We start from the raw sequence: 60948 nt of genomic DNA, 5'->3' as shown, positions 1-60948 counted from the left end.
GGTCAAAAATCCTGTGTGTCCCTAGTAAAGCCCTCAACAGCACAGGACACCTCAGGCTCCACATGCCCCATGCTCAAGCTTCTCTGTCCTCTTCCTCCTTTCCCAGAAATCCTACCCCAGTGCCTGTGTCTTACTGCTGACTTGCCGGGGGAGCAGCAGTGGCACCCCCCTAGGCATGCATTATGGTGCAAGAGGTGAAACCGTCGCTCGAGGCAGCAAGATTTGAGGGTGGAACAATCAAGGGGATAGGCTCAGTGACGCAGAGGGAGAACCCAGAGCTGAACACCAGCATTGAAAGACAACAAAGGCTTCTCCTGGGGGCTCCCAATTTGTCTGTCGGGGCTGCTTAGGCCAGCTCTGGCTCTCCGCCATGCTGCCCACAGCCAAGGTGGTGCCCTCTCTATTCTTTCCCTGCAGTGTGTGGAGGAGGGAGGGCACATCCAACACTCAGAAGGTGGCAGCAGCAGCTTCAGAGCCACATCCAAAGGTGGCAGAGGGAGACTAGCTTTTCCTCTTGTCAATCAATTTCTACATAGCAATCTCCTTCGTGAATCATGAGCCTCATCACTGGGCATGAGGGATCCTCTCTGGCAGACTTTCCCGGGAATCAGCCCAGGACGGCAACTTCCAAAGTATCGGAAACTTCCATTCATCAAGAAGCTATTGTTACTCACTCTGTTAAATTGGATTTAAGTACCCAAGCCAGCTTCCAAGCTACCAGTTTTACAGTCACCATCCTCTTCATCCTAATAGCAAACTGTGGTGGCTGAGTGCCAACAGGATTGGGGCCAAAGCAGGCAGGCGCTTCAACACATGGCAGAGTGAACCACGGGAGCACAAAACACTTCTTTTAAAAAACATACACAGGGAAGAGCGAGGAGGTGCGGATGCAGCCCAAGCAGGGCTGAGCAGGCTTCCTTTGGCTTCAAGGATCCGTGGAACGCCAAGTGTCCCATTATGTGCGAAAGATAGATGACTGGCTTCAGCCCCTTCAGAAAAGCCCATCGTGGAGCAAGAGGGGTCTGGATGCCCAGCAACACCGGTGACATATAAATAGTAAAATTACTAAAATATCATTGCTATTTAGCATTATCCAGTTTTGTTTTTGCTTCATTTTAGAATTTTGGTGCAGTTAGCTTTGATATGATTAGCAAAAAAAGAATTTAGGGGTGGGGATTTTCATGGTCCCCTTCATCAGCTGATGCCAAAAAGGTTTTATGCCAGACTGTACTGGGTTTTAATACAGATGTGGAAAGGCCCACTCCCTGTTAGGAATATGCTCACCTTGTTGAAATGATTTCAAATTACCCTCTGAAAGTCACACAGATGTTTGGCTCAAGCCAAATGTGGTGGCGATCTGGCAGGACACAGTAACCCCAGGCAGTCAGCTCTGGGGCTTTGTTGCCACCTGCAGGCAGCCCTCGGAAGAGCAGGTGGCTCCTGTCCCTGCAGACCCTTTTCTCAGGCTCCACTAGAGAGCTCTGGAAATGCCACCTCAGGGGGCCTCCAACACTCTGCTGTAAGACCTCCAAAGGGGACCTTCCATTTCCCACCATGTTTCCCATCATTATAAGGACAGCTTTCAGAAACAATAATGCTTAGGTAATGAAGGAAAGGTTATTGCCTTTTGTTCAGTTTACTGACTTAAGAACAGCCTCTGTATACCAGCACAGAAATATTACAAAGAAAGAAACTTTGCCATGCTAACATCAGCCTTAATTGTAACAGCCTTTATTTCTCATTATTCATTTGAACACCAGCCAACCACTGATTAGGAGCTCTATGCAACAGGGAAGCTGGCTGCCAGCTTTATAAACCCTTGTTCAGGATTGTACCTGGATGGCAGCGGGAGTTGCCCAAATGTCCCCTCTGCTCACTTAGCTCTCCGGCTGCCCAGAACGGACCCTCACGTTGGGACTGCTGGGAGTTTATCACACAGGGGATGCAAGCGACTCTGCTGCAGACAAACACAGGCCAGCAGAGCCTGTCTTTGCGGGGGGGGGGGGCGTCAGGAAGAGCTTGTCCCAAGGCTCACTGGGCTCAGGGCTGCCCAGGGAGGTGGCTCCATCTCACAGTCAGGAGCGGCCAGGCTTGCAGAAGGGCTGTGGACTATTTGACCTGCTACGTAGGAGAAGTCCCAGGAGAGAGAGAGAGGCTAATTGATTTGGAGCCAGCTGGCTCCCAGCAGCCAGGTAGCCAACTCTCTCGTTCCTGAGCCATGCCCCTCAATCAGGAACTGGACGGAAACAGTCTAAACACAACACACACACACACACACACACACACACACACACACACACACAATATATATATATATAATACTTTTCTAGGCAGGTGGGGTCCCTCCCCCACACTCTGGGGAAGTCTTTGCACAGCATGGCCAGCACTGCCCCCCCCCAGCTGCACCACAGTCAGGGGAAGGTGAGGGGGCTGGCTTCAGGGAGTGACAAAAGCTAAACACGCTGGCAAGGTTCCACTCGAGGCAAATCTGATGATGAGCGTCTCCCACGTAGAACTGTGCAGGTATCACAGGGCTCTGCTGGACACACAAGCAGTGGCCAGCCCCAGCTTCCTCCAGCCGATGGGCAGTCTGCTCTACCTCAGAATCTCCTCCAAGGCCACGGGCCCTCTTCGCCATCACACTGCTACTCCAGCCGCCTGCGCCAGGCCCAGAGCCTGGACAAGTTCGTCACTGAGGCCGTTCTTCAGGGTGCGCCTCACTGAGAAGAAGCACAAAAGGATCAAGGAAGTCCAGGTAAGCAGGGATATTCTAACACAGGCAGCCTAGGATCCCCCCATCCTAACAGCCACGGGGCAGGAGCTCCCAGTCCCAAAACAAGGCCAAAGCTGGTACCACCAGAGCCCCCTGGGTGCAAAGGGGGGATATAAATGTAAGAAAACAAATGAGAAACAAATGAAGATATAGTGGAATGTGGGAGTCCCTTCATGGCTCTCACTCCTGCCCCTTGATTGGCAAAAAACAGAGGAAATGATGCAAAAGGGAAAAAGAAACGGGAACAAAGTTTGAACTCATAAATGATGCCCCCTTGGCCAATTGGCACAAGCAATGTCACTCTTCTCTGCCAGTCTTGAATTTGGGTTGCCTGGAATGGAGATCCAAGCGTGCTCAACACACACAAATGAATACACATACACAAACAGACACATGGCTGCACTCTGTGAAGGGGCGATAAAAGAAGCTCTGTGCTTACGGGATTTCCGGTTCCCACGCGAGCGCTTGCGCTCCTTCCCTGCACCTGGCCGGGGAGGAGTGCTCTGGGTGACAGACTTCACCAGGCGGTCCATGATCTCTTCAGAGGCATCCTCAGGAGAGCCAGAGGCATCGTCCTCAGGAGGGGTCACGCTGGCAGGGCTGATCTTCCCAAAACCTAGAACAGAGGAGGCTGCCATGAAAACCAGCTCCCGAGAGGCAGGCTCCCTCCCACTTTGGACTTGATCACAGAAAGACCTGCATGGTTCCCAAAAGATAGTCTGCCAGCTGCAGGCTGACCAGCAGGGGCTCCTTGAAAGAGCAGCCTGTCTGCACTGGGGGTGTCCACCTGGTAGGGAACCTGCCCCCATGTTCTTTAGGGTTTTAAATGTAAATAACAAACCTTTGTACTTGGGTTCAGTAGCCAAAAGTGCTGATCTTTCTGCACTGGGGTCATATGGGGGCATATTGCATTACCTTAACAAAATGCCCATTGGCTGCACATCCCTGTCCCCATCCTGCCCTAATCAGAATCTATGCTTGATAGGATTGTGGGTCTCCTGCCAAGCACCCAGAGCAGCTGCATTTTGCAACAGTTGCAGCTTCTGGATCAGGCACAAGGGCAGCCCCACATTAAAGTAGTCTGATCATGAGGCTGCAAAGGGCAAGGCTATCCCTGTCCAGGAATTATAATATTTGGCACCCCTGGCAAAGTTGGTTCTGGGTACTCTGATCCACTGCGCTCACCCGGGCCTTTAGTAATGGTGATGGATCTAAGAGCACCCTCAAGCAATGCACCACAACCTCATTCAGAGCTGGGACACAACCCAGTGCCTGCACCTGGGAACTGTCCATCCATTGTGTCAGGATCCAGTTTCTTAACCACTCCAGCAACAACTGTAATTATCAAACCACCACTGTAAGCAAGAACACAAAGCTGTAAAGGCCAGGCAGCGGCTAGGAAGCTGGTGGCTTGGGGAGACCCCCAGGGAGAGGGGCTCTGGAGTGGCCAAGAAGCTGGATGAGGGTGGGAAAGGAGACTGACCCTACCTGGAGACAGACACATCTCCCCACCTCCCTACCTCTGCTGGCTCGGGAGCGGCGGCCAGATGGCTCTGGAGTGGACATAAGCACTGTGGCCATGCTTTTGTGGCCAGCTTCGTCCTTCTGTTCGGGGCTGGCCGAGAGCACAGCGGGGGCGGGACTGTCTTCGGGCTTGCTGACGGTAGCAAACCTCTCCATCTACAATGAGAGAAAGAACGCTGAGGGGGTACACCACCTGCTGCCAGCTGGGGAGGCAACAACACAGATGTTGTCACAGGAGCTGCTCTTGCAAGGGCACAAGAGGGCTTAGGAAGCCTCTTCACGTGCTGGAAGTTTCCATTGGACAGGTGAGGCAAGGGTTAGGAGGGGCAGGAAGAACTTGCCTCGGTGATCATCCTGCCGCGGGTCTTGTTCCTTTCGCGATATACTGCTCGTTTCTTCTGCTGCTGCAGAACTCGCTCCCGGCAGGTGCGGTACTCCAGGGCAAACTCCCGCAGGGTCCGGCAGAACCCCGTGACCTTTGCCTCCTGTGCCAAGCGTAGATCATAGCCCAAGTACAGCAGAAAGGAGCGGAACCTGCAGGCAGAGGCTAAACTGCAGGAAACTGACTGGCATCACCATCCTCTCCCTCCTTCCTGCCCAGGGCATTTATTTATTTATAACCTTTGTCACTCACTTGCTCTTCTCTGAGCAAGAGCAACAAACCGAACATCAAGCTACATCAACAGAGTAATCAGTAAAAGGACACCTCTAAAATGACACCTCCAGAAAGGCCACAAGAACAAAACAGATGCCCAGCCGACCAGGACCCTGCCCTCACAATGGCCACCCAGGGCACCTAGTGGGAAGCCAGATGCCCAAAGGCCTCTCCCCTGTTTAACACAGACCTATTTAACACGCGTCGATGGACCACCTTGAGGATGACAATCTTCTGGGTGCTGGAGTGAAGGAAGTCCATCAGTTTGCTCTTTAGGGCCGGCTTGGTGTCGTGCTTTGTGATGGCCTTCAGGCTCTCCCAGGACACTCTGCACCGTCGCTCCAGCTGCAGGAGGCTTTCTGCCAGCGCATCAAAGTCCACCTGGAGGGAAATATCAAGGCCTTTTTGCAATTCTTGCCAACAGCCCCCTTTCTCTCTGCGGAATGCTCCTCACGGGTGCCAAATGGACTATCCTTTTCGCAGCAGGTAAAAACATTTTAATATGGGCAGCTTTAATCATGATGTTCTTTAAGAGTTCATAGAATCATAAAATTGGTAGTTTTGGAAGGGATCCCAATGGTCCAACTCCCTGCAATGCAGGAATCACAGTTAAAGCCTCCCTAACAGATGGAAATCCAACCTCTGTTAAAAAACCTCCAGTGAAGGAGGGCCCACCAACACCCAAGGAAGTCTGTTCCACTGGTGAGCAGCTCTTGCTTTCAGAAAGTTTTTCCTAATGCTTAGTCAGAATCTCCTTTCTTGTCATTTGAATCCATTGGTTTGGGTCCTACGCCTTGGAGGAGGAGAAAACAAGCTTGCTCCATCTTCCATGTGACAGCCCTTCAGATATTTGAAGACAGCTGTCCTACCACCTCTCTGTCTTCTCTTCTCTAGGCTAAACATACCAAGCTCCCTCAACCATTCCTCATATATATAAAGCTTGGTTTCCAGACTCTTTATTGTCTTGGTTGCCATCCTGTGCACACGTTTCAGCATGCCAACTTCCTTCTTACTCAATCTGGGTTTTAGTCTGTGGTTTAATAATTGCTACTGTGCATTATTTAACATGTTCCCACTAGGAGATGTATGTATGTATGTATGTATGTATGTATGTATGTATGTATGTCTGAGAAAAGGACTCAAGTGATATACAAGCTGAATAAATCAAACACAAATCAATTCTGCACACAGGAGTTTGGCCCAGGATGTGGCTCTCAGAGCAAATCCTCCCAGAAGCAGGAGAGGAGAAGCCACCCACCCACACAGCCCTGACCTTGGCTGAGCGAGTGATAGCGGCGATCTCTGAGTAGAGGTCCGTTGTGTCCGGGAACTTCTCCACCACGAAGTGGCACAGGTGGTGGAGCAGGGTCTGTCGGTGCACTGTGTCCTTCACCTCTGACACCTTGGCCAGGTAGCTCAGCTCAAACCCTTGGCTCTGAAACCCCAAAAATTGGAATTTAAGATGATGCACCATGCTTGAGGAAGAAGCAGAGCCCAGGAAGAAAGCTCCTCACCTGTTCTCTTTGCAGCAGCATGACAGACACCCGGCAGCTGCTACTTGCACCAAAGGAAGGTGCCGTCGCCACTACCAGCCCTAAAAGTCTGCCCTACCTCCCACCTTCCCTGCACAATGTGCCCTGAGACAGGCCTTTGTGCATGACACAGATGCACACGCAATGGGGATGGCAAGAGCTGCCAGACAACAGGCCTTGTGTGTGACACTGAAGAGTCACTGCATGCCTGCAAAAAGAGCCCCAGCTTCCAGGTGCAGGATCACCTGCCCCCACAGCACGTCTACCGGCAGGTGGAGGGTCCCAGTGCCTGAAGTTTGGAAGAGGGTCTGGGTGCAACTGAGGAGAAAGACCTGGCTCTGTCAGAGTCACTGCCAGAGTGGACTCCAGGGCGATGCAGGCAAAGTGCCTGACCTGACAGAAGGCAGCTTCCTGTGACCACAGTGGACATTAAGAGGGTCCATGAAAGGCAAGAAAAAAATCTGGGCAGGCCCTGTGAACAAAAAAAACTCAGGCTCCAATCCCAGATGTCTGACCACCTGCTGAAGGAAACGGTGCTCAGCTTATGCTCAGAGCTGCTTGGTGCTGGCTCCTGAGCTGAGCCCCTGCCCCCGCCCTCATTACATGCCTCACCTGGGATCCATTCAGGAAGTTGCCCATGGCCAGGAGGGTGGCAAGGATACACTTGAAGGTTTGGTTTTTGGCCAGTTGCTGCATCCCAAGTTTCAGATCAAAAAGCGGCTCTGCAATTTCCTGCGCAGGAACACAGAAGACAAGCTGTAAGGACCTGTTTGCCCCCAGAAATTGGAGGGAGCGAGCAAATTGCTGGCTCAGATACGCAGGTTCTTGCTTAGGACCCAAAAGCAATGGATGGATTCAGCAGCAGGAGGAAGCAAAGGGCAGCTGAATGACACCTGGAACCATCTGCCATGTGGCCAGTCCAACCACAGCAGCCACTCTCGCCAAGCTAGCCGGTTTCCTTGCAGGTTGGTTCACCAGCGATGGCCCCCTTGCAAGCCCAGCAAGAAGGTCCAGCCAAATTTATGGGGAGGACTGGCTAGAGCACTCGGGGAGGGATCCACCTGTGCCACCCCCAATTTCAGAGGTTCTGCAGTATCCTGAGGGTGTACCTGCTCCATGGCCTCATAGTCCAGCTTGAAAGCCCACAGCTGAAGCCGGGCAGTGAGCTCAGTGATGGAGGAGAGAGCGAGGAGGAACTGCTCAGCTGAACCCAGAGGCACGTCGGGATTGGCCATCTGTGCTTCCTGGATCTTCTGCTTCTCCTCCTCTGTTGGAACCATTGTCAAGATTTTCTGCAAAACAAGAGGGAAGAGGGTGTTCGGTCAGGACACAATGACTCCACCTGGCCCTTCATGGCAGCTTTCCCAAACCGGGTGCCATGCAGATGCTCTGGACTACAAGTCCCCTCAGTCCCAGTCAGCATGAGCGAATGAAGCTGGGACTGATGCAAGTTGTAGTCCAGAAGGCCTCTTTATGGTCAAGGGTTCTCAGGAGACATAGAATTCTCACCTCAATCCCTTCCTTGTTAATTGCAAATTCATCAAAGTTGACAATCGCCGTCTTGATGATGTGTATGGGAGGCAGCACTGTCAAGCCGATGTTGATGGCATTGCTCCTCTTGGGATCCAAGACCACAATTAGCTTCTTCCCATCAACAGCTTTCTTGGGAGTGAAAGAAGGGAAGGGTTGATGTTTTTGTCTGTCATACTATCACCCCATCTTTGGAGGTTCTCCTCTTTCAGCCCCACAACTTTCCTGCAAGGTAGCGTAAACCGGCAGGTGAGACCTGGACCCAATGTCAACCCGCAAGTATCACAACTGGGCAGGACAGGCAGAGGACCCCAGAGCAAGATAGTGGCTGGTCTCTGCCTGCAAAGGACAAAGCTTCTTCTCTTTGACTGACAAGAACAGTCTCTGCCTGAGGCTCTGCTGGCTAGGCCCTGACAGCGCAGCTTGCTCCAGGCACATTCAAGATGGAAGAAGAAATCACATGGGCTAGTAGTCCTTGAAGGAAAGAGGGTCGAAGGGGCAGTGATAAGGAAGAGCAGCACTGAATAGAGGAGACTGGAAGTCAGAGAGAAGCTCAAGGGCAGAGCCCAAAGTCCCTGGATCAGTTCTTGGCACCTCCAGGGAGCAGGTCAAGGGAGCTTCCAGAGCCCTAGGGACTCTGGTCAGACCAGGCCAAGAGTCAGACTCAGGGCAAGGCAGCTCCTTGGGCTCCTCTGCTTTGAGCCTCTGGCACACTTATTTAAAAATAAGTCTATTAAAAATGCTCTGCATTCCCTTTCCACAACCCCACTAGAAAGCATGGGCAAAGCCTCCTGCAAGAACCCCACAGCCCAAGCTCAGGAGAGAGTCCTCCTCCCTCCTGTAGCCAACACTGAGGAGCCCCAACCTACCTTCGAGCTCAGCACGTCCTTCGTCTTGGACTCGAAGAGATGTTCCATCTTGGTGGTGTCAACCTCCACCTTCTCCAGAGATGCCCACAGAGTGGCTGGCCCAAAGGGGTCTCCTCTTCCTTCCCGCCTGGCAGAGCTGTCCACGTTCTTTAGCTCCCTCCAGAAGAGCTTAATAGTTTTTTTCTTCTTTGCTGGGGAGTGGGCATCCTCCCTGGAGGAGCCCAGCAAGCCTGGAGGAGGACAGCCTGGTGGGGGTGGAGGAGGCGGGGGAAAGGCACAGCCTGGTGGGGGTGGGGGAGGGGGAGGGGGAAAGGCACAGCCTGGTGGGGGTGGAGGGCAGCTGGGAGGGAGGGGTGGAGGGGCCGGAGCCCCACTGGCAGCCACAACCACATGGTCAGGCACAGTCTCTGTTTCTAGGATATCAAAGTCTTCCTCCTCACCCAGGTCAGAGAAGTCCAAATCTCTGATCTTCAGGTGCTTGGGGCTGAGCTCCAGGGGCCCTCGCATCACCTCCGCTCCCTTCCTGTAGGGAGTCATGAAAGTCCTCTCCAGGCTCTGCAGGCTGGCTTCTGCCTCAAGGCTGAACTGAGCCCGCAATGGCCGGGCCTGCAGGTTGGAGGGGCTGCCCTGTTTCCCATTGCTCTGTGGGCTGCCTTCTTCACTCCCGGCGTCTGCCTGGAACTCTTCTGCTGGGGCAAGAATCACACCTTCCAGGCTTGCAGGGCTGTTATTGGAGAACAGTGTGTCAAGGTTGAGCTTCTTTCCAGGCACAGGGTGGCTGCGGGGATCTTCTCCATCGCACAGCGGAACTGGGCTTTCTGGGCTTGGGGTGCAATTGGGACCCAGCCCAGGGCTGCTGCTGGAGGGCCCCTCGCCTGGCAGGCTCTCCCTGGCCTCTTCGCCTTCAAAGCCAGCCAAGGCCAATGCAGAGCTGAGCTCTGTTCCATCGCCGTTTCTCTCCTGTCCTTCACGCCACCTCCCTAAGGGCACAGAGGAAGAGTTAAGGTTTAACTAGGAAAGGAGACAGGCTAGGCAGTTGACAAGCAGCACAGAAAAGGAGAAGCCTCAGCAACAAACCTTTGGCCAACACTGCCGGCTCTTTTGCTGCATTACCTGGGGAGAGCTGCTCAGTGCTCGGAGTAGCTTCAGCAAGGACCTCGGCTCGCCCCTTGGAGATTGCAACCAACTTCTCTTTCTGGGAAGCAGCAAGATTTTCCAGGAAGCGTGCTCTATGAGAGAAGCAAAATGCTACATCATTCAGCACCAGGGACACAATGTTCCATCACCACACAGCAATCAGGATGAGGCTCATCCCACCCAACAGCTGTCCCCCCCAGAGACTGGTAGAGCCAATCTATCAGACACTGCAACACACAGGAGGTCCAGCACTTGGCACAAATGCTGACACCCATCAGTGGTGGTTCCTCTGAGGCCCAAAGCTCTCTTGGCGCCTGTTTAAAGAGGTACAGGCTGAGATCCTCAATAGCATCAGCAAAGGCAACTGCGCAGACCCTCCTCCAGTCTTTTCTCCCAAGCTCCTGCAGTTTTCCTCAACACAGGACTGCTCCAGGACAGCCACACTCCAACTGGCCCAGGGCCCCATCTCATACAGAACCCAGCAGCCTATAAGGTGGGAAAGGGATGTCAAGAAAGTATGGCACCTCAGCCAGCCCCGAATCCTGCTCCCTGCCCTCTCCCATGGGCACCAGAAGGCCAGCATGGACCAGGACAGTGCAGCAGATGGAAGAGAGAGTGGATGGGTGGCACACAGCAGCTCAAGCCCCACTCAGCCCTGTAATTCACTGGGGGTCCCTTGGCAAGTCACTGCTGCTTCTCAGCTTCACCTCCTCTGCTAGGTAACCTGGGTTGGCTACTGGGTGGTCTTGACATCAATGCTGCCCTGTACGAGGAAACATGGAAGCTGGGATGGTGGGTCTAGAAGAGGCCCAAATGCAGCTTGCTGGATGAACTGCCTCCAGTGGGCCAGGAAGGACCTTCTATCAGTGGCAGGGGGCCAAGGCTGCCCAAGAGTATTGGCTTCCATCCACCAGGCACTTTTGAGGCCACTGCAGAGATTCAGGAGCATTCTTTGCCTGAGGAACTCAACAAGGATCAACAAATTCCTGGGCCTGAAACCAAAGCGAGATCTCCAGAACCAGCCTAAGCCTGATGAAACACACATGATCTCTGTACTTACTCAAAGCGCCTCAGAATAGGCTTGTCCCCACATACTGAGGGGCTTTCCTCTTGCCTGGGAGAAAAAGTCAGTTAGTGCCACTGGGCACAGGAACCACACTCTGCATGCCCACAAGGTCTGCCAAGGCTACACCAGCTCCAAAGCAGAGAGGTCCATGCAATCTGGGGGTGAACTCACTCCTCCTGTCCAGCTGAAATCCCACCTCACTTCCCTGCAGCCACTCATTTTGGAGTTCCAAGTCTGGACGAAAGGGCTGCTCATGCATGCACCAAGGTCTACTCCTGGAGCCCCAAGCAGATGCCAGCCACACAACCACAAGTGGAAACACTGCAGCTGTTCAGAAGCACAACACAGGGCTGTTGCCACACTCTTGACTCTGTAAACTGGTCCAGGATCGTGTCCCCTCTTTGCTGGTGCCTCAGCTCAACTGAGACCCTTGGCCCTTCACCCCAACATACTCCCCTCCTCTGCTGTGTCAAAGGCAATCCAGCATGATCCAGACCCAGAAGTCGCTGGAGAAGCACAAAGGCAGAGGAACCCAAACCACATGCCAGAAGCCCCAAGCTTGCAAACAGATCCCTCATTCAATAATTCAAAGCTATGAACAGCAGAGGAAAGGAAACCACAGGGCCAAGAGCACCACACACACACACACACACACACACACACACACACACACACAGATACATCTGTGGCATCACTTACCAAGCAGGGGCAGTTTCGTGAAGTCTGGAAAAGGAAAGGGAGTTTAAGCAGGAGAGCACGCGAGAGAAGTAGGTGGCAGAAGAAGAAAAAGAAGAGGGGTGGTGGGCTGGGCCAGGAGCGGAAGGAGGTGAGGCACAATAAGAGGAGAGAAGAAGTGAGAAAAGGGACTCTCCAGGACAGCTTGCTTCAATGTCCAACTTGTGCAACAAGGATGACTGCATCTCCCAGCCCAGCAGACCCTTACCCCCACCCACAGAAAAACCTGCCACCCTCTAATCCACCTGTGCTCTGAATCCCCCCTGCACCCCCCCATCTACAGCAGTGCCCTCCATCATGTGGGGAGGATTACAGAAGCCTATCTCAAGGTTAGACCACCTTAGAAAGGAGGGGGGAAAGTATTTGACTATAAACTCCATTCACTTTGGGTGAATTGCAACAGAGCCGCCAGATTCTTTCAACCACCACCACAGGCCCCCTCCTCTTCTAAGGCTCCTGCTGCATTTTTCACTGCCACTCTGCACCCCACCCTACCCTGCAGGACATGAAAAAGCCCCTTTGGAAGGGGAGCTGCCTTAGTGGACAGCAGGGGCTGCCACCTCCTCCCCATCCACCATTGCTAACTGGACACCTCCTTGCCACAGCTGCCTCCTCAGAACTGCTGGCCAGGGAAGAAGAGAATGGGGAGAGTCAAACCCATCTCCCCTGGAGCTTCTGGAGGGCTCCTGAATCTCCCCAGTACGGTCAACATATTCCCCCATATCTCCTCACCTGCCCCCCAGCCCTATATACTAAGCTCAGTCCCTCTGGCAGCTCTGAGCAGGGCCCCCTTTGGCCAGAGAGACCTACTTGAAAATGCTCCTCTCGCCCAGGCTGCCACTCTGCTCTCCTTCCACAGGAACGGATGGTGTGGAAAGCTGGACGCTGGATGCGCTGCTGTACATGCTCTTGAAGGCAGGCCTGGAAAAGGAAGAGGGGGAAGAGCAGGAGGAGGGCTGTGAGCACACAAGGCTCCAATGGGGGCCCATCAAGACTTTCTAGTCGTTCTGAGGCAGCTCCCTGGAACAGGGCCTCCTGGGCCAAGTAGGGGGTTCTGAGGCGATATCACCACAGGCAGGCAAAGGTGGCCTCTGGAGGACCCACACACTCCTCTTCCAGCCTCCCTTTGCCTCCTGCCAACTTCCGCCAACTGCCCCTCTCTCTTTTTTTTATTCAAAATTATAACAAGATATATTATCCAAAAACATATCATCCTTGTCCCCCCCATTTTTCCTCCCTCCCCCCCCCAAAAAACCCGCCCACTCCCCGACTTCCCTCAGTTCCAGTCTTTGGTTTCTCTAAGAATGCTGTTTTCTGCATGTTACAAAGTTGTATAGATCCTCAAACTATTTAGCTGATTATATTCAATAAAAAGTTTGTGAATGTTTATTCAAAACCTGCCAAGGAGTCCAGTTCGCTTTGTTGCATCTTCAGATACTTTGTAAAGGGTTTCCATTCATCCTTAAAGTCACAGTTATCCTTGTCCCGTCGCTTATATGTCAGTTTTGCCAGTTCTGCCCCACTCTTTAGGCTGGGCCTTTTCAACCTCCTTGGCTCAGCTTCTTTCCCACCAGTTCCGAGCAGAGCAAAAGCCACAAGCAGAAACTGCCTTGGCCAACGACTCACCTGTCTTGGCTGCTCTCTCTGTCCAGGCTGGGAGCCTCTGCAGGACTGGGCTGGAAGTTCTCTGCAGGTCGAGCCCCTTGGCCCTCCTCCTGGGCCAGGATGTAGCCCAGGGAGCGTCGTTGCCCCTTCCTGCCCTCTTCCCCTTTCCTCCGCTCCTTGCGTGTTCCAGGGGGAGGCTCTTCCACACCATCTTCGTACTTGAGGGCATTCTGCAAGGAAGACAGAAGCTCAGGGGGGCCTGGTAGGGCAGGCTGCTAGGTGCTGAGTGTGTAGTGGGGAAGCTGCCTACTTTTTCTAGAGGCCTCCTCTTTATACCCAGCTCCCTCCCGCCAAGGGGGAAGATGCATCACCTCGTAGATAACCAGCTGCTGCTTCAAGTCCAGGTCAGTAGCCTTGTTGGTCATGTGCTGCTGGATGATGCTTTCCATGCCCTGCTGCTCCAAGCAGTCTGTCACATCATAGAAGGAATCCTGGTCAGGGAGGGCAGCCAGAGTCTGCACAACACCAACACAGGGCACCATAGTCAGGGCAGGAAAGGTGCTCAGCTCGGCTCAGCCCAGCTCAGCAAAACAGCCTGACACCTGCTGCTTCCCTCCCCACCTGGGCAATATTCACCTTGTTGATAAGTGTCATGGCGAACACCTGAAGCTCCGTGTCAGCTCCATTCTTCTGTTCCAGGATTGCCACGATGGGAGACCACGGAAAACCACCTGTAAGGCAATGAGTAAGGCATGTGGTTGACCACACAAGCCAAGGAAAAGACCCTCCTTTCTCCTCATCACTGGCCTTGCCCAGCAAGGGGCTGCCTGCTGTGATTCAGTGACTGCTCTTCCAAATCCGCAGGCTAATGGGATCAGGCCCATCTCTCTCTCTCTCTCTCTCCTGGGCAGCCATGTGGTACACTCACCTCTGACCTGCTCTGCTGCTATGACGGCCTGGACAAGCAGCTGGGCATTGGATTCCGTGAACTCCACAAAGACCAGCAGCAGCTTCAGAGCCGTCTTCACCACCAGGCGGTACTAGCAGAGGGACAGCAGAAGTTGCTTAATAGTGGGCCAGGCTACTGGGGTCTACTCCTAAGAAAAGCCTTCAGAATCAGGCTAGTGGCCCATCTAGTTAGCATCCTGTTCAGTCAAACTCAGCCTGGCCTCCCCTGCGCTGACTGTTAGCCAGAGCTCTCCAGGGTTTCAGGTTGGAGACTTTCCCATCTTGCCTTGAGATGCCACTGGGGATTGGTTCCTCTGCCACTGAGACCATGACCTTCTCCTGTGAAGGGAGGTGAGAAAAGCTAGATGGAAGGAGCTGGAAACTGGGCCTCAGTCAGGAGGACATCACACAACCCTCCCTTTTCAAAGCCCATCCCACCTCCCTTTCTCATAACACTGGAATTTGTGCACATCCAACAAAGCTGAATGCTGGAAGATTCAGGACAGATAAAAGAAAGTACTTATTCACGCAGGGCACAATTAAACTACAGGGGTACCTTGGGTTACAGACGCTTCAGGTTACAGACTCCATTAACCCAGAAATAGTACCTCGGATTAATAACTTTGCTTCAGGATGAGAACAGAAATCGTGCTCCGGTGGTGCGGCGGCAGCGGGAGGCCCCATTAGCTAAAGTGGTGCTTCAGGTTAAGAACAGTTTCAGGTTAAGATCGGACCTCCAGAACAAATTAAGTTCTTAACCAGAGGTACCACTGTACCGAACTCCCTCTCACAGGAGGCAGTGATAGCTACCAGCTTGGATGGCTTTAAAGGAGGAATAGACAAATTTGTGGCCACAATTGCTACGTTCTTCCTCCACTGTCTCTGAATACCAGTTGCTGCTTGTGCACTTCCCGTTGGGGCATCTGGTTGGCCACGGTAAGAACAGGATGCTGGACTAGGTGGGCCACTGACCTGATCCAGCTTCAGCTTCAGGGCTCTTCTGATGCTCACAAGGGGATCTTTCCCTCTGTGGCAGCCACATACTCACCAAGCTCCCGCACAGCGTGTACAGCCACTGCACCGTCTCGTTGTGGTTTATCACCCCCATCATCCCATCCACAAAGAGCACGATCTGGCTGAGAGCTGGAAGGAAGGAGCAAAGAGCCCTGTGAGGATGCCAGCTGGCCATGGGCAACTGATGTGCCTTGCTCACTCGCTTGCAGTGGAGCTTCCACACGATGCCTGCCACTCAGCAGCAAGTCTCCTCTGCTCCCTCCTCTGGTCCTTCCATCTCAGTCTGGCTCTTTGCCTTTCAGGGTGATGTCTCTCTCTCTCCATGCAGACATCAACTGGGGAGTGGGACACTAGGTGGTGATGTGAGGAGAGGGCCTTCCCGGTGGCTGCTCCCAGACTTTGAAACTCCCTTCCTACAAAAGCTAGACTGACTCCCTGCTTCACCTGCCGGCAGGTGAAGACTGTTTTATTCCAACATTGGGAACTGACTGTTCTTTTACTATCTGTATTTTTAATAAATTTGTTTTTGTTTTTATTCTGTAGAATTTTAATTACTTTTTAATTATTCTCTTTTTATGTTTTTAGTTTCTTGTATGTTATGTGTGCCATTTTAATTTGTGTAAGCTGCCTTGAGTCCCAGTTTAGAAAAAAAAAGGTGGGATATAAATAAATGCAATAATAATATTATTACTAATACTACTAGGAATTGCCACACAGCAGATGGTAGTGCCCAGAGGAGGCAGGTGGGTAGGGCAGGCTAGCTGTCAGCAGTATGGATTGATTTGCACATCTGACATGAATGACTTGGCACAAAAGGCTGCTGAGGCCAGGGCAGGCTGTTTCCACCCTGAGGTGCAAGCTGCAAAGTTAGGCTGCTTCCAAAAGAGTCCTCTTTGTCAAAAGGATCCACAGAGGCTGCCAGGTCTACAAAAGGTCCCTTCCAGTCACAAGCCCCTGAGACTAAGGGCCAAATGAAGCTTTTAAAACCAGCCATGTGGGGGGAGTCTGATACCTTCCCCCAGCTTCTGCTTGCCCCATTTGGGAAAATAGACACACAGTCACATCTTCCCTACAGCAGGGCAAACAGTAATTTTACATGAATGACATCAGAGGAAATAGCATCAGAAGGGGGGTGGGGAGCAGGCAGAAAAGGTCTCAGCTCCTTCCCTCCACTGGTACCATGGTCCTAGGAGAAAAGAGATGATCATGGAGACCAACATCTCCTTTAATTGGGGCCCAAAGCTCTGTCATTAAGAAAAAGTGGCCTCTCAACTTTTAACCTTAATACTTTAACTCTAAAAAAGGAAGAAGGTATGTATTATGTATTACGATGTGAAATTTGTAAAATCTGTAAAACCAATAAAGATCATTTTACAAAAAGAAAAAGAAAAAGTGAACTCCAAGACGGCTCATGAATTGCAGCTGAAATTTTACATGCTGAATTTTGCCTGTTTGCACATCCCCAGCTGAGTAGCCAGTGAGATGGAGCTATCACCACACCTGGAAGGCTCAGAAATGGGTCAAAACCATTAAAAAACCTAACCACAAAAAACTTCCTAGTACAGCCAAATCTCCTCACCTAGCCACTATCCCTCAGCAGCAGTCTAAACCTGGCCACTGAAATTTTGCTCAGGCAGGAAAATATAGGAATGCTTAAAGGCAAACAGGAGAAATAAGTCCTGCAAAGCCTGCCTACACCAGCCTTGGGGCTGCTCCCCATACTGGATTAAGTATCAGGGAGGCAGAGAGTCAGAGACAAGAGACACACACAGTCCTGTCAGCATCCCTCAGATCAACATCGTACATGGGCAAATGCAGACCGCAAAAGGGGGAAGTCATAGCATCTGTCTATTTATTAAATGTATATTCCACCCTTCCTCCCCAAGGAGCCCCAGGTGGCAAACAGCAAGGGATAAAATAATAAAAAACATATTTAAAACAATTTCAGTACAGATGAAAACTGGGAAAGAGAACCACTTAAAAGACTCTTCCCAGAGATCTCTAGGGTGCTCTATCCTTTTCCTGGATGTTCAGTTGGGAATTGGAGGTGTCAGTTTAATTTCACCGACTTTGACTCTTTGGTGGGAGGTCCCAAATGTTATCCACTCTAGGGGCTCAGATTCTCTCTCTCTCTCTCTCTCTCTCCACTTCCTGCTGGCCTGGTGGTCACTTACCCCTGAGGATATAGTTCTGGTAATTCTGGTCAGCCTCAGCTCCCACTGTGATGAGACACGTCAGCCCTTCTGAATTCACAAACTCAGGCACCAGGTCCTTATCCTCCTGCAGCAGAAATCCAGAGAGAGGAATGTTTGCAATCCGCAGAAAAAGGTCGTACTGTGCATGCTCACCCCTCCACTTGCCGCCCACATTCTGGGAGATTCTCCTGCTGGGGGAGGGGGCATGGGGGGAGGCTGTTTGCTTATTGCCTTCTCATATAGGGAACAGGTCTGTGCACAGTCCAGTCTCACAAGAGGAGAACAGAAGCTGCAAGAGCAAAGAGGAGGGGAAATGAAGAGTCAGCAGCAGAGCCTGGTGGTGTCCACACAGAGCAGTGGGCTGGCTGTCTCAATACCCTCCCCAACAAAGCCGCGCCTGCTGGGGGCAGAACAGGGCGGGCCTGGCAGGAACCTTACCTGGAAAAGCTGCTTCAGTGAGAAGAGGGAGCGCCTCAGTTCAGGGCCCTTTGACCTGTAGAGCTTCTCTGGAGGAAAAACAAAATATTTCTGTCCGTAAGGAACAGGCACCCCTGGGTCCATCTCAGAGCTCCAAAAGAATCAGCAGCAGGAGGAGACCCCTCCTCACCAGCTGCTTTCAGGATGCCTGGAAGTGCTAGCTTGAAAGAATGCAAAAACAACCTAATTATGTGGCACAGCAGTGAAAGCGCCAGACTAAGACTTGGGCAGCCAGGGTTCAAGGCCCTGGGTGACCTGGGGCCAGTCACTTGCCATTATTTGAAGAAGCAAAACCAAGCAAGGCAGAATAAGCACAGTAGCTGCAGCTGACCAGAAACAACTGGCCCAGCCAAAGAAGAGAACCCACAAGCACCTGCTTCCCTTTTAATTTTACAAGTTCAGTCTTTTCCACCCAAAAACATTTCTTTACTTGAGCACTTTGATGCAATTTATGGGAAGGAAAGGGGCAGCTCCTCTGCCCCCCCATGCCTAAAAACATCCTCCACTGTGCTATTGCACTAAAGGGCTGAGGTTTGGGACTGGCTGCCATCCCTGAACCTGAGCACTTTATATAGCTAGAGGGAGTTTCTAAAAGAACTTTTAAATCTCATAGCATGCACCTTCTTATCTAGAAAGGGTGGATGAATCCTCTCCTACTTTCATACCGGTAACATCAAAGACAAACCAGTGTAAGGAGCCCTACATCTGGCTGCCTTTGAAGACTTTCAGAAATTGCAACTGGTGCAGCTGCCAGGATACAGGCTACTCTCTCCTTCATTGGAACCACTGCCACGTGGCTCTCACACATTTGCTACCCACGAGGGCTCCCATGAATCAGCCCAGCAGCAGAAGCATCACTTCAGAGGCTGAGAGAACAGACTGTCAATGCTCCCTCTGAGCCAGAACCTCCCTGGATGTTTAGAAGTAGCCTGCAATTTCTCCCTCTATTTAAGGCCCCTTTTTTGGGCAAACCCATCTTGACAGGTTCGCCTACTTCTGTCCGGGAGTGTCCAGCCATTCAGTCCTTCCTGGCCATCTGAAGTGGCCTGGCCCAGCCCCAGAGGGAGGCCCTAAGGGGTGCCTCATCACCCCCAGAAACCCCTGAGAACCGTGGGGCTTCCAGGGCTGCTTCTGGCGGATCTGCTTTCTCTTGTCCTTCCTGCATCCCCCACCTCAACTCATGGGCACTGCACAGGCTTGCAACTCAAGTCAGACCAGACACAGAAGGCAGAGTGGAAAGGGAGAGCAGGAAAGGGCAAAGGGGTGTGATTCAGTTGTGTGGGGAGCACAACTGTGGAGAATATTGCGAACCACCCTGAGATCTTTTGATGAAGGGCGGTATATACATCTAATAAATAATATTAAAACAAATAATAATAACAAGGAATAAAGGGCACCACGCAATGCCTATGGTACAGAACACATCATCTGCCTTATATGGAGTCATTAGACCACTTGGTCCCTCTAGCTCAAAAAGTATACATACACTGAGAGCCAGCCATGGCTCTCAAGGGTTTCATGCAGAGGACATTCCTAACCTCACCTAGAAATGCTGCTAGTGGGAATTAAACCTGGGACCTTCTGCATGCCTAACAGCTGCTCTTCTTCACCTCCCCAGAAAGCAACCGCCCCTGTGGGGCTTCCATCTTCTGAAGCCAATATTGGCTCAGGTTTGGAGCAGAGAGAATCAGCTCCTCCGGCCAGCCCTCCCTCTCATCGGCCTTCCTGCGGCTGAGGATCTCTTCCCAGGCAGGAGTGGTGCCTCTGACAACAGGCAGGAGTTGCTGATGCTCTTCTACCACAAACCTATGGCCCTTTCTCCACGCAAAGTGGCACTGCCAAAGGTTGCTCCTTCAGCTCTGCCTGCCCCTGCTTCTTCCCAATGCCCCCATTCCGAAACAGAAGAGTAGCTGCGGCCATTCTCCTCAGGCCACCTCTGTGGGCCAAGCGCCAGAGAGCAGCTGTAGCCCAAGTAAGGCCGGCTGGCACAGAGCTTGCAGTCTTCCTGTTTTCTGCAATACTATATAAATATCTCTTACAGCTTCCTCTGCCCAGAGGGAGACCTCTGACAAAAGAGAGAGGGAGGGAGGCCAGGCTGCTCTTTCTTCTCCTCTCTCAGCCCAGAGCCAGAGCACGGGACCTGCACACTATAAACAAGCAAGCGGAGGGGGCTCCTCTTCCTCCCTGGAACAGACCAAAGCTCCATCGAGACATGGATGTGCCCTTTGCAACTCCTTCCTCAGGCACCAAGATGTCAAGGTAGCCAGTGTCACTGACTAGTCAAAATGAAATGGCAGGTAATGCCTCTCTCCCTTGAGGCATTCTCTCTCAAAGAGAATGGTAGAGCAGAGAGGTCACCGGCCCTGCTCCGCTGGTACCATCTGGGACTTCTTCTTGGTGTGACTGCTGAACAGGTGGTAGGGATGTCCTGACCCCCTGCAGGTGGAATGGTAAGGCAGGTGAAGGTGCCCACTTGCACCCCCATTTTGCTGCCCACTCCATCAAGTTGCAGCATTCATAGGAATCACTGCTTGCTCGGCAAAGGGATGTGGGAGGTACAGGCAGGCAAGCGAGTGCAGAGACAGACAGGCAGTGGTGAAGGCAGCTGCCTTGGGTGGGGATTGAGGACAGGGTCCCAGCAGCTCCAGGGGGCTGGTTAGGAGGACGAGCACCTTGCTCCTAGCGTCTTGCTTTCCAAGTCACTCTCGCTCAAAGCACAGGGGCCTCACCCTGGAGTCTGCAAAGGAGCAAGAGTAGATTTTACTACAGCAGTGGCAGCCTGCGAAGGTGGAGATGAGCAGGAGGCAGAACGGAAGCTCCACTTCCTCTATGAATGAAGACAAAACCTCCAACACTTCCTGCCTTGGCAGCCTGGTGCACAAGGGTCTGGCAAGGGAGCACATCTGCATGCCGATGACAGTGCCACTGCTGGGAATGGGCACGTGAGCCAAAGAGCATGTGCACACAGAGGAAAAGAGCCAGACATGGATCAGGCAGACAGGAAGGAAAGAGGGGGACAGCTCAGAAGGTGCAGGAGAGGAAGAGCCACTTGTGCAGCAGTCCCAATTGTCTTCTTGGGAATGTTGTTGCTCAAGAGGTCAGAGAGTCCCATTTCAGCAAAATGACAGCAGCTAAGTTAATGGACTTGGCCACTGCCTCTGGTAGGCTATGAGTCTGCGGAAAAGATGACACCTCCACCTACCACCTGCATATTGCAGGTGGAAGGAAGCTTGCAAATGCACCAGGAGATCCCCTCTTATACAACCAACCATGAGCCTACCCACAAGTAAGCATGGTTACGGTTACGGTGAAAGACTCACCCAACAGGCTAGCAGTGAAAAGTATCTTCCCAAACACTAGCTGCATTCAATCTAGCTTTATTCTCACATGCCTTTACACATCATGCCTTCCCCCTTCAAATGGAAGCATGTGGGGCCTGTCAAATTACCAACCCTTGCAAAACTTTCTCATCTTCAAGAACCACAGGTTAAAAAGTTGTATGTAAGCTGCCTAAGGAACCACTGCGTTCACATGGGCTGTTCACTTCCCCTGCCACGACAATGGAAGCAGGAGTTCTAGAAGGAGCATTTTGGCTGCCTGGCTCTGAAGCAGGACGTATTCTTCACAAGTTCCCAGCTCCTGCATTTCAAGGCACACACTGTGTGACAACCTCCGGTGGAAGCACTGCCCTTCCCGCACATGTCCAAAATTAAAAGTTTACCCAACTTGAACTGAATGAGGTTATGGCACTCTGGAGCTGTTGTGGCTTAAAACGATACTGAAGACAGCCAACTGGGCAACAGGCCTAAATGCAGCAGTGGGAGCCTCCCTGGAATTCCTTGCAAACTTCACTCTGCAGGAGGGCACAATTGTTTCCACACTGAGGAATCATCAGCTGAATGGGGAGGTGGGGGAGCAGAGCAGGCATCTAGGAGAGGGCCAGCCCTACACAAAGAGCCCACAGACCTGGTGCCAGAAGGAGGAGAGGTGTCCCTTCTATTGCCTGGCACCAAGGACAACAGAGGGATGCAACTGGATATAACCCAAAAGGTTTCATCACGTGTTAAAAATTTGAAGAAGTTTTTAAGAACTAAAAAGTGCTTGTTAATAATTGAAGGCAGAAAACCCAGGAGATGTCGCCAGGCTGCCCAGAGTGCTTCTTCCAACCCCTGGAAATGAAGGGCCAAAGATTCACATGGACAGACATAGCAGCAGAGAGCCAGGTTCGTCCCCAGATGGCACCTGCTTAGTCCTCTTTCCCCATCACTTTCTGGGCAAGGAGGAGCACCAGGCTATGTTCAGGATCCAGCAACCAGGAAACTAGCCCAGTGCATTGAAGGGGAATTCAGCAGGCCTGTGCAGAGCTTGTCTGAGGCTTGGGGGCAGGAGTCCTATTGGAATAAAGTTATAACCTCAAACCAAAAAGCAGCCGGTCACTGGCACGGCCCCATGGCCAACTTAGCCCTCCAAGGCCCAGGGCAAGTGTAACTGGCAGCCCCACCCCCAAGCAAGGGCCTGGGATTTAGACTTGCTTTTCTCCCCAGACTGTCAGCTGCTTTGTAAACTGAAAGAAGTTTCAAAAGCAACTGGTGATATGTAGGGGAGGTGGTCAGCTTTGTGATGGCAACCCAAACACCCCACGTAGATGAGAACAGGTTGCTGGATCAGACCAGTGGCCCAACATCCTGTTCTCAAAGAAGAGGCCCACTAGAAGCCTATGGGATGTACATAAGCACAACATGCATGCAACAAACCTCTCCCCTGTGGTGATTCCCAGAAACTGGTATTAAGAAGTATCCTTTCTCCAACAGTGGAGGTAGAACACAGCCACTGTGGCTAGAGAACATGAAATTGTCTATATCATAGGCATGAAATTGTCTATTTCTCTTTTAACATCATCCAAGTTAGTGGCCATCATTATCTCTTGTGGAAGTGAATTCCATCGTTTAATCACACACCATGTGAAGAAATACTTAATTATGTCTGTCCTGAATCTTCCAACATTCAGCAAGTCAAGTTTGAGAGCTAGCACGGTACATAGTGATAATGGTGATGTACCGTATCAGAACATGTTAATTGACCAGAGCGATAAAGCACGCAGATTTTAATTAAAAGCCGGGAATCACTTCTTTTCTCACCAATGGAAAACATTTGTCTAGCTGGCTGTGGAGTCCCCCCTCCCTGTAGGTTTCAAGAAAATGTGGGGCAGAAAATATTGCACTAGAGTCTATCTTTTCCTGGGCAGAGTTATGTGAGACCAATTGGATTCTTTCTGCCTAACTAAAAATACCATCAGGGGTATCAATCAGCACCTACAGTCCTACTGCAAGAGAATGCAACCATGCAAACAGAACCCACTCCTCCCAGGGAAAAGGCCTGGCACTCGACACTTCTCTGCAGCTTTCTGACCCTATGTAGAGAGAACCTCTAACAGAGAAAGAAAACAAGGGTTGGATAACAAAGAGGCAAGTGACCCCACAGAAACAGTACATAGAAATATCTGTAGAGGAGCATTCAGATTATGGAGTGCATTGGTCCACCACAACAGCAAGCACATTCCCCCCTCGGACACTAGCCTGCCAGGAACAACAAGGTCAAAGAGCAGCCTGTGAACTTTGGCTCCACTTCAGGATTGCGTCTGCCAAACCTTTCCCAGAATGTTTCATGAGTGAAGCAAGAACCCAAGTAGGGTTGTGACTGTAGAACTTTAATTTGCAAAACTATGGCAGGAAAAGCAACAGAAAGCCATGTGTTTTTTTATGATTCCTGCCGGGCCAAGGACTTCTCTCTTTTCTCACACTCCATTATTTGCCTGACTTCCAAGCTACATTCCATGGTTGTAGCCCCTTCAAAAGACACTCTTTAAGGGTACATATTTCCCAAGCAGGCAGCAACAGAGCACTGGGAACTCAAAGAGCAGGGCTGTTTACCAAGCCGAACCCTTGTTGCCTTCATGGTCTCTTCAGTGTAGATTCAGCATCTTCTGCTAACTCCTTACAACTACCATTATTGTCCGAATGTGTTGGAACTGCAACCATCCTAGTCAGAAAATACTAACTAGCTACTACTCTAACAATTGCCAGGTTTCTAGAATTCCTTGCTATATGAAAGATTAAGCAGGAAGGAACCCTCTCCACTGACTTGGTTAAACATCACCACTCAAGCCCCTTCCTCCTCTTCTGAGGCTTGACTTCTTCTGGCCACACTGGGATAATGAGAGAAGCCACAGGGAAGAAGCCGGTGCTTCAGCACTTCCTCCCACCAGCATCCTCCCTCACTGTGGTCACCCAACTGCACCTCCCAGATAAACCTCTGGCTCTCCAGGACTCTCTCTTGGGGCAGTCCTGCTGTCCAGTACATGGAGTCTATTTTGAGTGCAGAGGGAGAGGCCCAGCAGCCGCCCACACAGGCTCCGGAAATACTTGCAACATTTATCAGCTCTGACAAGACTGGATGCAAACCAAGGGAAGCCCGGGAGTGCGTGTGCTGAATCATAAGGAAACAGCAGGCAGGACTGAAGCAACAGCAGAGTAGCATGCAGAACAATTGCAGGCAGGAGGCAGAGGGAAGAGGCAGCCGTCTGCTGGCTCAGTTGAGAAGCAAAGCTTCCCTCCCCCTCCGTATGAGTTGTGAACAGTTGATTCCTTCAGTTGGACAAAGGTACCTTAAGGCTGCTAAGTAGGAATGGGGAATCTTTGGCCCTCTGGACATTGTTGAACAACAACTGCCATCATCCTGACCCATGGGAGATGAAAGGCCACAGGCTCTAACTGTGCTGCAAAGCAAGGTGTCCCAAGAGCCATATTTCAGGCTTGCAAACTGGCACTGGTAATCTGGGTAAAACCTCAGTTTGGAAGAGTTTCTTGGTTGTTACACACTCAAATTAAAATAGGAAGAGATAATAAGCTTGACTGTCAATCTTTTGTACCCTAGAGGGAGTAGAAATAATTGGGCAAACTTGGCGGTTCCAGCACTTTTAGCTTTGCTTACTAAGTAAAAATAAAAGTAAACCTACTGGATTGGATCACTCTTGAGGGCAGCAGAAAGTTTTCCAGGGCAAGTTACCCTAATTTGCACAGGAAAAAATTCCAGATAACCCACATCAAGGTATTTTTTCCCCCGCATAGCACTAGAAGAAGCCAAGTTCAGAGTTAGGCAGCGGTGGCAGCAGTGGCAGCAGCAGCAGCAGCAGCAGCAGCTGACCCTGTGTTAGCCCTCCCGTGGTCGTGCCTTGGAAGGCCAATCCCAACAAGTACTTTCAGAATCCGTGGTCAGCAAGAGCTAAAGAGCTCCAAGCAATAACAGAGTTGAGACTCACCCAGGATGGTCTGGACTCGGACAGACAGCTGTGTGCGGAGAAGCAGGATGGGCCGTCTCCCTTTGCTGCAACGACAGAAAAGGAAACAGGACCTAGATCAGCACAGGCTCCCTGAGCCCCAGTCTGCTTCCCAAGAACACTTGCCAGCCAGCTACTGGGAACCTCCTCCCCCTCCTCTTCAACACATTTGCTCACCAAACAGCTGAAGAGAGAAGATGCCACTGGCTCAGTAGGGAGTCAAGAGGAACTTGGGGCACTGACCACCTAACCATGCCAACCTCACAAGTGTGGACATCTACTAACAACCATATTTCGGGATCTGCTTGACAAGATTGCATCAGGTGTTAGGGTTAAATGGCAACCTGTGAAGCCAGAAACCTATGGAAAGTGCTGCCCAATACAGGTTGGGAAAGAGTAAATATACCCTGCAGCAGAGAGATATTTTCACCTGATTTCTTCATAGAACCCTTCCAGCTCATCTTTCTGCTCCAGCAGGGAAAGCTCCAGGTCCAGGTAGTGCCCAGAAGGCAAGACTTGCAAGGTGCAGTCCTCCAGCTGCAAAACACAAGCACATCCAATATTAGAGAGGGAGTCTGCCTGCCTGCTCACTTAGAGAATCAACAGGGCAGGAAGGCTGACTAGCACAGGGAACAGGCCCATCCTGACAGGCACCCTGTGCTCCTTCCCCAAACCCTTCAAGTTTAACAGAAGAATTAATTCAGACTCTCCCCCGGTGACTCAAAAGACACAAGGAAGTGATAGCCAACTTCCCATGATTTGGGGGTGGTTAGCGCAGAACCCTCCCTGGCTCCAAACATACCCTCAAGTACGAATACTTGCTACCAGAAAAGGTGGCATGCAAGGTTAAGCTGATTAGAAACCCACCCGCAGCTTCCGCTTCCACCCTTGTGCTACCTTTCCCTCTGCTCTGAATGTGGGTGAATTGCCACAGGTACAGCTACGGTGGTGGGCTGGATGCCGACCATGGGCCACTCCTGTTCTAAAGCATGCAGAACCAAAGCCATTATGAAATAAAGCCCTAGGCTCTACGTCCCCCAGGAAGGAGGATCCCAGGAAGGAGGACCCCAAAGCAGATAGAGCCTCCAGCAGATGGCTTTCCTCAGTGGACGAGCAACAGGAGCCTTGGGGTGAGCAAAGAACTCAGGAAGGGTGAGCTGCAACTCAGAATTCTTGGAATGCAAAGACCACTCAGTGGATAAAAACCCCAGCAGAAGATGGAGGCAATGTCTGAAAATGACCAGCAAAAGAGGGAACTGCCCAAAGAGTGACTGCAGAAAGGAGTTGGGTGTCTCTATTCCACTTTCTGTTTACTGGTTTTACTGCTTAAGTGGATTTTAATTGTGTTGTAAGTCACACGGAGAATCCTCTGGCTTGAGGAACTGAATAGCATATGTTGAAACTGCATAAAAGATTCCATTTCCAGTGGTAGCTTTGTGTCAATCTACAGCCAGCATGCCTGTACACTACTAGGATCTCTCATTTCCAGAAACTCTTTGTGGTCAATGTGATGAGGTTAGAGAAGATGCCAAGGTGGTTTGGCCCCCTGCCTGCACCAACTGAATAGACAGCCCAGGTGTTCAGAAAGAGGGACAGGAAAGAAAAGTGGCGTGGTAGGGGCTATTTCTGCTTTAGAAGTAGCAGAGGAAGCTTGCAGGAAAGACACAGAGATCAGCCTGAAGAGCAGAGCAAAGCAAGATTGTGAGGATGGTTCTTGGGAGAAATAGCTTCCCCAGGTGACCCAAGTATGCCAGATATGCTGGAAAAACGGGAAGTGAGGTGTCAAGCTTGGGAAGGGGAAAATGTTGCTAGCCCAATACTGCAGAGACAGGCAGGCTGCACCAAAAGCCAAGGGCTGTGGGGTTTCTCTCCTCCTCCCAACAGTTTGCCTTCACTCCCAAAGGCAGACTCCTCCACTGTCTCCAGAGACAGACGGATGCTAACAAGAAAGCCCAGAGAGATGCAACCAACTTCATCTCAGAGACAGGGAAGATTGAGATCTGCCGCCACACCCCTCCCTCCCTTTGCAAGACTTGCAGCTGACTCACCCCATGCTGAGTCAGACCTCATCACCACAACGGGAAGCTCCCAGCTATTCCCAAAAGCCATCACAAGGGAAATGCCTGATCTGAGGGGAATATTGCCTTTAAGCAAAAACAAAAAACAAAAACAAACTAGCGATACAGCTCTGTTTCCAAATAGTAGGCTTTGCATTGATCAGAACAGGGATAGGAAGCCCCACATCCAACACTCTGAAGGGCTGTCAAACTAGCCAAACTTGGATCGACACATTCATGCAAGGAGAGCTGTGCAATCCAGAGAGGGATTAGGCTGCCCCTCTCACCTGCTGCTCAGCCAGGACAGGCAGGGAGATGCTTCTCCTCCCTGTGGAAGGCACAGCAGGTACTGATACAGGAAACAGCTCCTCTTGGGAAAAGGGCTGTGATGCAAATCCCCTCCTCACCATCAACTCTTTGGTTGCTCTCCAAGGGCAGGCAATGTAGAGTTAACAAGCCTTGTGAAGAAGAAAGGCTGGCCAAGTCCCAGGCCTGCTGCTGCCCCTCCCTCCTGTGATGAGCTTTGGCAGGAATCCTGCTCAACCTCAAAGAGGGCACAGTATTCTCAGTTCCAAGACTGATTCAGGCCATTCCAGTCCTGCCTGTCCACGTTCTGGACAGCTTCAGTGAAGGACAATGGGCCTGGGAAGGCAGAAAGGCATGTTGCAGGGCTATTCAAAAAGGCAACGGGCTGGCCTGTATCCAAACATGACCCCTTCACTCAAGGATCAGTGCCTCTATGCAACATCTACATGAACATCTACATGAAACTGCTTGGGCGGGGGGGGGGGAGTGACCCAGAGGCTTGGACTGAAGTGGCATCAATATGTGGATGACCACCCATACCCGCACACACCTGGCTGCACTTGGGGGTCAGCAACAGAGGCCCTTCTTTGCTCATCCCAAGGAAAGGTGGAATTGGCAGGGATGCAGCAGTGGCCGCTCTCCAATGAGATTCATGGCCAACTGGGCTCCATCAAACAGCGGCACTACGGGCTTTCTAATGAGATCTTAAAACTTCATTATTCTTGCAGGATCTTTCTTGAAGGAAGGCTAAGTGGACAGGACTTTTCAACTGTTGAGCTTGGCTGTGTTTTAGTGGACGTGGGATGGTGGCTTGTTTTATTAATGGTTGTCTCCACGAGCTTTACCTATGACTATATTGTACTGATTTTCTGCCTTTTGTTGGAACGTTCTATATATTGTTATATGTTTAACTTGTATCTCATGATCAATTTTCTCAAAGACAGGATATAAATCTATTTTTAAAATGAGCACATGGAGTGTGCTGCCAGCCTCCCTAAAGCAGAAGGACCACCTCTTTTTGCCCAGGAAGTTGCCAGGCCATGAGCTAGCATGAGAAGCTTTCATCTTTAGGCGCAGTGGTAGGGCATCTGCTTTGCATACAAAAGATCCTGAGTTGCATCTCCAAGGAGAGTAGGAAAGATTCCCTGCCTGAATGCGTAAGAACTGCTGACAGTTAGTGTAGAGTCCACTGTTAGAGACTCAGATATATAATCTTACCGCCAAGTGGCACCTGAAACCTAGGCTGCAGTCACCACAATGGAATGACTAGGGGCTTTTTTGCGGTGAGGTATTATTATTATTAATTTCATTTCTATACCGCTTTATACTTTAAAGAAAAAAACCTCAGAGCGGTTTACATCACATTAAAACATCAAATAAAACCAATTCAGGCTTCAAGGAAAATATTTCAGTTCCTCCTCCTCTGGCATTTTGCTTTCCTCAGTCGCCAACCTGGCATCCAGAGATCTCCATGTGGTTGCAATTGGAGCCATGCCAGTTGCAAAATGTGTCTGGCTAATTTCTAACACTGGGTAGACCAGTGGTTCCCAATTGGTGGTCTTTGGACTTCAGGGGGTCCATTTACATAACAAAAACTTCTATACAGATATCAAAATTTTCAAAAGTAGGGGGTTCATAGCTTGGCTTCTGAAAAACACAGGGTCATAGAATCATAGAATCATAGAGTTGGAAGAGACCACAAGGGCCATCGAGTCCAACCCCCTGCCAAGCAGGGTCTGAAGTACTTAACTGGAACCACTGGTGTGTACAAAACTGAGACAGACGGATCCCCAATAGTCTGCTTCAGGATCAGACAGCTTCTTGCAGTCACCATTTAAAAACTGCTGCAAGATCCATTCCTCCATAGGCTATAGGAGGCAAGAGAGAAATTAATCCCTGATGGGGATCCTGGCTACTGAGAACTTCCCACTTCGGAATTAGAAGATGTCTAGTGGAGAATTTGGCATTCTACTCATCTCAGGAGGAGACCAGAAGTAGAAAGTTCCTAGCTCTCATATTTATCCAGCAACGTGGCCATCATCTGAGAAAGGCTCACAAGCTAGACCTGTCCAGGCTGGCAGAGCTTCCAGAACTCATAACATCTCTTCTCGTGGCTACTGTCCCCCAAAACCGAGCCTCGCATCAGAGAAGTCAGTCTAGATGCCCACCTTTCTTATCCCATTCCTTCCCCCTGCACCTTCCATTCTGCACCATGTGACCAGATTGTTTAGGCTCAAATTCTGCAGAAAGGAAGGAGACAAATGTACCAGGACCACACTATTTACGTTGCGCTTGTGCCTGAAAGAGAACAGCCCCTGATGATTAATGAGGGGTGTCACAAGCAGAGCCAACCCTTCATGCCAACAGTGCTCAGAAAACAAGGAACATAATGACGAACAGGCACCCACGACTGCTCTGGCAGGCAAGCTGATCAACTCTCCTTTTGGCCTGGAAACTGAGGCTAAGCCCTGCTTCTCATCTAAACACAGGACTCTGTCACCGTGTGCTGTGTGCTGAAGCTTGCTCTCTCTGTTTTCCGAAAGGGCCAGCCTGCACTTCTTTTTGAAGTGTGGCAGCCGTGGGCCTCACCCAAGTCTTGAAAGTCAGAGGCTGTGGTTAGGAGGGGATGCTCAGCAACCAGCACTGGTCACAGAGCCTAGCCACAGAATCATAAGGGTCATCTAGTCCAACCCAGGAATCTCAACTAAAGCATCAATGACAGATGGGCATCCAACCTCTGCTTTAAAAACTTCAGTGAAGGAGAGTCTAGTGTAGTACTGCTCAGAAGTGCCACTTGCTCAGATGCTCCTGCAACCCATATGGATTTCTCTCTTGGCTGCTCTGCTTTCCAGCCCCTCAGAGTTCTGAGCCTCACCTGGGATATGCAAGACAGGCATGAGATCAAGGCTGTTGTCAACATGGCAACTTTCAGAATCTTCCAAAATAGAGTTCCTGGGGGTGGGGTGAATTTATCTGCTCAAGTTTGCTGATGTAGCACAAATCTTAGAGCAGCCTCCCACAAGCTGGCACCCACCTATAACTCCGATCAGCCCCAAACATCTGGAGAGCAAGAGGTTGGGGAAGGTTGGCTCATCATTACCTGTGGCAGGCAATGGTAGTGGGGGACAACTGAAAACAAGATGGCCAAGAAACTAGCCCTCTTGTCAAAAGCAGCACACAAAGTTGGGAGTCAGGAATAGCCCTCCCAAGACAGAGGACAAGAAGTTCTTGATGGCCCTGAGTATACTTGGGAGAACGTTTATTTTTAATATTCCCAGATGAAATAGCTGAAACAAACTCCAGAGGAAAATCTGACTGTCACTGGACTAATTTTGGACACAGAAGCTGGTCTTCGCTGTGCATGATTATCCCGTCTGCTCAGCGTACAGGAGAGAAGTTTCCAGCAACACCATTGCTTTGCTGCTACTAAAACCAGGACTCAGTCCACCCTCAAGGGGCAGCACCTTTGCTGCTTCATCAGGAATGCCCTCAGAATGAGGCCCCTTTACATCAGCCCAACATCTCCAATAAGGCTACGCCCCTACTAGGGCACACGTGACAGGCTCTGCAAATGCTTTTAGGATTAAATGTGGACAGACAAGACTCATTCCAGGAGTCAGAGTGTGGGTCATCTTCAGAAAGCATGTTTTGTACTACAAAGGTCAGTCTGGAACAAGAATTTCAGGAACTGATTTCCCTTGTAAGAACACTAAACAAAAAAGTGAATTATGTGAGGATATGACTAACAATACTCACTAATTAAAGTGATTTTCACACTCTAAAAGTAGGGGGGGGAGAGAGAGAGAGCAACCGCTTAGCCTGAGGCTGGTACCTTTAATTCAGGCATGTTCCACCTGGTCTTTCAATGAGCTCTTGCACTTCCCACTACTCACCCATCTACCATGTAGCAAATTGATCTTGAGACACACCCAGCATCCTTTACAGTCTCTCAGCCCACACTTCTCATGTCTACCCTACACTCTGCAGCCCACACCAATCACCTTTGTCACTACCTTTCTCAAGGAAACAGAGGGAGGGTCTCTGTAAAGTTGGAAAGAAGTTAAACAAGATGGCTCAGCTACAGAGTGAATACAGGGAACAGGGAGGGCATTCAACCAAGGCCTGCAGGCCTGTTCAACAGTACACATGGGGTGGCGGAAATCAACCAAGCTTTCTAGGCCCCCATTCGCAAACCACGGACTCTGCCATTGGCACCAAGCGCACACTGCCCACCTGTTCCATTGCCTACAATAGGAAGCTTCCTTCCAAGCCCAATTTCAGCAGGGAGAGCACCAGAGACTCTGCAGGCACATGTATTGCCTGATACATGGTAACATTGTCAACAAATATAGTAAGAAAAGGAGAGCTAAAGAGGAAATATGAAAAGTTCAGTCTGGGAGGCAGTGGCGCTTGAGACAATGAAGCATCTGAACAGAAATATCAGTTGGGTGATGCAGAAATGGGAGTGAAAGGGAAAGAGCTACGCTTCAACCTCTGTGTACAGGTGGTCCTGAAAGCCATGGGAAAGTGGTCATTCAGTGTGTGGAAAAAAGAGCAGAAAACAACAAGAGATCCCCAGGCAGGCCCCTCAACAAAGAGAAAACAAAGGAAGATACTCCACCTAGGTAAATACTGAAAGAACACTTAGACAGACAAAAAACCAGATGAAAACAGAATCAGAGACTGACTGACGGGCATAAAGTAGGGTGTGTTTGTGACCTGTGGCCCTCCAGATGCTGCTGTTGTACTTCAACTCCCAGCAGCCAATGATCAGGGATGATGGGAGCTGTGACGTTCCATTCGCATAAAGAGAGTCAAGCAGGAGAGAGTGACCCCCCCCCCCTGTAGCAAAGGCACCAAACAAGGACCAAATAGTGACTTTTGTAGTGAGAGATCAACAGATTTTTGCAAGAGCAGTTCCAGGTTTAGAAGCCAGAGGAGGAAGGCAAGAGCTGAATTGGAAGATGAATAGCAGGAGTAAGGAGAACACTTCATAAGTTTGTAGGTGAAGAGTGGAAGGGGAAATAAGGCACTCCTGAGGAAACCTCTTCTGAAGCAAGTATTTTGCATTGGGAGGAAATCCTCCATTTGCATCAACATCTTCACAGTAGGTATTTTCCCCAAAACTATAGCAGGAGAGAAAGGGGTTACATTCCTCCATCAAGACCGTAGCAACAATCCCAATTGATGAATCCCCAGTTGATGCTCTTTGCCTTTTTTAGGGCGGTGGCAGCGGCAGAGGGGTGGGGTGAGGGGAGTCTGTGTTAAATGCAAAGAGGCACTGAGGGTTAAGTCTCACTTAGCCCTCAATTCCTGCAATATCTGCAATATCTAGACTATAATAAGAGTTGTTGTTTGTGCACACAGCCTGGCTCTAGAGCACATGTTTAAAACCCAAGCACACTTAGTTGGAACGACTTTGCCTGTTTGTTCCCAACCCCCTTTAGTCGCAACAAAAAAAATACCCCATGACTATTGACATGAGATATTCAGCTGCTTCATGCCAAAAATAAAGCAGCAAATGAAACAACAAATCAAGACCAACATCTAATTGTAGGGAGTTCAGCTTATTTAGAGGCCAAGAGATGAAAAGCAACCCAAACACACATCTTCCACCTCTGCTGGCCCAGGCTACAAGACACAACACAGGGACTATACCACTGAGGCAGCCAATAACTGTTCCTAGGATACCTCTGCAAGGCTGACCAAACAGCATGACTGAACACCAATCTATGGTGATCAAAATATCTGATCTGGCCTAAATATATGGTTTGAGTCATACTAGCACAGCAAATGCTACAGGCCCATCAATATCTTGTCAGTGCATACATTCTCAGCTATGATGTCAAGATATAAACTGGACAATATTCATTTATTGCATGTGTTTTGAGCGCTTATCTATTTCATGCCTGTGGCTGCCAAAAATTTATATATCATTTTAACTCTGTCACTGCTTTTTGTCTCTTGTTATCTCTGGACTGCAAAAAAATGTCATGTTAGACAGAGAATTGCGCAATGCAAACGTACCTGGACTGCATTCTAATACACCACAAGGCCATCTCAAGTTAGGCAAGTGGACCTTCTATAGCCATAATTTTGCACACAAAAATTCTAAGCTGGGAACCACCCAACTTTTAAGAAGAAATTTGTCCATGTTGTATTGCCAGGCAAAGCAGATGGGGACTCTGGCCAGAAATGCATCATCACTGATTTGTATGCCGCCTACTTATAGTAAGACCACGTGCAAGGCTGGAAGTTTTAAAAGTAATAAGAAATTTACAGAGCAGAAACCAAAAATCTAAAGGCAAGAGAGGAAGGCAGAAGGCAACCCCCCCCCCATAAGGGAATGATGAGCTTTGGGTACCCTAACCTTACTGTGGGGGGCTCCCCTTGGGAAGCTATGCCAGCCCCAATCTCCCTTGAGCATGCCAAGAGTGCAAAAAGGAGAAAAAGCCAGGCCTCCCTTGGTGGCTCTTCTCTCCTCCAGGGAGACCTTCAGATGCTGCTTCCCAGAAGCTGGATCACCCCTCTCTCCTACCCCCACCCCAGCATCCTGCCCTGATAGGAACCAAGCACATGACCACCGTGGGGCTTCAGGAAGCAGCAACCTCCCCAGCTGCGCACAGCGCTGTCCTCCCCTCGCACCAAGAGCCACCGGGACTAGTAGCCACGGGCGGCGGCGCCAGGCAGCCCCATCCAGGGAGCAGCTGGCCCCGTGGACTTCTGAGGGGAGCACAGCCAGAGGCTTCTACCGCCTCCTGCCCCGTTGCACCTTACGGCTGCGGTTTCGCCTGCCGGCGCTCTGCACGCGCTCAGAGGCCGCGCACATCTCTCTCTCTCACCGGGAGCGGGGCGTCGAGAAGGCGGTGGAAGGCGGGCAGCTGGGCGGCGAGCGGCAGCGCCTCGGCGACGGGCTGGGCGGGCGGGCGGCGCGGCTCCGGGAAGGCGGCGCACGAGAAGGGGTCCCCGTCCTCCAGGTACTGCAGCCGGCACAGCACCGAGCCCGGAGGCGGCGAAGCGGAAGGAGCGGGAGGCTCGCCCATGGCTGCGGCGCCCAGGCAAGCCTCGCCTCAGTCCCGGCGAGAGAGTCTGAGCCGAATTGCGGGAGGGGCGAGGGGCGGAGTCGAAACACAGCAGAGGGAGGAGCTACTAGCCCCGCCCACCCGGTCTCCGCCGTCCTCTACTGGCCACACACAATACACCAACACACACCGGGAGAGACCCATGCGGGCCACTCCTGCTGACCACTGAGAGCCGGAAGTATCTGCGCCCACAGAGTCCCGAGCTCTTTGGTCCTAGGGAGGGGGGCGCGCCGAAGCCTGATTGGCCGCCGCTGGTCTGGTGGGCGGAGCCATTTGCTGCCTGCTCCACGTGCGCGCGCTCCAGCCAGAAGGGGCAGCCCCGGCGATGCCAGCAGCGAAGTTTCCGCAGCGGAAGGGAAGGAACGGCGGACCGACCTCCGATCGGTCCCTCGCTCCGCGTGGGCTGGGGTTTCTTGGTGAGGCTCTCTTTCGATTTGCCTCTACCCCACAGGGGTAGCTTCCTCGCACCGGACGCCCCTTCAACCCAGCCTGGCTCCCGAGTTTTGCATGCCCGGGGCAGAACGTTTTTTGCTCCTCACTCCCGCCGTGGCCATCTCCGCCCCTTCTTCCTTGGGGAGGGTGGGTGTCTCTCCCCCCGACCACCTTCTCCGCACCCCCGGGCTCAGGCGCTGCCACTAGGAGGCAGAGCGCCCTTAGCTAAGTCAGGCCAGCATTCATTTAAGGCTGGTTTTATAGGAATGAATAAGAACTCTTCTTTCAGAATAGATTTGTTTAGCTCAGAACTTTACATTTTTACTTTCAACGTGCTTTCCATCTGCTTTAAGACCCAAGAGTAATTTCCTTTTTCAGTTTGTAAGTGAAGATAAAAGCTGGCCTGTGGATCTTTTGGGTTGGCCCCCTGCTTGCTTTTTATTGAAATATGATTAAACGGGTATAAATTTATATTGTGTAAGTGCAGTTGAATTCAGCACGATTTTTTTCTGAATAGACATGATTGGGCTTGTATTGTCAGAGATCGTGTTTCTCAAGTCGCCCTGTTTCCCCTGAGGTACACCATGACCCCCTTTCCCAGCAGCAGTGCACACATACCTAGCTCAGGGGCTTACAAACCTGTCAGTCAACTCACAAAGGAGGTAAAATTTGAAGAGAAATGGCAACAACTCTCATTTTTGCACAGGATATATCCTCTTTGGTAACACTGGCAGAAACAATTGGGTTATTTCTTTTCAGCAGATTGATGCTTACGGGCAATAATTGCTAGGATTGCGTTTTTCTGCAGCAACTCTTCTTTCCAGAGATGGAACAAAATCCGTCAGATACCACAAGTAGGCTGATGAGCAGCCTCCTTTGCCATAGCCAGAAACTGCTTTTGGTTTCTGTGAATCATTCCTGGAGTTGTCAGAGTTGAGTAAGCAGTCCATGGCAGCAGCATCCCAGAGGGATCAAATCACTAGCCTAGATTTGGGTTTATGTGATGAGGAATTTCCATGGTCTCTGGGGGAGCCATAATGAACCACAATTATCCTGCCTCTTACCATGCTTTCCAGTCTGTTGTGGAGATCTCTAGAATCCTTTAGGGAAGGGGGAGGTGTAGAAGAAAATAGTGGTTGCTGTGGCCAGAGGCTCTTGACAGATGCCAACAAGCCCTTGCAGTGATGCTCTACCATTTTGGGGGACTTTTTGCTCCCAGTCCTTAGGCTCCCAGAGGTGGGACATCTTTTCCTAGCTGGGGCTGTACATTTACTTGGATTAAGGACAACTCTCATACCCCAAGAGCAAGAGTCCACACATTCATTTAGGGAGGGGAGTCATTTTGAATATTGCATTGAGATTGATGCCTGTTACACTTCTAGTTGTATGCAGTGGCCGGGGGGGGTGGGGTGGGCAGGGATGCCCAGTCTGAAAGAGCAACATAAACCCTCTTCTACATGATTCGAGCTTGCCTGCAATCCTGAGAAAGGTGCCCTCTTGAAGCTTCTGCAACCCCCCCCCTTTACAGAGGCACAGAGAATTGAAAGCAGGGAAACATCCCTTTGAATGGTTGAGGACAGCCTTCCCCAACCTGATGCCCTGAAGATGCTTTGGAATACATTACTGCATTGGCTGGAGCTGGTGGGAGTTGTAAAAACATCTGGAGGGCACCAGCTTGATGAAGGCTGGAGTCATGCAAAAACACAACTTTATTATTAGCACTTTAGGAAAAGGAACACAGGGAATGCGCTTATGCTGAGTTCATTGGTTCATACTGTCTACTACACTGAATGGCAGTAAAGGCTCTCCAGGGTTCCAGGGAAGTCCGACTCCAGCCCTAACCGGAGAAATTATTGGGGACCAAACCTGGGTCTGATTCAACTACTGATTCAGTTTTGCAGATTGGCCTGCATTGATTCTAGTTGGTATGTCTGTGTGAAAGACCAGCTCCTACTCCCACAAAGCCACAAATGATTTATGCTGGTTGTCTATGCATGCTTTGGACCTAGCGCAGAACTGCATAGTCCATAAGACTGAGTGGCCCCTTCAGAAACAGCCTATTTTTCAGAGCTATTTTTCACCAATATACTTCCATTGAAAGTGGAGGACCCCCCCCCCCCATATTCAGAAGCACATTGATCTACAGAACAGTGACTTCCTGCCTTCCTGCCTAAAAGGGGACCTCTCTGCTTGGGAGGGAGGGAGGGGAGTTATGAGGTCCATATGCCAGCTTTCTCAGACCTCCAAGAGGCTTGGCACACATGACAACTGTCCCTTTTGCCCAGAGGTAGAACCAGCTCTGAGTGTGGTTGATGGATTGCATTGTGGGATACAGTATGTGTGTGTTACAACAATAGGCGTAATGAGGGAGTTGCAAGGGCCAAACTGGAGGAGGACTGCCTTGGGCTGTGAGCATCAACCTTCTCCCACCTCACCCCACTCACTCTTATTCATGGCAGAGGGTGACCTGAATTCTTATTTTCCACCCTTCTGGTAGGGGGAGATCTTGGTTTCTCTGGAGAGTGGCTACACAATCCTAACTTAGAGGTTTTAGAAACTGATCCCCTTTTTGGTGGTAGGGCGCATGCACTTAGAAGCCTGCTTGGTTTTGGCAGCGCCTGCCCTCAACTCCATGCCAGACCTCTGATGGCCTTCCGCAGCCCATCGCCTCAGCAAGCTGTCTCTGAGGCAGGAGCTGGAGCTGTTGGGTCTGACCACAAGTGGGGGAAAATCTTCCTCAGCACTCAGAGGGCTAGTCAGCTGCTGGCTGCAGCCCTGCATCCAGTCCAGACTTTTTGGGGACATCAAATTGTATCACTATTTTATTCTGTTTTTCTCCAGTGTTTGGGTATGTTTTATGTTTCCCAGTGGGGGCCAGGAGACTAGCAGGGTCTCTCTTTTGCAAGACATCAAGTGAGGAGCAGAGAGCTGTGGAGAGACAGACAAGGGTGACCAGCAGGAGTGACAGCCTTGTCTTCCCAGGCATGCAGCCCCACCGACTGGCAAACTGGCATCCCTCTCCCTGGACTTTCTGCACTTAAGAAGGCAGCAACCTCCCTTTGGAGCCTTTCAGTGAGGAAGAACAACAGAACATCACCTGGCCAGTGAGTTTGAGAAGCTGCCCTGATTTCTGGACCCTGACCCTGCCATGTTGGTGTTGCCGTAGGAGGAAAACCAAACCTGTTTCTTGCCACATGCTGTACTTGAAGAACCAGAGAGGCAGAGGGGAACTCCTGGGTTCCATGATTGAATCACTCATCACGGCTGCTAGATCACTTTGACAGGTGAGGAGAGTCCACCGTAAAAGGGATGGATTGAAACTCATCAATTCATTTTCATAGCTTTATTAAATCTTAGAATCAGAGAGCTGGAAGGGACCACGGGGCTCATCTTGTCCAAACCCCTGCAATGCAGGAATCTTTTTGCCCAATGTGAGCTTGAACCCACAGCCCTGAGATTATCTCATGTTGTTACCGACTGAGCTGTATGTGGGGCTACCTTTGAAATTGGTCCAGAGGCTTCAGCTGGTGCAGAACTTAGTGGCCAAGTTTCTTGTGGGGGCAAACTACTGCCAGAACTTAGCACCTTGCTTGCAGGATTTGTAGTGGCTGCCAAGCTGCTACCCAAGTTCAAGGTAGCAGCTTGGTACTAACATAAAGGGCTCAGGGCCAGGTTACTTGAGAGATTTCCTTATCTTGTACATGTCCTTTATGCCCTGCGTTCTGCAGGAGCATCTCTCCTCAAAGTGCTAGAAATAACAGAAACCTTCTCCACAGTCCCTGCTTTGTGGAACAGCATCCCTGTTGAGATAAGACAGGCATCCACTCTCTGGACTTTCAGGAAACAGATTTTGCCAGGCAACATAACTTTCCCTCAGGGTGGCCACCTTGGGAGGGTCTCTGCAGAAGTGCAATGGGGTTAGAGAGGCAGGTGGTGTTGCCTTGGTCCTAACAACCCCTCAGTCCCAAATCCATCAGTGCTCACCATTTCTCTCAACAAGTCCCACGCTTGTCTACTCATCCCAAATCCAGCCTCTTGTGTTTGCTTAATGTGTAGACATCACCTTGTTTTCAGGTGGCTTTTATTACTATTATTATTATTATTACATATTGTATTCATATCCAGCCTTTCTCTCTCAAGTTGGGTTCCAAGGTGGATTACTGTGTTTCAAAACATTACTAAATACAAAGGAATAAAGACAAGCTAGTTAAGAACTGTAATTACGTTAGAACCAGCATTTAAACTACACTTTGCCCTGTATTTTACAGCTGCCTTTGCTGGTTCTGCTCAGGCTTCTTGACCCAGATTCTAATGCAGAGCAGGAGCTGCAAGAATTGACATGCTGAGTCAGACTGTTATCCCACCACTTTGACTTTGGATAGCTCCCTTCCTAAGACCCTTCTTGCTGGAGGTGCACTGGAAGGCTCTGCTGATGAGTTATGGGCTCTGCCCTGCCCTGCCCTGCTCTTCTCCTCTGCGTGCTTCTTTAGAAAGCTGAGCTTCTTCCTTACAGGGCAGTCTAAATCCCAGCCAGATAGGGGCACAGTCACTATCCGCCATCTCCACAGTAGCCCTGTTTTTCAAGCTAGCTTGGGCAGAAGGTGGCGGTGGGGAGGCAAAATCCTGCTTTGATTTATTTACTGCTTATATCTCTATGCCACTTTTTCATTCAAATGAATCCTCAAGCGATTTACAAACAATAATAACAACATGATCGAGCATAATAGAGCATCAACATATACAGCTTAAATCGTATAGATTAACAAACCATCAATGAAACAATTGGTAAAACACTGTGAACAAAGCAGCAAATAAAAAACAAGCTAAATATCCACACTTAAAGCAAAAGTCATCTTATACGATTGACAAATCAATACAGCATTTATAATCATAAAATAATATTAACGGCATTAACAAAATTGCAACCAAAAAATAAAGTAAGCACTGTTAAGTTCATATGCACATCTCGACACCCCCATGACTCATAATCTTACACTCTCTTGTTCTTATTTAAATACACATACACATAATGCTGGCGGCAGCAACTCCCTTCTGGAGCTGGTGTAGCCACTGAGATGTTTTAGGCTTCCACCAGCAGGAGCATAGCTGTCAACTTACAGATTTGAAAATGAGGGACCAGCAGCCTCGAAAATAAGGGATCAGCATCCAAAATAAGGGATTTTCCGGGCACAGGTATGTTCAACTTCTGAGCCCTTCCGAGCCAAAGGCAGAAAGCCCAGCCAGCAGCCAAACGAAGCCTCATCGATAAGGGACAGCAGCGGGACATGGCGCTGGGATAAGGGACTGTCCCACCAAATAAGGGACACTTGACAGCTATGAGCAGGAGGCCCACCAGTGGCTCTCCTGCACTTTCAATGCTGCATCCACCACCATCCCTAGCATGGTGGATTGTGGGTTTAGATTGTGCCCTTAACCTTTCTGATGGACTAAGTTTTAACTTCATTGTTCTTTCATGAAAAAAAAATAGACCAGCAGTTCAGATAAACTATACAAGAACTGCATTTAATCAAAGGACTTTGCCAAGCAGCTCTTTGGCCAGCTAACTAACAAGAGCAATGCAAAACCTAAGCTGCTGGATCAAAATAAAGCTCCTGGCAGGCTCAGTTTCTCTGAACATGAAAATAAGCTTTGGGAAACATGAGGTGCTAGACTGGAGTCAATCAATAAATTTTTATTGCATATAGCCAAAGGCCTTCGCAATGTACAGCAGAGGGCAAAAGCAGTTCGTCTGGAGTCAGTAAGGTTAACAATATGATTGACAGTACAGTATTGTAGTCTACTATATTGTGCAGCAGAGACTTTTGAATAATGTAACAACAAATATATTTTAAGGAGGTATCTAATGTTCAGATTTTAAGATAGCTGGCTTTTTGGGACATTGCCCCCCTACCCTCTCTTAGAAGAGACATCCCTGTGGCTTCTCATGCCACACAAACCCTTCCACAAGTCCTGTTTTAAAATCCGTAACTATAACATAATAACAGTGATGAAGAATCCAAACCTTTGTGCCAGACTGATGCCTTCACAGGTCTTCCTTCCCCTCCCTCTGTTAACAGAGGACTCCATGGCCTCTGGACCAGATGGTACCAGGTCACTCACTTCATGTCAAGGACTGTGTCCAACCTCCTGAGGTGTAGAGGTGGCTTTTCTTCCTTCTGTCCCTTTTTCTGATGTGGAGTCTGTCCAACTGGGATTTCACATTGCCTTGTGCTGATAACCCCCACTCTCAATGCCATTGGGAGGAATTCCGTTGTGTTTCTTCCCTCTGCTCTTCAACTTCTTGTTTTAAAGTCATCTGAAAGGCTTCGCTGTTGCCTTCTAGCACCTGTTGAAGGGCAGGTGAGCTCTTGCCCAACAGTGCAAGATTGCAGAGCGAGTCCAAACCCAGGCAGCAGCGGAGCCAGCCCCATACCCACAACCCTTCTTAAAGTTTACACCAGTTGCTTGCAGCAGTATAGAGGCCGCATTCCTGCTGCTGGTGCTCTAATGTGATGAACAAGGGGAAAGCACAGCAGTGAAAATGAAAGTGTGTGTGAGAGAGAATGAGCTTCCAAAGGTCAGCCACACTGTGTGGTGGCAAAAGAATGCAGTCCTGTTCCCTTGTGTTCAAACTGCCCCCCCCCCCATTTTCTAAAAGTGTAGCTTTAATTACACATTTCCTGCTTGCAGGTTCATCCCATTTTACTGCTTCCTGAGAGGCAAGGGTGAGGGTCTGGTAACTGATAGCCTATTAACTGCGCCTGATATAACCTCTTTTCACTGTTCCAATGTCAAGTTTCTGTTCTTGCAGGGGGAAGGCTTTATTTTCATTCTTTAACAGAACAAAATTGCTTTGCTATAAGAAGGAAGGGTTGCCATCCCACCTCACAAGGTTGCTGTGATGAGAAAAAGAGAGTAGCTTGGAAGAAGTGCAGAATAAAGATTTGATAGGCATAAAGTCACAATAATCAAGGCACAATAAATGAGGTATTTCCACTGACTGTTCAGCTGCCTTGAACACAATTTGAATCTACTTGGAGGAAGCAGTTAATTAACTGCTGGAATCCTTTGCTGAATAGAGCTTAAAAAGGTAAAGGGATCCCTGACCATTAGGTCCAGTCGTGACTGACTCTGGGGTTGCGGCGCTCATCTCGCTTTATTGGCCAAAGGAGCCGGCATACAGCTTCCGGGTCATGTGGCCAGCATGACTAAGCCGCTTCTGGCGAACCAGAGCAGCGCATGGAAACGCCGTTTACCTTCCCGCCGGAGCGGTACCTATTTATCTACTTGCACTTTGATGTGCTTTCGAACTGCTAGGTTGCAGGAGCAGGGACTGAGCAACAGGAGCTCACCCCGTCACGGGGATTCGAACCGCCAACCTTCTGATCGGCAAGTCCTAGGCTCTGTGGTTTAACCCGCAGCGCCTTGTGAGTAAATGCTACAGAATCTTGGCCATCAGGAAGAGCACCACAGGATAATAAGCACTATGTCAAGCACTTGTGTAGAGCCACCATTAACTGGGAAAGCAGGGCGTCAGGAACACCAAGGAGGATCCCCCAGAAGCAACAGGCATGAAAGCCAAGAGGCTGCCTGAAGGACAAACCTGTGGGGAGGGGGAAGGCAGTGGGTGGGGGGCAACTTGCCCTAATTCTGGAGCAGTTAATGCATTGGCTGGTTCAGCAGCAGACAGCATCTGGCTGCTGTAGACAGGCTGCCCTTCTGTCCCTTGGAGAGCCCACAGCATTAATCCAGACCCCTGTAGGCCTGCAAAGCTGCTCAGCATGGAATGAAGGTGATTAAGAGTCAGCAAGATAAACATTTTTCATTGCCAAGATAATCCAATAGCTTTTTGATCTGGCTTGGCAGAGGATGGGGAGGGAAGAGGGAAGCCTTTCTGATCTGAATGAGCAGCTTCTGCTGGGATGAGCAGGAGGTCAGCAGTGGGCTCGTTTATGGTTCCCACAGATGGGAGGAGACCAGAGATTTCCCAGAGCTTTTCTTTCAAATCCTCTCCTGCTTCTGATCTCGCCAATGTAGCCTGGAACTTAACTTTCCTCTTGGCCAAGGTAGTGCAGGCTTCTGCATTGATTTATTTCATTCCATTCCATTTCTATCCCACCTTTTCATCCAAGTAATTTAAGGTGGTGTACGTGGTTCTCCCTCACTTCGTTTAATTCTCACAACAACCCTGTGAGGTAGGTTAGGCTGAGAGGCAGAAACTGGCCCAAAGTCACCTAGGCAGCTTCATAGCCGAGTGCAAATATGAACCCCAATCTCCTAGTCCAACACTCACCACTACACCATGCTAGTCCAACACTCACCACTACACCATGTTGACTCTCAGTATGCTGGGTGCACCTTGTGGGCGCATGGATAGCAGAGGTCTCCCTGTATGCTCAGAGTGGGGGTCCCATACAGACTTCCACCTCTCCTGTGTCCGAAAGGTGGCCAGTTCAAGTCAGCCACACCCCACCAAAATGCCTAGGGAGGGGGGTTTCATTTATTTGGCCACCAGTGTGTTCTAGTAGTGAGTTGCCAGAAATCTTAGCCTTTGTGCTGAGGCTGAATCATTTCCTAGCTATAGATTTCACCTATTGAGAACTTTTTGCACACGGGCATTTCTGCCAACTTTATTTTCAACCATGTTGGAAGGGGTGTATTTATTCCCACAAACTAAGGGATCAGAGTGAACTGAGGGTCTGTGCATTCCCACTCCATGTTTCTCTTCACAGTAGATGTTAAACTACCCCAGGTGGCTACACAGAGCAGGGTTTATTTAGACTATTTTTACCCCACACTTTAGCTGAAAGTGCTCCCAGAGCAGCTAACAAAAATCAGTACAGTGGTACCTCGGGTTAAGTACTTAATTCGTTCCGGAGGTCCGTTCTTAACCTGAAACTGTTCTTAACCTGAAGCACCACTTTAGCTAATGGGGCCTCCTGCTGCCACTGCGCCGCTGCACGATTTCTGTTCTCATCCTGAAGCAAAGTTCTTAACCCAAGGTACTATTTCTGGGTTAGCAGAGTCTGTAACCTGAAGCGTATGTAACCTGAAGAGTATGTAACCCAAGGTACCACTGTACAGTCCATTTACGTAACCCTCTGGTTATGTCAACTTCGGGATGCACGCGCAGCAAACCCGGAAGTATTTTACCAGGTCTTGCCCCCGCACGCATGCGCAGAAGCGGTCTTCAGATTGCGGAAACCACCGGATCTGACCGGACCTCTGGAACGGATCCAATCTGCAACCGGAGGTACCACTGTAGTAAGAAACTCAGACTTACTATCTCAAAATATGTTGCACGTGAGGGAAATTAATATATAAATAAAAACTAACATTCCCTTTTCCCAGGCCTTTGCTAATTAAATAATCTATAGCCTTTTAAACAACGTGAGGTCTTTTTTTATTTTGTTTGTTTCTTACAATGTTATGCATTTTTGTGGTCTTACATTGTAAACCGCCTTGTGACTCTCAAATGAAGGGCAATATAGAAATATAATAATGATAATCAAATAATAAAAAGGGATTGGGGGGTGGGGAGAGAAAAAGCAAGTGCTTAAAAGTTGCAGTTCTACAAATGTTGGTGTGAGGGGGCTGTCCAAAACTTTGAGATACTAACGAAAAGGGGTGGCAACCCCATGAAGGATGTTACCATAGCTTAGTTCTTTTCTAGTTTTGTTTTTTCTCCCTCTGGACTGCTCAGGCCATGGATAAATGGTGGGATCCCACCAACCTTCAGGATACAGCTTCTGATAGGGGGGGACGGACCAGGACCAGTTGCCTTATGACTCCCCCCCCCCAACTGAGCATTCTCTTATTTGCTCCATCTTGGCCTGGGCCTGGGCCTTGGACCTGCTTCTTCCTGCCTGTTTTATCGAACTGGAAGCCCTGAGAGACCTTACCTGAACAGCCACCCACTCCCTGCATTGCTCTCCTTGTTCCAGTTTAACAGACCATTTCCTTCCTGGCTGTTACTGTAACCCCTCCCTCCCGCCTTTGGCCCCTGGCCATTGGAAACAATTGACTGTGACCGGTGGAGGAATTTGCCACACAAAATGACTTCCTCTCTAAGAGGAAAAAGCCTTCAGCCTCCCTTGATAGGATTGTGATTATGGTTCCATGACTTGCAATCGGCATTTCCGTAATGTTTCATTCCCAACATTTATTAAGCAGAACTTTCAGTGTGTGTATAAGGGAGTGGGGGATTTTTGGAAGTTCCACCTTTGTGTCCTACCGTGGAACCAGATGCTGGCGATTTGTGAGGAGTGCCTGGTGGTCAGCCACGGGGCAGGGCTGGGAACTAGCTGGGTGCTGGGAAAATCAGGAGGCTTGTGTTGGCTACAGCCCCCTACTAGGACACACACCAGCTCCCCTGCAAGGGACAGGACGTACTCAAGAACCCTGTCCATCCCAGTGGAGCTTCCAGGAGAGAAAGTCCCACGTCTTACACAGCCTTTCTTATTCCCACACTGGATGGAGCTTTTGGGATTCACAGTCTGAGACATCTGAAGGGCACCAGGTTGGGCAAAGCTGCCTCATATGCTGGGCTGGTGGTGCTGCTGCTTTTAGCAGGTGCTCCAGGGAAGGTATTGACTCGCATGGGGTCAAAATAAAAGATTGGGAGAAAGGACTATATCAATGAAAGACTGAAGCCAAGGATTAGCAGAAAGAGGCCAAGGAAGTGTGGGGGAAACGGGAAAACCTGCCTGGCAGGATTTAACCATTTCTATGATGTAGTCTGCAAACTCACCACTTGGGGGCAGTAAGCCCGGTGAAGAAGTAGTAGTAGTAGTAATAATAGTACAGTAATTTATTATTTATACCCTGCCCATCTGGCTGGGTTTCCACAGCCATTCTGGGCAGCTCCCAATAGAATATTAAAAACACGATAAAACATCAAACATTAAAAATTTCCCTAAACGGAGCTGCCTTCAGATGTTTTCTAAAAGTCAGGTAGTTGTTTATTTCCTTATATCTGATGGGAGGGCATTCCACAGGGTGGGTGCCACTACCGAGAAGGCCCTCTGCCTGCTTCCCAGTAACCTCACTTCTTGCAGTGAGAGAGCTGCCAGAAGACTCTTGGAGCTGGACCTCAGTGTCTGGGCTGAACAATGGGGGTGGAGGCGTTCCTTCAGGTATACTGGGCACCTGGACATTGTATCTGGGCATTCTCTGGTGCATGGTCGGTGGGGACTGTTCTGACACTCAAGAGTGGAACTTCTGCAACTAGGAGGCTGGGGCAGGTGGTTCAACCCTTCCTGCTTTGTTGGGAGTTTTAACTCCTGGGGTGCTGAGCCCAGTGCCCTATCAGTCCTGGCCCCTATCCATTTGCCTCCTGTCCAAAGAGAGAAAGTCAAGGAAAGAGAGCAGGGAGAAGCTCCACCAAGAGACACCATCCCAGTGATGGCTGCTCTCCCCCTCCTTGTGTTCGATCAATACCCCAAAGCTGACCACACCACTTATCTGTTGGCAGAGATCTGTGTTACCCTTCTACCAAGGCATCTGGGAGCCTAGGATGGCAAGGGATTCACTGGAAGGGATGAAGACTAACATTAAGGAAAAGAGCCTGCCATGAATCAGGACTCAAGGGAAGACGCTGGGAATGCCAAGTGCATCTTGGGCCAAAAACTCAGGCTTATTCAGTGCTCTAGACTCCCACCCACTCTAGATTATTCTAATAATGAGCTCCTAACTTTTCTGCTAACAGCAGCATGTATGGAAATTGCCAGAAGCTGGACAACAGGAACAGGTCTTAACATTGACTCCTAGAGTGTGGTCAATAGTATTGGCCAAGAAGCTGGCCTGTCAAGTCAGAGCAGCTAGTGACAAACACAATCCATTCTCATTCTGTAATACATGGCAAATATTTATTGAGTACATGAATCATTTAGACCATGGAAGGAAGCCACCTGATGCTCATGGGAAAACATGGCAAGACCGTTTAGAATAATTGAATGAAACTTTATTATAATGCATGATACACATCTGTACATATAAGAGGACAAGCTTGGGTTGGTTGTTGTTGGACAATTTATTTTTTTGTTGTTACTGTAATTTGAAAATAAATAAATAAAAACATTTATAAAAAAAAGAATGCCAAACTGGGCCTGGTCAGGACTCCACTCCTTAGGAGGAGGCAGGAGTAGCTGCCCAGAGGAAGCTGTAGTCCCTGAGCCTGGGTTTGCTGGTAGCTGGAGCAACATTTCAGCCTGCCTCTCCAGACTCCATTTGGAGCTCTCCAGGATGCTAAACATCTTGCTTGCTTGCCTTTTGGACCTTGACCTCTGCTTTGCCTGACCTTGTTTATCTAGATTTCCCACCCTGCATTATATGACCTTACCTTGCTGGCCTTTGCTAGACCTGACTTGGTTTGCTTGATCCCAAATTGGGACGAGTGGTAGGTGGCCTGCAATTCTAGAAAACTGTACATAGAACACCCACCCACTTGGGTTCAAGCAATGCCCACTACCTGGAACAGGACAGACTGGAAGGGGTGATGCACCACTTATTCCCAGGGGCCTTGTGGCATAAAAACTGCATTTCACCACCCAGCTGTCTTGTTGAGTTTTCTGGGGAATGGGCGCACGACATGGGAGGATCAGTTTCATGAGTTGCCTTTGAAAAATGTGGTTCCATATTGGAGTGGGTGTTGAAAGAGTGGACTAGGGACATCATCTGGTCAATGTCCTTTTTGCAGGCCCGGGAGCTGGATTAGAATGTAGGCAGTTTAGGCACAAGTTTGCCACTCACACAAGCTCAAGTGATTTGTTGGCACCACAAAGGGCTGAGGGCCCTTTTCCCAATCTGACCTATTTAGATTGTACAAAAGGCACAGCACAGCAACACTGAACTCGTAGCACTCAGCTTGTCACCTGAGAAGCCAAGTATACACCCCAGAAAAATTGTTCCTGAACAGCTACAGGAATTACTTAGCCTTTTAAACTATACCTGCATATTGGTGCCACCTGGGATTGGCAACGAAGGGCCTCGGAACCTGGCACCACAGAAGGGAGGGGGTGACAAGTGCAACGCTGGCAGACCAAGCTGTTGTGGGGGGGGGGGCGTTAAAGGGTTTATTTTTGCTAAGAGAGGCTGAAGGACAAGTGCAGTCAGATGGGTTGGGGTCATGGGGAGGGGGGCAAAAGAAAATGCTGACTTCAAGGCTCAGGATTGTTTTAGGGACCCAACATGATGCCTGCCTCTTGAAGACTGGCTTGAAGCTGGACATCACTCCGTTGGCCAAAATCAAGGGGTGGTCTCAAGGCTTGGCATCTCTTCCTGGCATTAGGCCCCTCTCCCCACCACACAGTTTGGGAATCCACTTGGGTGAGGATGTGGCTGGCACTAGAAGAGGCCAACCAGGGGCTCCAGAGGGTGCAATGCTTCAAGGACTAGATGGCTTGTGTGTGTGCCAGGGGTTGCCAAGAGGCCTCTGGGGTCTGGCGGGTGCCAGTGCCAGGATCATTACAGGCAAAGTCACAGAGTGGTAGGGAGCGCAGAGGAGGTTAGTGGTGGCCTCTCTGGCAATCCCTGCAACGTGGAGCAGGAGCCCGAACCCCAAACTGAGGTGGCTAAGGACTGGCTTTGCAGGACCACAGCCTGGAGTGCTGGAGGCAGGTGGAGGCTGGGGGACCAAGCAAGGCCGCCGGGACCGGGCAAGCAGAGAGAACAGCGTGAGCAACAGGGGCTCCCCGAGTCACCCGGGCAGGGGGATCCTCCGACCAGTCACCCTGGGGCAACGAGGCCTCTTTCAGGTGTGCCTGGGACGGGCCTCCTTTAGCACAGCCTCTAGCCGGGATGGAGGCGCAGCCTGGGCAGCAGCGGGACCCCGTTCGTTCCCTTGGAGCCGCTCTTTCGCCCCAAGCGAACCCAGGCATCGCGGGGAGTGAGGGGCACCATCCACCCCGCTCCCGGGGCCCTGAGGGGCGGTCCGGGGGCGCCTCTGGAGCGGAGGCCGGGAGCTGATCTCCCCGCTACCTCCGCTTTGCTCCTGGGAGGGCGCGGGGCCTTGGGAGCCGGAGCAGTCTGCGAAGCCCGCGAAGCCCGGCCGGGTGAGGCGGGGCGGTGGGCGGAGGGGGGATCAGGTTACAGGGCCGGCCTGGCTGGCTCTGCGGCTGCGGGCCGGGCTCAGCTGGGCGCCTCCAGCAGCAGCAGCAGTGCCGGGAAGCGCCTGCCGCCGGCGGCGGCCGCAGCATCGTCAACAACAACAGCCATGGTGAGTCGCGCCCGAGGGGGCGGCAGCGCGCGCAAAGCTGATGGATCCTATGAGCATGTGCAGAGTGCCTCGGGGAGAGGAGCGGGCGGAGCCTGGTGCTCCAGCTCCGCAGGGGAAGCGGGAGCCGAACTTTGCCGGCTGGCGGACGAGGACCATCTCAGAGGCGCCCGAGCTTGGGGGCCGCCGAGGTTCCTTCGAGCACGGAACTGGGGTCGGAGAGCCTTGCCCGAAGCAGCTTCGAGGGCAGTTGCTGCGCCCGACCCCATCTACCAATCCATCGCTGCTCTTCGCCGTTTCTCAGTGTTTACGAGGTGGGAAGCGAGCCGGCGGCCTCCCGGCTCAGGTGGGGCACAGATCCCCGGAGGGAGGGAGGGAGGGGTGAACGGCGGAGCCTCCGTTTTCGGAGGCAGCCCGCCTCTCCAGGATGCCGGGGCTGCAGAGTGACCTTCCTGCCCTTCTCCTGTTGGGCAGCTGGCGGGAAGGACCAAGGGGGCCCCTGGGATGAGCCCCTTCTCTCTTAGGCACCTCTTCTAGCGCACCTGGCTAACCCTCCCTGCGGAAAAGTCACCGCGCGGCACACTCCAAAGAACGCTGTTTGAGAAGGGGAAAAAGCAGCTTTCCAGCTTGAAACTGGTGCCACCGAGGGCAAGGCACGGTCCATGGAAACAGGCTCCCTGCCATTGCAAACTGGTCTGAAAGTGGAAATGACTTTCAGAAATGTGTGCCAATATAGGATGCAGTAGTTGTTAAAGTTTTGGAGTGCCAGGTTCAAAACCTCCCCAAACTGTGACCCCTGAGGCCGGCCACCAGCTCTGCTACCTGGTAATGATAAAGGGTGCAGGACCCCATGTACACAGTCACCAGTTTGCAGCTGAAAGGTGCCAAGTAATATTTCAGCACAAGCAAGTGAAAAACTCCAGTCATTCAGCACCTGCTGCTGAACTAATAATGAGATTTTAAAAGTTGAAAAAAAATGCTATAGTTTCAGCCAATAAACAAATAACTTTAAGGATGTGCATTTATTCATTCTGCATAAACACAGAGAACCAAACATGATAGAGTGATGTGTATAGTTTTAGGTGAGGCTTTCCAGAATTCTTTAATGAGATTTCCTCCACTCCCAGGGAATTTGAGCAGCTGACCCTGTTTACTTGCCTGTCTGTACTAAGAAGGAGGAGGGGGTCTTGAGACCCTCCGTCTGCTCCTGTCCTCAGCCATCCATCCTAGCAAAGGAAGGGCCATCGTTTTCATCATGAGTCCCCAGCAGGGAAAAAGGCAGGGTATAAATAAATACATAATAATAATAATAATAATAATAATAATAATAATAATAATAATAGTAGTAGTAGTAGTAGTAGTAGTAGTAGTAGTAGTAGCACAGTGCCTAAAGCTCTCTGTCTGTAAAACCCTGGAGAGCTGCTGCTGCTGCTGCTGCTGCCAGTCAGTGTCAACTACACTAATCTAGATGGGTAAATGCACTGACTCAATACAAGGCAGCTTCTGAAGGGAATGTGGAAGGATACCTGTGTCTCAGTCTGTGTATTGGTTTGCAAAGTAGTTTCTCATCAAAATGCAAACAAAACTTTCAACCCCACTCCCCACAGAGAATAATTTTTACTTATAGCAACCAATTCCTAGCCAGGGTTTCTTGTGTCCCTGCTCAGTTGAAGCAGAGAAACAAGTCTACATGGACTGAAAAAGACCCCCCATCTTCGTGTCTTGTGTCTGATTTTGCGTGTGTCCTGGCTGGAAAGGGTCTTTGACACAGGGCAGGAGGGCTTCTTCTTGAACTTTGGGTTGCCTTTTCTTTGGGGTGTTGGTGCTGGTGGGGGTGGCAGGCAGCTCCTTTTCTTGGCCTCCAATCTGGCCTCAGGAGGCTTTCTCCAGCATCTACATGCTCTCTGTGGAATCCTGGTCACAGTGTTTGCCTACGACTCATCTCCCTAATTAAAACAAAATAGGGACTAACGTTGCATGGTTATTCTGCATTCCTCATAACAGGCTTGCAGCACCTTAAAGACAAACAAATTCATTCTGGCATAAATATTTGTGGAACAGAGGCTATTTTGTCAGATGCAAGGAGGGTGAGTCTTAGCTGGCAGGGATGGGTGCTGAGATAAAATGGTAAAAACTGGAGATCAAATGGGAAAGAAATGCAAAAGGTATGCAGACTGTGAACATTCAGTTTAATCTTAAATGTATGCAAAATAACCCCAGTGAACAACAACATCCGTCTGTGATGACACAGTCATCCCCACATTGTTGACTGTTTGCACCTGTAGTGGGACAGAAAAGCACTATTCTCTATTTCATGTCCAAATGGACAGAATCAAACTGTCACACAGGCGTCCTCTCATATTCCTTTTATTGAAAAACGTCAGCTTCCTCAGGGCAGGAAATGGGACTGAACCCTCATCCAGGTTCGCTGCTGAGTAAATCTTGAGATTTCAGAGACACAAGCCAAGGCCACAATGGTCCTTGTACAAGAAGCAGAAGAAACAAATGAGCTCATTCGAAATGATTTTTAATTGCCTCCTGCCATCCGAGCACAAGGCTGCTGAAATGCAGGGTAGGGGGTGGATGCTGTTTTGTTCCATTTCCCCAATGTGCCCTTTCAAGAGCACAGACATGGATGAGAAAATGAAGCCCTTTAACTCTATGCCCACCATATGGACTGAAGGCGTGAGCACAATGCCCCAGTCATCCCGCTCCCTGGGAATGCTTGGCCGTTGAGCACAGGGCAAAGGCGTCTGCAGGGAGGCCTGCACACATTTTGCCCGTCTCTCCAATCTTCACAAGGAAATCACTTTGCCCTTGCAAAGTGCTCCTTTCTTTCCGCCCACGGAGCTCAAATGCATGAACTGGAGTCCCAGTCCCAGTGGAATGCTGGGGCCACCCTCGGAAGCGGAACTGCACCTTCTCGCCTTGCTGGCTTTTTTGCTTGGCCTTCCATGGCGGTTGGACAAACTGAAATTCATTAGGCAAAATGCCTTCTCCTGGTATGCAGACAAATGATGCCCTGGAAAAAAGTGACAAGTAGAGTGAAGTGCTGCAGGCTTCTGTCCTGTCCTGTCCAACATCTTTATAAATAACTGGATCAGGCAGTCCAACATGCTGTTCTCATAGAGATGCCTATGGGAAGCACACAAGCAGGATCTGAGCACAACAGCATCCTGCCCACTTGTAATTCCCAGTAACTGGGATTCAGAGGCATATTGCCTTGGGCAGGGGAGCCAGAGCATGGCCATTGTGGCTAGTAACCGTTGATAGCCTTATTCTCAAAGAATTTGTCTAATCCTATTTTCAAGTCATCCAAGTGGAAGGGACGTTCCATAGTTTAACTTCATTGCGTGAAGAAATACCGTATCTTTTGCTCTATAAAGTAAGGGGAAATGTGCGTGTGCCTTATGGAGCGAATCCAGGCTGCGCAGCTATCCCAGAAGCCAGAACAGCAAGAGGGATTGCTACTTTCACTGCGCAGCAATCCCTCTTGCTGTTCTGGCTTCTGAGATTCAGAATATTTTGTTTCTTGTTTTCCTCCTCCAAAAACTAGGTGTGTCTTGTGGTCTGGTGCATCTTATAGAGCGAAAAATACGGTACTTTCTTTTACCTGTCCTGCATCTTCCAACATTCAGCTAAATTGGACGTCCATGAGTTCTAGTGTTACGAGAGAGGGAGAAAAACTTTTCTCTAACCACTTTCTCCGCTCCATGCATAATTTTATTTGCCTCCACCACGTCACCTCTTCCTCGTCTTTTCTGTCAACTAAAAAGGCTCAAACACTGCAACCTTTCCTCAGAGAGGATATCTCTCTATCGTCTTGGTCATTTTGGTTGCCCTTTTCTGCAACCTTTTCAACTCAGCAATATCCTTTTGAGGTGAAGCGACCAGAATTTTACACAGTATTGCAAATGTGGTCACACCATAAATTTGTGTAATGGCATTATGATATCAGCAGTTTTATTTTCAGTTCTTTTCCCAATGATCCCTAAGCATGGAATTCACCTTTTTTCATAGTGGTTCCTATTTTTCTTGTGTAATGGGTGGTACTTTCTCTTTGGGAGCATTCAGGTTGTGGTGGCTGGTGTTTTGAGGGTGGGCACTTGCTCTTGGGGGTTAATCAAGGCAGACATGATTTAATTATTTGCAATATTTATACCCCACGTTTCTACCTAACAGCAGGCCTCCTAGTAAAAACGGATAAATAATAACACAATAATAAGAAGCAAAATGTTGCTGCATTGGACCACAAGGGGGGGGGGGACCTATTAAAAAAATACTATTAGGCCAACCTATAATAAGATCTGTAGATGTTTTGTGGTTGATGGGAATTGTAGTCTAAACATATGAAGGGCACCAAGTTGGCAAAGACTGTTGCTTAGGTTCCTGTTGCTGCAGGTGATTGGCTTCCCCTGTTTTTTGGGGCATGTAAGCTGCTTGTGCAGCTAAGCTGCACCCACACAACTGCACCAGTCCAGCTACACTACAGAGTCACTGCTGGGAAGAAATCCATAGCTGTCAACTTTTCCCTTTTCTTGCGAAGAATCCTATTCGGAATAAGGGAATTTCCCTTAAAAAAAGGGAAACGTTGACAGCACCAAGGAAATGAAACCCCTTTGCCTCCTTAGCATAAGGGAGTTTGGTTTGGCTAGACCCATATGTGGCCCTGTCAGGCTCCTGCTTCCTTTCTCTCAGGAAGACTCTGCATGTGCTTGCGCTGGCGGATGGGGCTCCCTGCAGTGCCAGGATATCTCCTTCCCAAAGATTTTGATGCAAGCTGTGCGGTCAGAATTTTGAATGCAGTGTTGCCACTAGATGGTGCCCTTCCAATAGTCTCTAGAGGAGAGAGCTTATTTTGAAGATGCACATGGGGTTGATTTCAGTGGCTAACTGCAATTCTTGAAGTTTTCCGCTTGCTTGAAGGCAGGATTTTATGTCTGCAAAAGTGAGGCCTTGGTTGCATAGTGAGGTGGCTGGGGGGGGGAGGGAGGAGGGGAGGGACACATGAACTGGAAAAGCATTCCAGAGCTTTCAGGGCCGCCCTCTCGCTCGACAGGGGTCCAGTTTGTGACCTACCAATTCAAGCATTGCATAAATCAAAAGCTCACCCCAGAAGTGCGTGGGTGGGGCTCCTCTTGGGCCCTTAAGCCGTGCTGTGCTGTGCTGCAACAGGTACCCATGCTTAGAAGAGGGACCAGGTCATGACATTTCCTTATCTCATTTCACAGACTGGACTGTGGGGGAACTCAGCCTGGGGGAGAATGCCCCCCCTTGCTACTTACTTATTGCAGCAGTAGCAGCTGTGAGAAGGGCAAAGGAGGGGCAGGAACTGCTGTGGCTTCCTCCTCATCTTTGAGGGCAGTTCAGAGATTTAAATGCACAGGGCAGATTTCTGCAACCTTGCATCTGGGTTTAAAATGTGCATAGAGGATAACTTACCTTCCTGCCTGTCCCTGACTTAACAGCTAAGACTCAGTGAAAGCTGGGGGTACAAATGGGCGTACATGCATAGTAACTGTGGTGCACAGTGCAGAGTAGGCCTGGAGGGCAGGGCTGTTGTTTATTTACATAAGTTTACATATCACTCTTCAACCATGAAAGGTTTTCCAGAGTGGCTAGGAATTCCAAAAAATTAAACTATCGCTGTTTCCACACTAAGAATTTACTGGGGACTAGCCACACAGTGTCCACTCACTTTTTATGACCATTTACATGATGTGAACAAAACATCCCTGTGTCATATTTTACCTGTTCAGCTTCTGTTGCTGTTTTTCTTTAGAGCTGAACAGGTAAAACACGACACAAGGATGCATTTCTGTCTTCCTTTTTATATAGAATGATAGAATTGCAGAGTTGGAAGGGACACCAAGGGTCATCTAGTCCAATCTCCTGCAATGCAGAAATCTCAGCTAAAGCATCCATGACAGATGGAGATAGTATTTCATTTATATCTGTTTCTTTCCCCCATCTTGTAGCAGGGTGGGGCAGTCATGTAGCAAGGTGGAGCGAATAGTAAACCCATCTGCACCCCCCATTGTCCAAACGAATATCAATCTCCTCACTCCACACCCTCATCTTTAAGGCAGGGAATGAGACACTGCTCACCTGGCTGCAGCATGTTGTCTGGATTTCAGAAGTCTGGAAGCAGAGTTGCTGTTCCACTTGCAGCTTAAAACAGAACAGTAATGATGAGGTGCTGCTCAACTGTCCACATCTGGAAGCTCCCTAAGGCAGCAATTTAGCACAGTAAAACTTTGAAAGTAGGATAACCTTAGCAGCAGCAGATGTGAAAACTGCTTAACGTCAGTGCAAGTAAGGCAAAGTCATTTATCAACAGCATCTAAAAAGCTTGGGTAGATTAAAAGGGCTTCAGCCTGATACTGGGACGATCACAGAACTCTTTGAGGACCACTGAAAGGCCTCAAAGGCCTCTCTGGTAGTAGCAACGTGGCAAAGATGGGCCTCTGAAGATGATCTTAAGATCTGGGCAGAAAGTTTATGTGGGAGGCATGTGGTAAACCATAGGCACCAACTGCACCCAGCAGCACTCTCAAAGGTGAGCCCCACCCTTGGGTGTTCCTTCCAGAGAGACTGACTTCTAGGCCCTGACAGCTCTGCTCCTCCTTAGGAGCCACAGTTGCCCAACAGAACTGCCTATGATACAGGAATATGATACATCAGGTATTTGATTAGGAAGTTAAATGTTCCTAACTCTCTGGTGCTCTCTTGAGAGAGATGGAGAAAGAACTGTAGCCATCAGAGCCCCTCCCCTTGTAACTCAGGGCTGGGGAACCTCTGGTCTGCAGGCCATACTTGACCTGCCAGGCGTTCAGATTTTGCCCGCAAAGCTGTTTCCCCCCAAACCATGCCCACCTGCCACACACCTGATGTCCTGTGTGACTGCAGGTAGAGAGGAGACTGCTGGAGCAGAATTGAGGGCCTTTACGTGCCCCCACTGTTCTCCCTCCCCAGAGTTCAGGCTCCTGCTCTCCTTCTCAGCAGCTGATTATGGCATCATGTAACAGGCAGTGACCAGCCTGAGTCATGTGGGAATGTCCAGCAAGAGGATGCTGACTTCACCATAAAACAGGAAGGGCAGGAGCTTTTTCTGCAGGAGAGATTCAAGGGGCATTTTGTCCTGTGGTATTTCCGATGGGCCCAGGGCAAAGGTCATGGGGGCAGCTGCCTTGCACCAAAGTGCGACTGAAACTTCTCCCTAGGAGAGAGCAAAGTGCTCCTTTTGTGGGCATCACGGCATGAACAGTCTCTGCCAGGCTGGGCTGAGTTCTGCCAGAGATAGATCTTATGCCACCATATGCATCATCTGTCTTGGGCCTTGTGAGAGTACGCTGGCCAAGGTCAAGTTCCAAGCATGGAAGTCAAGCTGAAGCCTGCAGCAGTTGCCTTTGCCAACTGGGTGCACGCACACCCACACCAAACGTTCTTGGGCTCGAAGTCCCACCATCCCTGACTTTAATCTATGCTGGCTGCTGGGGTTGCTAGGAATTGGAGTGCTGGAACAACATCTGGAAGGCACAGTGAATCCTTGCAGGGCTTGGCTAGCTCTGTTGTAATTAAAAATAAAAATCCCATTAAGGCTCTGTCTGGCTTAGAACCTGGGCAGAGGGAGATGAGAAGACCCCCACTGTGAGATGAATTATTAAGAATAAAGATGACATGAGGTTCCTGGGAGATGGGGGCTTGCTGAAGATTGCCACCTTTTTACTGATCTTGCTCTTGTGCTTAAACAGTAGGCTTGACACAGTGAAATCAGGCATGTGCAGCTTCTCCCTCCCTTGCCAGAAGATTCACCCACGAAGGGTGTGTTTATATTACTGCCTCAAAGCGCACTGACAGGGGTGTGGACGTCTTTCCCTGATGCATAGCTGCCCACACCTTGGTTAGAGACTAATTAGGAATAGCTTAAGGGCTCCAATCAGTGTGAAGCTGGTTTTGAGAAGCAACGGCATCAGGCAGTAGTATCTTATAACGAAGTACAATATTCATTTGCATTTTTTATAATGTCTTGTGACTAAAAACCCAGCACTGGAAAGTTAATGAGTGCCCAGTAAAGGGGAATGTGGACATAAGCTTGAATTTCAATGTGTCGAGTTGCTGTTCAAGGCACAGGAGCCAGGCAGTAAAAAGGTGACAACCTTAGCCACCTTTTAATGATGATGAAGGCAATAATAATACTTTCCACAACCCACCACTTTTGCATGAGAATGCCCCAGACTCACTTCTTTCCAGAGAATGAACTGTATTTCTTTTATCTGGTAAATCCTGGGAAATACTGGAGAAAGTCCACACTCTAATAATGATCTCATGGCCAAACAGTTACAGGGCAGGGAATCACAGGTGGGGATTGCACAGGTGCTGTTGCACTCATGTCCTGCTTGCTTAATGGGCCTCCCTTGGGACATCTGGCTGGCTACTGTGAGAATTAGGTGCTTGACTAGATGAGCAGCCATGCTCTTCTAATGTTTTTAATTATGAGTTTCCTCATAATTTTTCTCTCACCCCTTATGTGCACACTTGAGCTGGCTAAACACAGGGAACTAGTATTAAACAACCTGCTGCACAAGAAAAATAGGAACAAATTAAAGGCAATTGAGGGTGTTTGTGAAAAATATGAGAGCTCCCGCTCCCACTGGCATGTTGCTGGGGGCCTCCCACAACCTGGAATTAAGCCTGGCGGGCAAGGAGGGTTCTTGGCTTCCTGTGCCCAGTGGTATCTGAGCCAGTCTGTGCCCTACTTGCCTTTCATGTAGTGGGTGATGAACGTACTCCTGGGGTAGCATGCAGGATCTCAGTGGGACAAGTATGACCGGGCATTTGGCCACAAACACAAAATGAATTCCAAAGGTGGAATGCATCATCAGCAACAAATCTGCAGAGGGCATGACGGAAAATGAAGGGCAGAAGCACCCAATTTGCCACACAATAAGTGGAACTTGTAGTTTGATCCCAACAGTGAGAGAGAATGGGGGGAAGTGGGGATGGAAAAGTTAAGGTTCTCTTACCCCACCCACCCACCCACCCATTTTCAACAGTAGGAAATGCCAAGGAGCCAACTAGAGATCCTCCTAGATCTGCAAAATCAGAGAGCTTTTATCTCAGTAGTTGGTTGGTGGCTGTCAATTCTTTGTTCACTGGACCATCTACAGGAACACATCTCATTTTTTTAACTGAGGTTTTCCTTACACTTTCCAAAGGCTGGTATGCTAGGCTGATTAATAGATCAGGGAGAAACGCCTGGGGATATGTTCCCCTTTGTGTGCTTGTGCTTCATAAACGCCCATATTTTGGCACACGTCCCTTTCTGCACAAAGGCGTCTTTTACAAGTTGTTTAAAGTCTCCACCCTTCTTTGATCTGCATGGAAATGAAGGGGCATGTGAGGTTGTTGCTGTTCGAATAGGTCTCAGAGTGGGCTGTTAATGGAGGGAACAGCCTCGCTTACAGATGAGGTCTCTCTCTCTCTCTCTCTCTCTCTCTCTCTCTCTCTCTCTCTCTCTCACACACACACACACACACACACACACACGTACGAAGCTGTGTAACTCTGAGTCAGATCATTGCTCTATGTCGTGTGGGACTACTGTCTACTCTGACTGGCAGCTACTCAAGATTTGTGACCCCCTCAGAATGCTTCTCTGAAATCTTTTCACTGGTGGTTCTAAGGACTGAGCTTTGGCCCTTCTGCATAGCAAGTAGGTGCTCTAATACTGAAAATAAATCCATGCTAAGACCATGGGAACACATTCATTTAGTTTTCAGGAATGCTTTAATCAGAGGTCAGCAAACTTTTTCTGCAGGGGGCTGGTCCACTGTCCCTCAGACCTTGTGGGGGGCCGGATTATATTTTGAAAAAAAATCTATGAATGAATTCCTATGCCCCACAAATAACCCAGAGATGCATTTTAAATAAAAGGACACATTCTACTCATGTAAAAAAAACAACCACTGATTCCCGGACTGTCTGCGGGCTGGATTTAGAAGGTGATTGGGCCGGATCTGGCCCCCAGGCCTTAGTTTGCCTACCCATGGCTTAAATGCTTTTTTGGAGCCAGTATCACAAAGGCCCCCTGGAATACTAGGATATTGGCAGTGAAGGTCACGAAAATAAAAGGAGGCAAGATCTGGTGCTTTTGTTAATCAGCTGTTTATTTAGCTCAATGCATTTCAGAGGCATCTCCTTTGTCAGGAGCAATAGATTAAACACAGTAAAAATAATGATAAAACTCGCAGGCCAGTGACATTAATAATGGGGAAGAACACATATTGGGTGAAAGACACCCAAACATGTAAGAAATCTCCTATTGCATTGTACATTTCCTCACTAGGGATGCTGCCTTGGCTTGCATTTGCGGCCAGATAACAGAGGTGCTTCCTAAGTAAACTTTTACTATGGCAGTCTTAACCAGGGCTGGCCCAAGACATTATGGCACTTGAGGCCCTGGTTTTAACGGTACAAATTCAGTGCCTAGAAAAGAACAGAATATGGTTTGGGTGCGCTTCTAAGGCAGGGGAATAACAGCAAGAATGATGATTTTTTTTATATATATCAAGTGGTCTATAAATTTTCTAAATTAAAAAATTTGTATTTACAAGTGAGGACAACAAAATGTTGCCAAGTATTTTGAATTACAGTATATATGTAAGAGACATTGGTGTGAATGGAAAAATAAAGATTTGGGTTGTGTTGAATAGTGGGTAGACATGGTAGACGACACAGCGATTTCTCCAAAGCCGCTCTTTATTTTTGTAAGCTGGAACAGAACTGAACAGCAAACAGCTCAGCCGGCCTGCTTTTATAGGCAGCCGGCTGTCAACATTGTAGCAACAACAACCCAGGGTTTCCCGCCTAAAATAACTGACGTGGACCTGAGTGAAAACTATATACAGTATCCCCCTGCTGACCCAGGGTGAGAACTTCAGTACATAACAGGTTGGTGTCTTGCGTTTTTCTCAGTGTGAGATTTAAAAAATAATAAAAATGGAAAAAGCGGTGACTCATGATTGCCATGATCCTAGGCTGCAACCAAGCAGGAAAACTGATTTGATTTTTGTGTGTGGGATATTTTGCTGTACTGCATCTGACTTCATCATTCCCCATCACCTTATTTCTTGTCAAAATGTTCACCCTATGTTTTGCAAATTATGGCTGCCAGAATAAATTGTATACATTGATGCACAGTTATATAATGTAATTGGAGTACTAAAGGCAGAGATTCTTGGCACGGAATCTTTTCTGGAATACACCCCTGAAGGCCCATCAAGAAGGGAGGGAGGCACTTTGGGCTTTGCAAAGGGGTGTGTGTTGGACAGTGACTGCTCCTTAATGAGCGAGGCATCTTGTCTGTGGGGTGGCTGATTCAGTAGATGCCGATACCCAAGTGCCCAACCCCAGGCAGCAGTGCCCTCCATGTTTCCCTCTGAGGGAAGGGGAGACCTCTGT

The 60948-nt window shown here is 49.7% G+C and overlaps 2 protein-coding genes and 1 long non-coding RNA gene across 5 annotated transcripts in view; 1 reads left to right on the top strand and 2 right to left on the bottom strand.

Annotated features, from left to right (window-relative positions):
- Window positions 1–1709: 1709 nt before the first annotated feature.
- On the bottom strand, window positions 1710–34868 carry FHOD1 (formin homology 2 domain containing 1). Of its 3 annotated transcripts, XM_081201814.1 has the most exons (24): window positions 34602–34868; window positions 25827–25933; window positions 25379–25443; window positions 18022–18089; window positions 17563–17668; window positions 15423–15517; window positions 14355–14466; window positions 14063–14157; window positions 13798–13941; window positions 13448–13656; window positions 12632–12742; window positions 11786–11809; window positions 11081–11134; window positions 9997–10112; window positions 8884–9863; window positions 7994–8146; window positions 7594–7776; window positions 7097–7216; window positions 6226–6387; window positions 5143–5333; window positions 4639–4831; window positions 4294–4453; window positions 3213–3389; window positions 1710–2720 (listed from the first exon to the last, which is right to left on the bottom strand). In XM_081201814.1, exons 1-24 carry the CDS (start codon window positions 34800–34802, stop codon window positions 2638–2640), a joined length of 3909 nt encoding a protein of 1302 aa, XP_081057940.1. In that variant the 5' UTR covers window positions 34803–34868; the 3' UTR covers window positions 1710–2637. The 3 variants fall into 3 exon arrangements, with proteins under 3 accessions (XP_081057940.1, XP_081057941.1, XP_081057942.1); XM_081201815.1 differs by lacking the exons at window positions 11081–11134; window positions 11786–11809 and having other exon boundaries at window positions 8884–9894; window positions 9974–10112; XM_081201816.1 differs by lacking the exons at window positions 11081–11134; window positions 11786–11809 and having other exon boundaries at window positions 34602–34867.
- A 14327-nt stretch (window positions 34869–49195) lies between these two features.
- PLEKHG4 (pleckstrin homology and RhoGEF domain containing G4) overlaps window positions 49196–60948 on the top strand; it is a 51511-nt gene continuing 39758 nt past the window's right edge. The window contains exon 1 of the mRNA XM_081203408.1: window positions 49196–49488. Within this exon, the coding sequence (XP_081059534.1) occupies window positions 49486–49488 (3 nt within the window). The 5' untranslated portion in view covers window positions 49196–49485. The remainder of the gene's footprint in view (window positions 49489–60948) is intronic.
- LOC308592150 lies at window positions 51654–56072 on the bottom strand. The gene is made up of 2 exons (XR_014010398.1): window positions 55594–56072; window positions 51654–52507 (listed from the first exon to the last, which is right to left on the bottom strand). It is a non-coding gene; the product is annotated as an uncharacterized lncRNA (long non-coding RNA).

Source organism: Podarcis bocagei, assembly GCF_964188305.1.
Source record: "Podarcis bocagei genome assembly, chromosome: 7".
NCBI classification, from domain to species: domain Eukaryota; kingdom Metazoa; phylum Chordata; class Lepidosauria; order Squamata; family Lacertidae; genus Podarcis; species Podarcis bocagei.
Note: the sequence above shows the minus strand (reverse complement) of the source record. Positions and strands in the feature narration are given on the sequence as shown.

Bases quoted from the DNA above. Each gene is read 5' to 3' on its own strand.
- FHOD1 (XM_081201814.1), bottom strand. From the start codon at position 34,802: ATGGGCGAGCCTCCCGCTCCTTCCGCTTCGCCGCCTCCGGGCTCGGTG. The intron at 11,810-12,631 runs GTAGGTCTCTCT...TTCCTTTTCCAG, and splicing joins GGCGAGAGGAGCATTTTCAA to ACTTCACGAAACTGCCCCTG. The intron at 2,721-3,212 runs GTAAGCACAGAG...GCTTCTTCTCAG, and splicing joins GCGTGGGAACCGGAAATCCC to TGAGGCGCACCCTGAAGAAC.